The sequence below is a fragment of the Myodes glareolus genome, chromosome 17, assembly GCF_982192425.1.
Source record: "Myodes glareolus chromosome 17, mMyoGla1.1, whole genome shotgun sequence".
NCBI lineage: Eukaryota > Metazoa > Chordata > Mammalia > Rodentia > Cricetidae > Myodes > Myodes glareolus.
The window spans coordinates 37,910,273-37,982,361 of NC_142042.1; the positions used below are offsets into that span (position 1 = coordinate 37,910,273).

At 39.1% G+C, this 72,089-nt stretch overlaps 1 protein-coding gene and 1 long non-coding RNA gene across 2 annotated transcripts; both read left to right on the top strand.

Annotated features, from left to right (window-relative positions):
- Nucleotides 1-403: 403 nt before the first annotated feature.
- On the top strand, nucleotides 404-53,195 carry LOC146891229 (uncharacterized). The gene is made up of 2 exons (XR_015735252.1): nucleotides 404-460; nucleotides 52,703-53,195. It is a non-coding gene; the product is annotated as an uncharacterized LOC146891229 (long non-coding RNA).
- Nucleotides 53,196-63,279: 10,084 nt separating this feature from the next.
- On the top strand, nucleotides 63,280-63,992 carry LOC148119368 (large ribosomal subunit protein uL1). Its single transcript, XM_087897613.1, has one exon. It carries the CDS (start codon nucleotides 63,314-63,316, stop codon nucleotides 63,965-63,967), a length of 654 nt encoding a protein of 217 aa, XP_087753739.1. The 5' UTR covers nucleotides 63,280-63,313; the 3' UTR covers nucleotides 63,968-63,992.
- Nucleotides 63,993-72,089: the final 8,097 nt, after the last annotated feature.

Below are 72,089 nucleotides of genomic sequence, written 5' to 3' on the forward strand. Positions count from 1 at the left end.
CTGTCCTCTCTTTCTTGATGTTCTCTAAACCTTGGTGATGGTGGTGGTAGGGTTGATATTGGTGACTTATTTAGGGCTGAACACTGTCTTTATTCTCAGCACCTTGACAATTTATGCTTCTCTCCATTGACTGCTGTTCAATGTGAAAAGAAGTTGATGCAATAGTGGTGTGACAGCACTCAGGAGAGTCACGATTTTCTGACTGTATTTGGGGTCTGCCCTTCAGAAGGCATTTTGTGCCTGGCAATGAAATCTTGGTCAAAAGTTTTGGAGGTCATAGGCCTTAGGTTACAACCTGCTGTTTTTATTTTGCTAAACGGTCATGCTGTCAAATCCCCTTCTAAATATTTAGGTTTATTCCCATAGACATGAGTATTAACCTTGGACAAATTCTTTCTTTATTCAGGACAAAAGCTCATCACAGGCCTACATTGGAGATAAACCAAATGCACATCAAATGGTGAGTGATAAATAAATTTTGCTTCATCCATACAATGAAATACCATGCTACTTGGTCAACAAAATGAACTATGGGAACATGCAAGAATGTGAGAGAATTTCCCAAATATTATTTGGAGGAAATAAGCTAGACACAGAAGTAAGAATATTATAATTCCAGCTTTATTATCTACTGGGTCATAAAATTAACACATGTTTGTATGTGCACTCATATGTGCGTATGATGGTGTCTGCATGTGCAATGGCATGTTTATAGAGGTCAGAGGATAATCTCCTGGGTTGGTCCTATCCTTCCACTTCACTTTTGAAAATTCACTTTGCATGCACCAGGCTGGCTGTCCTGAGAACTTCTGTGGATTTCCTTGTCTCGGCCTTCCATTTCCCTAAGCAAGATGCACTACAATTACAAAAACTACTGCTTATGGCTTTGAGTGGCTTCTGGGGATTCAAACTCAGGTTGACCGGCCTTTGTAGCAAGTGCTTTATTGGTTGAGCTGGCTTTCCAGTCCCAATTAATAAATGTTAACTGAATGCCAACAGGTATTAATCTGGTCAGAATTAATAGATTGATTACAAAGGAGGCATGGAAGCATTTTTAGAGTGCTGGTATTATACAGTTTGATTGTTATAAGCATAAATACTTGTCAAACTTATCAAATTACTACTTCAAGGCCATTTTCTTAGGAACAAATATAAGACTTATAAAAGTATAAAGCTAAAATGTATTCTTTTTATAGCATATGAATTATGACCAATAAATCCATCTAAGAAGAAAACTAATAAAAGAACAGAACAATGAGACATTCTTGTGACATTTAGTGAGCAAACTTCTTTACAGGAAGTTTATATATAAAATAATTGATACAGAAGGTTTATATTTAGTCTAAGGGAAAAATATGGTCCCTTTAGTATTCTTGTGTTTTCATTAATAAATTTAATGTATAAAATGACTAATTCAGATCTGGTTGAATACCTTTTATTTTTCAATTGATTATGATTTCCTGAATTCTAAAAGAATATCAAATGAAAAGAAAGTAGAAAGGAAATTCAATTGTTCCATTTTCTCTTGGTTAATGCTGCTAATTTTACTCATTCACTTTAAATATTCGAATAATACAGCACAATGCATGCTTTGAGTCATCTCCAGTGCTGCCCAGTTGCTAATTTTGGGAACTAGTGGGCCTTTAATCTTATGTACATATACCTTTGGTTCTGCAGCATTCATTCAATAAATGTGTGGGGAAGAGGGTTGGGAGGTCATAAAATCATAAAACGGTTGAGATGTGGAAATAGTTCAGTAGATAAGAAGTGCTCATTCTGTAAGCATGGATCTGGTTTAGAATTCCCAACACCCACTTAAAAAGTCCAGCATAGTTGTGTGTCCCTGGAATCCAGAATTAGGCAGCAGAGACTGGCAGATTCTCAGAACTTACTCCCTCGCTAGCCTACCTTCTGGTTCAGTAAGACCCCTGTCTCAAGAAAATAAGACCAAGGATGACAGAAAAACATACCTGTCATCCCATCTTCAAGAAGGGATGGAAGAGGGCTCCACCCTGCTAAGCTCTCCTGCCAGCCATCCCAGCTTCCATCCAGAGGGCCATCAGAGGGGTGAGTTTGCTTCGGGCCTGTGGCAGGGGCCCTGCGAGGAGGAGCTCGGACTTTCCCCGACCCCATAGACTCCCAGGTCACTCTGCAGTGCTGGCTCCACCCTGCTAAGCTCTCCTGCCAGCCATCCCAGCTTCCATCCAGAGGGCCATCAAAGGGGTGAGTTTGCTTCGGGCCCGTTGCAGGGGCCCGGCGAGGAGGAGCTCGAACTTTCCCCGACCCCATAGACTCCCAGGTCACCCTGCAGTGCTGGCTCCACCCTGCTAAGCTCTCCCGCCTGCCATCCCAGCTTCTATCCAGGTACAAATTCCTATATTTCTCTCTTCCCACTGGGGCCATAAAATTTCCCCAGCTCAGTTGCCTTGCACGCTGGGCCTGCTCTGTAGGCGCATCCCGGAAAGAGGGAGTGCCTATGCTTCAATAGCCTGCCTGAGGAAAGGTAGGCATGCTATCAGTGAATTCCCTGCTCAACAAGGGAACCTGACCCGCTACCAGAGGTTCCAATAGAGAGCATTTGAACGAAGAGATGGGCAGACGCCAAAGCAAGACCTCCTCCAACAATCTGAAAAACAACATGAAAACACCAGATCCCAACGACCCTACAATAGAAGGACTTGAACACCTTAATCCAGAAGAAGTGGAAAAAAACAGCCATTAAGAAAGCAGTAGAGTCCCTTAAACAGGATATGAATAACTCCCTTAAAGAATTGGATGAGAAGTATAACAAAAAGTTTGAAGAAATGAGTATAGAAATGGATGAGAAATATAACAAAAAGTTTGAAGAAATAAGTAAATCTGTGAATGACACCCTGAGAAACCAAGAAAAAACAATCAAACAGGTAAAGGAAACAGTCCAAGAATTGAAAACTGATATGGAGGCAATGAAGAAAACACAAACTGAGAACTGGCTGGATATGGAAAACCTAGGTAAACGAACGGAGACTACAGAATCAAGCATAACCAATAGAATACAAGAGATAGAAGAACGAATCTCAGATTCTGAAAATACCATAGAGAAAATAAATGCTCTGGTCAAAGAAAACAGAAAATCCAACAAATTCTCTTCACAAAACATTCAGGAAATCTGGGACACAATAAAAAAACCAAATCTAAGAATAATAGGGATTGAAGAAGGAGAAGAACTGCAGATCAAAGGCCCAGAAAATATATTTAACAAAATTATAGAAGAAAACTTTCCCAATCTAAAGAACGATATTCCTATGAAGTTTCAAGAAGCATACAGAACACCAAATAGACTGGATCAAAAAAAAAGTCCCCTCACCATATAATAATCAAAACACAAAACATACAGATTAAAGAAAGAATATTAAGAGCTGCAAAGAAAAAAGGTCAAGTGACTTATAAAGGTAAACCTATCAGGCTTACACCAGACTTCTCTATGGAAACCATAAAAGCCTGAAGATCCTGGATAGAGGTACTGCAGAAACTAAGAGACCATGGATGCAAACCCAGACTACTATACCCAGCCAAGCTATCATTCACTATCAACGGAGAAAACAAAATATTCCAGGATAAAAATAAATTTAAACAATTCGTAGCCACAAATCCAGCCTTACAGAAAGTAATAGAAGGAAAATCGCAACCCAAGGAATCCAACATTGCCAACACTGCCTACAATAACTCAGACATCTAGCGACCCTTCGCAACCACAACTCAAAGAAGAGAAACACACAAACTCTACTACACAGACACACACAAAAAATAATAAACGGAATCAACAACCACTGGTCATTAATATCACTTAATATTAATGGACTCAACTCACCTATAAAAAGGCACAGACTAAGAGACTGGATAAGAAAACAGGATCCAACATTCTGCTGTTTACAAGAAACACACCTCAACCACAAAGATAGACATCTACTCAGAGTAAAGGGTTGGAAAAAGGTTTTCCAAGCAAACGGACCTAAGAAACAAGCTGGTGTGGCCATTCTAATATCTAACAAAATTAACTTCAAACTAAAATCAATCAGAAGAGACAGAGATGGACATTTCATACTCATCAGGAGGAAGTCTCAATCCTGAATATCTATGCCCCTAATATAAAAGCACCCACTTATGTAAAAGAAAAACTTTTAGAACTCAAGGCAGTCATCAAACCACACACACTAATAGTAGGAGACTTCAACACACCTCTCTCACCAGTGGACAGGTCAATCAAACAGAAACTCAACAGAGAAATAAGAGAATTATTAGAGGTAATGAATCAAATGGACTTAACAGATATCTATAGAACATTCCACCCAAAAAGGATAGAATATACCTTCTTCTCTGCAGCTCATGGAACCTTCTCAAAAATTGACCACATACTTGGTAACAAGCAAACTTACACAGATACAAAAAAGTATTAGTAATCACCTGTGTCTTGTCGGATCACCATGGAATAAAGTTAGAATTCAATAACAATTCGAACACCAGAAAGCCTACAAACGCATGGAAGTTGAACAGTCAACTACTGAATCATCCCTGGGTCAAGGAAAAAATAAAGAAAGAAATTAAAGTCTTCCTTGAATTTAATGAAAATAAAGACACAACATACTCAAACCTATGGGACACAATGAAAGCAGTGCTAAGAAGAAAGTTCATAGCACTAAGTGCCCAATTAAAGAAAATGGAGAAAGCACATATTGGAGACTTAACAACACACCTAAAAGCTCTGGAAAAAAAAGAAGCAGACTCTCCCAGGAGGAGTAGAAGATTGGAAATAATCAAACTGAGGGCTGAAATCAACAAAATAGAAACACAGAAAACAATCCAAAAAATCAACAAAACAAAAAGTTGGTTATTGGAGAAAATCAACAAGATTGACAATCCCCTAGCCAAACTAATCAAACGGCAGAGAGAGAGCACTCAAATTAATAAGATCAGAAATGAAAAGGGGGACATAACAACAGACACAGTGGAAATTCAGAGAATCATTAGTTCTTACTACGAGATTTTATATGCCACAAAGTTGGAAAATGTACAAGAAATGGATTGGTTTTTAGATAAATACCATTTACCAAAGTTAAATCAAGACCAGGTGAACAATCTAAATATACCTGTTAGTCGCGAAGAATTAGAAGCTGTTATCAAAAACCTCCCTACCAAAAAAAGCCCAGGACCAGATGGTTTCAATGCAGAATTCTACCAGAACTTCCAGGAAGAGCTAATACCTATACTCCTTAATGTATTTCACATTATAGAAACAGAAGAATCATTGCCAAACTCTTTTTATGAAGCTACAGTTACCCTGATACCAAAACCACACAAAGACACAACCAAGAAAGAGAATTACAGACTAATCTCACTCATGAACATTGACGCTAAAATACTCAATAAAATACTGGCAAACTGAATTCAAGAATACATTAGAAAAATTATCCATTATGATCAAGTGGGCTTCATCCCAGAGATGCAGGGCTGGTTCAACATACGCAAATCTATCAATGTAATTCATCATATAAATAAACTGAAAGAAAAAACCCATATGAATATTTCATTGGATGCTGAAAAAGCATTTGACAAAATTCAACACCCCTTTATGATAAAGGTGTTGGAGAGATTGGGTATACGAGGATCATACCTAAATATAATGAAAACAATATATAGTAAGCCGACAGCTAACATCAAATTGAACGGAGAGAAACTCAAAGTCATTCCACTAAAATCAGGAACATGACAAGGCTGTCCACTCTCTCCATACCTCTTCAATATAGTGCTTGAAGTTCTAGCAATAGCAATAAGACAACATAAGGGGATCAAGGGGATTCGAATTGGAAAGAATGAAGTTAAACTTTCGTTATTTGCAGACGATATGATAGTGTACATAAGCGACCCCAAAAACTCTACCAAAGAACTCCTACAGTTGATAAACACCTTTAGTAATATGGCAGGATACAAGATCAACTCCAAAAAATCGGTTGCCCTCCTATACACAAAGGATAAAGAAGCAGAGAGGGAAATCAGAGAAACATCACCTTTCATGGTAGCCACAAATAGCATAAAATATCTTGGGGGGGGGCTGGAGAGATGGCTCAGAGGTTAAGAACATTGCCTGCTCTTCCAAAGGTCCTGAGTTCAATTCCCAGCAACCACATGGTGGCTCACAACCATCTGTAATGGGGTTTGGTGTCCTCTTCTGGCCTGTAGGCATACACACAGACAGAATATTGTATACATAATAAATAAATAAATATCAAAAAAATATCTTGGGGTAACTCTAACCAAGGAAGTGAAAGACCTATTTGACAAGAACTTTAAGTCCTTGAAGAAAGAAATTGAGGAGGATACCAGAAAATGGAAAGACCTCCCCTGTTCTTGGATTGGGAGAATCAACATAGTAAAAATGGCAATTCTACTAAAAGCAATCTATAGAAAAGCAATCAATGCTATTCCCATCAAAATCCCACCAAACTTCTTCACAGACCTTGAGAGAACAATAATCAAGTTTATATGGAAAAACAAAAAAACCCAGGATAGCCAAAACAATCTTATACAATAAAGGAACTTCTGGAGGCATTACCATCCCTGACTTCAAACTCTATTACAGAGCAACAGTATTGAAAACAGCTTGGTATTGGCATAACAACAGAGAAGTCGACTTATGAAATCGAATAGAAGACCCGGGTATTAACCCACAAATGTATGAACACCTGATATTTGACAAGGGAGCTAAAGGTATACAATGGAAGAAGGAAAGCATCTTTAACAAATGGTGCTGGCATAACTGGATGTCAACCTGTAGAAGAATGAAAATAGATCCATATCTATCACCATGCACAAAACTCAGGTCCAAATGGATTAAAGACATCAACATTAATCCGACCACTTTGAACTTGATAGAAGAGAAAGTGGGAAGTAGTCTACAAGATATAGGCACAGGAGACCACTTCCTAAGCAGAACCCCAGGAGTGCAGACAATAAGAGAAACAATGAATAAATGGGACCTACTGAAACTGAGAAGCTTCTGCAAAGCAAAGGACACTGTCAGTAAGACAAAAAGGCTACCTTCCGACTGGGAGAAGATCTTCACCAACCCCTCATCAGACAAAGATCTGATCACCAAAATATACGAAGAACTCAAGAAACTAGACACTAAAACTCTAATTAACCCAATTAAAAAATGGGGTACTGAACTGAACAGAGAATTCACAACAGATGAACTTCGAATGGCCAAAAGGCACTTAAGGTCATGCTCAACCTCCTTAGCGATCAGGGAAATGCAAATCGAAACAACTTTGAGATATCATCTTACACCTGTCAGAATAGCCAAACTCAAAACCACCAATGATAGCCTATGCTGGAGAGGATGTGGAATGAGGGGAACACTCATCCATTGTTGGTGGGAATGCAAACTTGTGCAGCCACTGTGGAAATCAGTGTGGCGGTTTCTCAGGAAACTTGGAGTCAACTTCCCTCAGGACCCAGCAATTCCACTTTTGGGAACATACCCAAGAGATGCCCTATCATACTACAAAACCTTTTGTTCAACTATGTTCATAGCAGCACTATTTGTATTAGCCAGAACCTGGAAACAACCTAGGTGCCCCTCAATAGAAGAATAGTTAAAAAAGGTGTGGAACATATACACATTAGAGTTTTACTCAGCGGTAAAAAACAATGACATCTTGACTTTTGCATGCAAATGGATGGAAATAGAAAACGCTTTACTGAGTGAGGTAAGCCAGACCCAAAAAGAGGAATATGGTATGTATTCACTCATATGTGGATTCTAACCATAATTAAAGGTCTTTGAGCCTATTATTCGTGATCCTAGAGAAGCTAAATAAGAAGGTGAACCTGATGAAAATCATGTAGCTATCTGCCTGGAGATTGGAAATAGACAAGAGTCCCAGAACCTTCATCTGGCGATGGATGGAGATAGAGACAGAGACCCACATCAGAACACTGGACTTAACTCCCTAGGTCCAAACGAGAAGCAGAAGGAAAGAGAACGTGAGCCAAGAAGGCAAGACCAGAGAGAACCTTCATCCGACGATGGATGGCAATACAGACGGAGACTCACATTTGAGCACTGGACTGAGTCCCCCAAGGTCCAAATGAGGAGCAGAAGGATGAAGAAAATGAAAAAGGAAATAAGGACTGCGAGGGATGCGATCACCCACTGATACAAAGGGACGGATCTAATGAGAGTTTACCAAGGCCAGTTGGACTGGGCCTGAACGAGGACGCGATCCAACCAGATTCTCTGAATGGGGCCGGATTCTCTGAATGTGGCTGGCCCGGAGTCTTTCTGAAAAGCATTGACAATGACACTGGGACTTGTTTCCTCTGCATATACTGGATTTTGCGGATCCAGTCTGTCTGGACACTCACCTTCCTGGACCTGGAGGGAGGTGGGAGGAACTTGAACTTCCCACTGGGCAGGAAACCCTGACTGCTCTTAGGGATGGAGAGGGAGGAGGAGAGGGAGTGGGGGGAGTGGGAGGGTGGTGGGAGAAGGGGCTGAAATGGAAACTTTTATAATTTAATAAAATTACTTTCAAAAAAAAGAAGGGATGGAAGAGAAATGGAAATGGAAAGATAAATAAATACAAGCACCCAGTGACACGCAGTGGTTACTGGCAGATTGGAGGGACGGATGTGGGCAGTTGAGCTCCAGCGTGTTATTGTCAAACTGAAGCTAAAGAACAAGTAAGAAGGGGCTGGAGAGATGGCTCAGCGGTTAAGAAGCCTGCTCTTCCAAAGGTTCTGAGTTCAATTCCCGGCAACCACATGTTGGCTCACAATCATCTGTGATGAGGTCTGATGCCCTCTTCTGGCCTGCAGGCATACATGCAGACAGAATATTGTATACATTAAAAAAAAAAGAGTAAGAATTCACCTGACAAGTAAAGAGAGTCATTTTTTGGTAAAGGAATGGAACATGATGTAGATTACAAGGAACGAAATGTTTGAAAACTGGACATGGGACTCGGAAGTGATTACTTAACTGTGAATCTGAGGATGTAACCCCCAAAGCAGCGATCCAGAAGTCAGGAAGGTGCTGCTGTCACATCTCCTTAGCTCTCTCCTATCCTGAGTCCAAGTCTGGTAAAATGGTTGCCACCACAACCACATGATCCTCTGGAAGCTCGGCACCCCCATAACAGCGGTGTGTCAGCATCAGCTAACAGGAAGTTCAGTTACATTAGCTCTCTTCTGCCTTCCTGACCTTTGAGATAGTGTGGGGAAAGAACACCATGCTCTTCAAATTTGTTCCTGGCTCACATTGATAGGGGCTGGGAAGCAGCCTAGTTCTTTGTGTATATGGTTTGAGATCATCAAGTTTCAACTGTCACTGGTTCTAATCATCGCCGTGTGCTGTCCCACCTATTAGGTTGAATATCATTAAGATTGGACCACTCTATCTGGAAATATTGAAGTTTTTAAGTTTTTCATTCTCTCTAGTTTAGAAAATTGATTAATGATATCCCACTGCACATGAGTCCTAAGAATGGAATATTCTGCTGAAATGAATTGTTTTCACATCAATAAAACTGCAGTCTGTTTTAACACCCTTATTAGGTTCACAGGGCATATTCAGTTTTCCTCTATGTGTAAAAGAATCAAGGATGTCACAATGAATCAGTTGCAATTTCTTTTTAAAATTTTTCTAAGTCTCTGTTTAGTTATCTGTTATCTATTTATGTCTCTGTATCATTTTTCACCTTTCCAAAGATCAAAGTCTGTTCTCTACAGGTAAAGTTAGGACAATGAGAGGGGTGACCGGGGGCATGGGTAATGTCCCTAGTGGAGTGTTAGACTGGCATCTGCATAGCTCTGGGTCCAATCTCCATCAGGGACCCCACCCTTTTACAAAAGCCACAAGCTAGGAGAAATATTTCCAAAACATGCAGCTGATAAAGAGGTAGAGGACTATTATACAAAAGGTTAAAATTCAACACTTTCTAAACAAGCAATCTAATTTAGAATGTGCCAGGGGATTGGAGAGTTGGCTCTGCTTGCTCTTCCAGAGGACTCCGGTTTGATCCCTGGCACCCGCATCGTGACTCAGAGCTGTCTGTAACTCCAGTCCCAGGATATCTGATGTCACTAGTCAAGTACATGGTGCATAGACATATACTCAGGCGCAGTCCTGGCATACATATATAAATAAACTTGAAGATTGTATTTATAATCTCTAAGATCTCTCTAGAAGATCTTACTAGATACCTCACTGAAGATAAGGCACTGAAGAGGAAGCATATGGAAAAAGGCACATAAAGAAACTTCCCATTTTAGATGCCATCAGAAAGATGCCAGTTAAAACTAGAATGAAGCTCCATTCCGCACCAATAATGCTGACAAGGGAGTGGGGCAACAAGAGCTCTCCAACTCCTTGTAGATTGGAATAGGAACTGGTACAGACATGCAAGGGACAGCCTGGCAGTTTCTTATTGAAGGAAAGATACACTTATCCTAATATCCAGCCATAATGTTCCTTTAGAGGAAGCTGCACAGGTCGGGTCAGAATATATATATATATATACATATATATATACATGTATATATATATATGTATGTATTTGGCTTTCAATTTTTCTGTGTAGCTAAAACTGCCATAAAACATAAGTCTTTAACAAAAGCTACAAGAACCATGCAGCAGTTAAATAATTAACACCCTGAAAAATAAATTAATTAAATATACACATACATATATGTAAAATATATGTATATGCACTCATACATGTTAATTGAGGGGAAAATAGTAAAGGTATTAAGATGGAGATGGCCACTATATTAGGATAGAATAGATCAAAGAATTGTACACATAGATAAAACAGACTATAAACATGTGCACAAGTATGTTCACACCCTCACCAGATAGACCCAAATATATCCCAGGTGATACTCAACAGCAGGAGAAACATAAGCCAAGCAAAAACTGTTAAGCAGTTAAAAAGAAATGAAGACACATATGTCACAATCTTATTGATCACATCCTTTGTCCTTTGGATAAACCAGTTAAATATGAGGGCACCAGAGATATCAAGTGAAAGAATTTTTCAGATGCCCCTGGCAGCAGTACATTCCTGGACTAGGGATTTGCCTCCCTGCCCAGACTGCTAAGGTGGGTTTCCCTCTGGTGCTATTCTCTACGGCTCTATTCTTATTAGCACCCCAGGGGTAATTTGTAAGTGTGTTTGTTTGCCTTTGAATTCTCAGTGAAGTTCAGTCTGTGATGAGGTGGATGTTCATTGCACTTGGTCTTGGTTTCAGCCCGGGTGACATTCCCAGTCAGTTTCAATCAATCAAAAACCACTACTCTCTAAACTTTGGGTTTTCCCTGATGCTTCAACCCTCTTGAAGCCTCTCCATTCACTTTAGAAATTCCATTAAATTTGTTAAAATCCAATTCGAGGGATCTCTGCATCTCCAACCATCCTTCCCCAAGTCTGTTTACCAAGCTAATTTGTTTGCTTATTTGGAGGATCAAACCCACTTGCATGGGATTAATCTCTGCTATTTGGGATCTGTTCATCCACAATACATGTTGTTCTGTGGTTAATGGCCCTTGTCTCGGGGCAGGGATGAAGAGAATGCACTGAAAAGAAACAGATGGAGCTTCCTCTTGCCTAATTTCCTTTTGTCATATTCCCAGCTACGATGGTAAATATTCCAAGTTTAGCTGAAGAACAAGCTAGCCTCTGATTGCTGTCTATCTTCCTCTTTCCCATCTGCAGGGCACACTGGGGAATAATGGCTGGGTTTGGTTGCTTTTCACCCATGAACCTACAAGTACATTGACAAGAGGAAATGTTTTATAGATCATTTGAAATAAGAGAATTAGTGGAAGTAGATTTGGATTGGAAGATAACTTTGAAGTTTACTTTCGTTGATTTTATAGATGAAATCTGAAGTATACTTAAATCCATGATAAGAGTGTTGGAGAAATAAATTGAACAAGTGTGTATTACTTATATAGAATCCAACAGAATATTGGTTTTAACCACCCTAAATCTATTATAACAACCAGAAGGGATGAGGCCCGGTGGTAGAACGAGGTTCTGGTGCTGGTCCTTAGCATGGAGAAGAAGGACGATAATAGGAGAAGAGAATAAAAAAATAGATTACTTTAGAGAAGGGAGAAGATTGTGCTGGCTTTCTATCACTGTGTCAGAATAAGCAAACTCAACTAAAAAAGAAAATGTGTATTTTAGCTCTTGGATCCGGAGGTTTCAGTCCACAGTTGTTTGGTTCTGTTGTTTCTAGGCCTGTGGCGAAGCAGAACGTCATGGCAGAGTAGGAAAACTGCAGACATAAGCTGCTTATGTTATGACAGCTAAGAAAGAGAAAGAGAGAGGGAGGGGGAGAAGAAGAGAGCGAGAGGCAAGAAAGGGAGGAATGGCGGAGAGAGAGAGAGAAATAAAGAAATAAAATTACCCATCAAACCTCATTGCTGTGACTTATTTTCTCTACCTAGCCCTCACCTAATGTTTCTACCACTTTTAATGGCTATGAACTCATCAACACATTAATCTATGGATAAGACCCAAGCCCTCATAACTGAATCACTTACTCTCGTGCTCCAAGTCTACTGCACTGTAGAGCAAGTCTTCAGCACGTGAACTTCAGGTGATACTGAGGAGGCAAACAGTAGCAAGGATAATGAAGGCTAATAAGCCAGGACAAGAGAGTACTTTCTGGGTAATGTCTTTGGTTAGATGCTTCAGGAGGTAAGCAGGAGAGGTCTTCAGCAAGAAGACGTTCTAGAAAGGTCAATGAAAGGAAGTTTTGAGGAGAATGAAGGTCATCAATAAGAGTGTTAGGGACCAGCCTCAACAAAAATACCTCCCGCCAGGGTAGAGACATGGGGATTTAGAAAATACTAGTAAAAAATATGAAGACGCAAAAGAAAATTGGTATGATTCAGCCACAATATGGCTGACACTTCTAGGTTCCAGGGTCATGAATGTGTGAACAAGCCCTCAGGCATGACCCATGTGTGGCATGGTTACATCACCCACGTATGACGCAGCTGCGTGAGCCCTTGTGCACATGAGTGAGCTCCATCATCTGCATATGATGTGACCCCCTATGCCCATGCACTAGGCAGCTCTTAATAGCTGGACGTATTATCTTTAGCCCTCTCTCTCTCTGCATCCTGACCTCACCAGGCCTCTACACCCCCAATAAACTCCTAAGCATGTTTGTTACATGTTCTGTGTTTTCTTCTCACATGCACAAGGTAATTTTATTGGCGCCATGAGACTCGGGAGGCTCTCTTGCCCTTCTCCCGGGGTCAGGATCTGGAACCGGGTATTTTTTTCCACAACAACCAGGTGTTCCATCTGCCTGAGCTTGACCTGAGCTTGACCTCTACACACACCACTGGCTTCAGTTGGTGATTTACCCCATTCTGATCAGCCTCACTGTTTCTCCAAACCTGAGGAATTGACTGCTGAGCTCCTGACAATCTTCTAGTGTTCCGAGAAATGGGGGGACAACCCCCTAGCACGGCCTTCATGGTTATGGTTGAGCCCTTTGCTGATATTCATCTCTAGATTGCTTCCCTTAGCTAAAATCATGATGGTTTTTTCTTTTTCTTTTTCTTTTTTCTTTTGGACCACTCATCAGTGGCCCCTGCTGTGAGAGACTGCTCAGTGTCTAGCCTCTCTGGATTCCCAGTCACCCAGACTGCAGCCAGTCGTGCTTTAACATCCAGCCTACAGATAGAGGGCGCTCGTCTACAAGCCCCGAGGAGTTCGCCGCCATTTCACACCCTGCCCATAGAGGGGAGCCATCCCCCTATAAGCCTTGTGGTGTTGCCATTTCTGCAGGTTTTCACAGTTTCAGCTGTGGATAGCAAGCCATCTAAGACCCTCAATCCAGCTTCCCCCCTGGGATGCCTTTTAGAGGCCCTAAAACCCCAGGCCTTAATGCCCTACTTACAGATTCCCACACTTGTCCATCTTTGTTCAAAAACATGGTCTTGTTACAATTTAGATAGCAGTTTAAAGTGGCTACCTAATCACAGCTTTGATCCCGATATTCTACAGGAGATTTCTAAGTACTGTCAGTGCACCATGCACAGTGCACAGAGGGAGTTTCCTTATATCCAAGCCTTTTACTATCTAAGCTCTGAGCCTAAGCCCTCTGTCCTTGCAAATTCTTTACCTGCTCACACGATCCTTGCTATGCCTTTTGAGCGGGAAGAACACTCCATTCCGCTCTGAACCCAGCTAACGAACCCCCTCCTTTCCGACCTCAACAGGCAGCTACTCCCGCTCCATTTTATAATCTCACCTTTCATGATATCTATATGATCCTATCTAATAACCTACTTCCTGAAGAGCACAGGCGAGTTTGGGAGCAGGCCAGACTACATGCAGATGAGGTTCACCAAACTCATACAACACACTCCCTGGGGGCAGAGGTGGTCCCCAAGCAGGAACCACACTGGGATTATAGCACCTCAGGTGGAATTTTAGCTAGGGACCAGTGTTTGACTTGCTTTCTGACAGGTCTCAATAAGGCTGCCCTCAAGCCAGAAAACTATAATAAGCTCTTAGAGATCATTCAAGATTCAAAGAAAAATCCTTCTGCATTTTTGGAATGCCTCACTAAAGCCCTGTTACAATATACTAACTTAGATCCAGAAACCACAGAAGGAAGACAGTTACCCATGACTTTTTTTTTTCTCAGTGCCACCCTGACATTAAGGCTAAACTTAGACATTTGGAGAAAGGCCCCTTGACCCCACAGACAGAAATATTAGAGCTGGCTTTTAAGTTGTACCATGTGAGGAATGACAAAGCCTGAAATTGCCACTGTCACGTGTTAGCCACGGCCCTCCGACTGGCTGAGGCGACAGACCACCCGATCCAGGCTGTTCATGCAACTCCCTTCCCCTCCCCCACCCCAGGCTTGATAACTGCCAGGCCCGTGTTTCAAATTTAGTAAAACTGGCCACTGGGCCTGAGCATGCCCTAATCCTCATCTTGGTCCTGCAAGACCTTGTCCAAGATGCCATAGGGAAAGACATTGGGCAGTTGATTGTCCTCGTGCACATTGTGACATCAAACCCAAAATATTCCCAAGTTGACCTTCTTGGTCTGGCCATGGACGAGTGAGGCTGCCCGGGATTTCTTTGACCTGACCACAACCATCATCTGTAACAGGGAGCCATGGGTAAACATTATGGTATCAGGACGGCCCATCTCCTTTTTCTTGGACACTGGAGCCACATACTTGGTACTGAGTGAATTCTAGGGGCCTACCTCTCTTTCTAGTTTTCCTATTGACGGGGTAGGAGGACAGCCTTATATCCCTCAGCAGACCTCACCACTTAACTGTGTTTTTAGGGGTATTTATCTCACTCATTTATTTTTAGTCACGCCAACCTGCCCAGTACCTCTTATGGAAAGATTTTTTAGCAAAAGTAGAAGCTTCCATTTCATTTGTTCCTTCCATTCGCCTGACCCCAGACTCACCAACAGTTCCCCTCCTCCTCCTTCTAGCTTCCCAACCTCCCAGTTCCAGTGTGTCTTTTCCTCTACCAGCCTCTCAGGTGGATTCCCAGTCTGGGACACCCCAAACCCCTCTGTTGCTAAATACCATTCCTCCATTGTTATCCAATTACAAGATCCTACTACGTACATTATCCAAGCTCAGTGCCCTCTTTCTCTCCAGAGCCTTAGGAGACTTTAAACCTCTGACCTTACAAGAAAAAAGCTATTTTGTCCCACCTCTTCTCCTTTTAACACCTCTATGCTGTTAAAAATCCTAAGGAAACCTATCATCTGGTTCAAGACCTCTGGCTCATTAACTATGCAGTGGTCCCTCTCCATCCGGTAGTGCCTAATCCTTACACAATTCTTTCCACTATCCCCCCAGGAACCTCCCACTTCTCAGTTCTAGATCTTAAGGATTTTTTTTCCTTTATTCCTCTCAGCTCTCAATCTCAAAATTTCTTTACCTTCACCTGGATTGACCCTGACACTCACCTCTCTGCCCAGCTCACCTGGACTGTCCTACCTGAGGGATTCTGGGACGGCTCACACCTATTGGTCAGGCTTTAGCTTCTGATCTACTCTCACTGTCTCTCCCTAAGTCTAAACTCATACAGTATGTGGATGATATTTTACTTTGCAGTCTATCCTTGGAGATCAGCAAGATCTGCTCTTTTAAATTTCCTGTCCAAAAAGAGCTATAGAGTCTCACCTTCTAAGGTCCAACTGTCTACCTCTCAGGTTATTTACTTGGGATTAACTATTACCCCAACCAAAAAAGCTATTACCCTAGACAGAAAAAAGCTAATTCAGTCCCTTGCAGTTCCTTCTACAAAAGAGGGGGTTTTATCATTCCTAGGAATGGCTGGCTTCCTGCATTCCTGGATCCCCCCTTTTTTTCTTCCCTTGCCTGCCCCTTATATGAGGCAACTCTTGGCTCTCTGCATGATCCCCTTCTCCATTCCATTACTAAATCCTTCCAGAGACCCAGCAGACCCTTATCTAGGCTCCAGCTCTTCATCTCCCAAATTTAACTCGTCCTTTCTCCCTCTATGTATCAGAGAAGGAGGGATATGCCCTTGGAGTTTTAGGACATTAGCTAGGACCTTCTTTTGCACCTGTAGCATACCTGTCAAAGAAGCTGGACCTTATCACTCAGATCTGAGCACCCTGCATATGCACTTTAGTGACCACTGAGCTTCTTATTCATGAGTCAAAGAGACTAACCTTTGGGTCACCCACCACTGTCTTCTGCCACCACAATCTGTCCTATCTCTTAACTTACAAAGGCTTACAAACCTTACCCCCTTCCTGAGTTCTTTCCCTCCAGGTGGCACTAGTAGAAGATGCCACACTCACTTTCCAAGGTTGCCTACTCCTTAATAGCTCAAATCTCCTACCTCAATCTAACATTAATTACTCCCCATCTCACTCCTACATAGAAATCTTAGAGGATCTACTGCCCCACCCCTCACATATACAGGACAGCAAACTGTCCCAGGCCACTTATATTTGGTGCACAGATGGTAGCTCCTTTTTATGTGAAGGGACCTGTAGAGCAGGCTATGCCTTCGTGTCAGATGCTGGGGTGGTGAAGGCACAGGCAATCCCTGCCCATACCACTAATCAGCAGGCTGAATTAATAGCCCTTACCAATGCCTTCTAGTTAGCAAAGGTACAAACTTTAAATGTTTACACAGACTCCAAATATGACTTTCATATTCTCCTCTCCTATGCATGGGCTTCTTACAAGGAAAGGAGGATCCATAACTAACTCAGGTTGTATGATGGACTTGTTAAAAGCCTCCCATCTCTCCAAAGCTATAGGAATTATCCACAGTTAATCTAATCAGACCAACAATTCCATTATTTCCAAAGGAAATAACCGGGCTGACCAAGCAGCTAGAACAACAGCATTCCAGAGCCGAAACCTACCCTGATCACCTCAGGAGGTTCATACAGTACAGCCCACATTCTCGCAGACACCCCCTGACACCCGCCAAATTCTGTCCTACCTACATCAGCTTTTTCATCCTAATAGCAAAGCTCTGTTTCATTTTGTCAAGGCTCACCTCCAACCCACCCCTGAGGACTTAGAGTTCTTAAAAGCTGTCACTGTCTCTCGTAAAATCTGTCAAAAGTCAGATCCCAAGACCAAATATTGTATCTCTCCTTTTCCCACCCACCAGAACAGGGGCTCCCTTCCAGGAACTGACTGGCAGCTCGATTTACTCGTATTCCAACAGTCAGATAAGTTAAATATCTCCTGGTTTTGGTGGACACCATGTCTGGGTGGATTGAAGTGTTCCCCACTACTAACAAGAGGGCCCAAACAATTTCCGATGTTCTTCTCTGAGAAATTATCCCCCAGTTTAGAATCCCAACCTCTCTTCAGTTGGATAATGGCCCAGAATTTACCAGACTTCTCAGACTTTATCTAAGGCTCTTAACATTCCCTGAAAATTTCATATCCCCTACCATCCTCAGTCTTCAGGAAAGGTAGAATGAACTAACCTTCCTTTAAAAAGTGTTCCTGTTAAGATGTCACAGGAGCTTCACTTTTGCCTCTGGTCCTTCTTAGACTTAGGGCTCTCCCCCAAAACCCCCTTTCCATCTCGCCCTTTGAACTCATGTATGGGTGGCTGGTTTTAACCTCTGGTCTCTCACCTAAAACCTCTCCCCTTCTTGATCACCTGCTTAGCCTGCTGTTACACCATCTTCACTCTCTATTATGGGATTTTACCAACCACTCATTACCTCAACCATGTGCCAATCCATGCCCACCGCCAATTAAAATAGGAGAAATCCATGCCCACCGCCAATTAAAATAGGAGATCAGGTACTATTCTCTCCCCCAGACCAACGCCGCTCACCCCTTTCCCCTAAATGGCAGGGCCCCTTTAAAGTAATTCTTGTAACTCCCACAGCTACCAAGCTCAAGGGACTCTCTCATTGGATCCACCTGCCTCACCTTAAACCTTTTACTCTTCTAGCTCAAGATAACCTCTTGTGTATGGTAACTCAAACAGGACCCTGCTCCCTTAAGTTCCAGAGGACACCAAGATCAGCCACTCTTTCTCCAGTTCCAGAAAAATAAAAGTTTTATCACTGCACTCAACCCTCCTGTGCCCAAACTCCATATACTCTCCCTCTTCCTCTTTCTCCTATCTGCTTCTCTATATCTCCAGTGTCATACTTAAATTTCCAGTTAACCACCCAGCTGTTATTACAGGGACCATCATTAAACAAAGAGCTAGAAGTACAAGGATTGTCAAAAGCCCGGGTGGTAAGAAACAATAACGAGTTTGGGGACATTCACAGCCCCAGACTCCAAAAACTCACAAAACAGACTTTAACATGACAGGTTTATCACTGACTGCAGCAGTGTCTCCTGGATGTTAAGGTAAAACCATGATGCTAAGGAGAACAAGTGCCTTAAGATTTGCTTTAGGCAAAACATTGAGAGGTCTAATAATTCCCCCTTTTTTCCTCCCTCCTCCCCACTGTCTTCTATTCCAACACTATACCACTGTAATCATAAGCTTTTAATATGTCTAAAATTTATTTCTTTTCAAACATTTTTTATAAGCTCCAAGGAGCCAATTGGATCTATCTAAAAAGAACCAGACTCACCCAGAATAAGTATTATTAATTCTTCCCTTATCATTCCTGGTTTTGGGAACCCCTGGGAAATTCCCTCCTCCATCCTCCCCAAACCCCCCTCTATCTTCCATCTTTTGACTCTCCACCCTTAATCACCAGGATCTAAATTTTTTCCAGAAGTAATTTTCTGCATTTCCAGCATCTTGCAAGGTCCAAGCTGTCAGCCAGCTAGTTCCACAGAGCCCCCCCAAAACACAAAAGTAATTAGCCACCCCGGGATGTGGCCAAGCATCTCAACTCTCTGATGCCCACAAAATCAGCAGGAAACTGTCATGAGAGACCTTATGACACGCCTTTCCCACCCATTAAAAACCCCAAACTTCCCAAATTTTTGCCTTATTCCCACCCACTAAAGACTGCAAACTCCCCAATTTTTATAATAAACAAAAGAGTGGAATGTTATGATTCAGTCACAATATGTCTGACACTTTCGGGTTCCAGGGCCACACATGTTCAGATAAGCCGTCAGACATGACCTATGTGCGGCATGACGCAGCTACATGAGCCCTTGTGCACATGTGTGAGCTCCATCATCTATGTAAGACATAACCATGTCATCCCCATGTGCATGCCCTAGACAGCCCTTAAAAGCTGGATACGCTATCTTCATTTCTCTCTCTCTCTCTCTCTCTCTCTCTCTCCCTCTCTCTCTCTCTGCACACTGACCTCACCAGGCCTCTACACCCCCCACAAATAAACTCCTAAATGGGTTTGTTTCAAGTTCTGTGTTTCCTTCTCACTCATGTCAGCTAATTTCAAAAATAATAAAATGGAGAAACATATAGAACAGTATCAGGAGGGACAGTGAGTACTGAAATTCACCCACGTTTAATTTCCAATTGCTTTAAATACTCCTGGCCCCAAAAGGTAGGAGTAAGATGAAAAACTGCATTAACATGATACAGGGAAATGAACATACCAATGGAAGGTTGCTGGCTACATCTGTTGCTAGAAAAAAATAAGTCACGCTCACACCTTCGACCAAAACATTCTGTAGGCAAACTACTCCCTGGGTGTAATCTAAAGTTATCTCCATAAAGGAACTGGATCCTTAATGGATCCTTATACTTTTGTTTGAGGTAGCAGCATATCTACTTCTCTATTCCCGAAATACAAGATCTGGGTGTTAGCCATAACTGTTGACAATAACCTTGAGAGAGCAAAACTCTCTGAACTAAATCTGGGTGGGACCTTCATTTGAGGTAGACACACAATAACCTTGAAGGAGCTAGAGGTAAGTTCCAACTCTCTGATTTTTGGTCAACATAGAAATGGGCTCACATTTTGGGGCCTCTGCAAGGGAGAACCTTTTGAATTGTTGTTATAGAAAAGAAAAAAGGAGACTTCAACTGTACTCGGTTATGTAAGAAAAGAAAGAAATAAGAAAAAAACCATCTGAAATAATAAGTATTAACAAAGTGGGAGGGAACAGAAAGGAGGAGATACAGGTTCTAGTTTGAAAAGGACAGAATTGTTTGAGGACAGTGACAGTGGGGCAAACAGAAAAGGGCCAGAAGTTCTCCCAAGAATTGCTTTCCTATCCTGTAGGAAGCCACCTGGAGGCACAGGGGGTCCTGCAGTTTGGAGGTATACAAGTCCATACCTGGCTTAGCCACGTGGGGCTGAGCACCCTTGCCTGCACCCTGAGCTTGCACATGCTCAGACCAGCAGAATGGCATTAACCAATCAGGACAGCGTTCAAGCCTCTCCACCGTTTAAAAGCAGCTGCCTCTGGGCTCTACTTTCTCTCTCTAAGCTTTCTCTCGTCCCTGCTCTATCTTCCCTTCCCCCAATTTTCCTCAATCAAATGCTCCGAATAAAGACATGACCAGGGAAGGAATTCTCGTTTTTAGTGGCGTTCATTCCTGCTGGTCAGGATGCGCGTCGCACTATCTCACAGTGCTCTTCTATCTCGCCTCTCTTTGCTCAGGGGCTTGTCCTGTCCCTGCTCACTCCTGCTGGTAGACATTCTTTGGCTCTCCACCCATAGAGTCTTCCAAACACCAACTGCCACCTTATGTCTTGATCTCATCTTGTGCTTACATTATCTTTGCCTTCTCATTCCATATTTGTATTTGATAGTGTTGATTAATTACTATCGATTTTCGACTCTTTCTTGTCCATCTTCTTAAACTTCTGGTTGAGACTCCGAATGGAGCTGCCAAGAATTTACAGCAGTGAGAGGTTTCTGCACATGCCACAACCTAAATTCAATTCAAAATTAATTTAAAAATGTGGCATTGGGTTGTATTGTGAGAATACTTGATTTTAAAAATTGCTGGTTGACTTTCAGACTTGAATTTCACACACACAAGAAATGTATAAATAGATTTGTCTTGGGATTAGGATAGAATTTCCAACAGTTTCTAAATTGTCCTAAGTAAACTTTTGCCATTTTGTATTATGTACTAATGTGAATTGACACCATAAACTTTGACAACTATAAAATCAAAAATGTCTATCAACTCCAAATAATGTTGAAGGTGATTTCCATTATGAAGTATTGAATTCTCATTCAAGATTATATTTTTTTGTTAAACATTTTATTACATTTATTTATTTGTTGGAGGGGTGTGACAAGTGTGCCACAGCATATGTGTGTAGGTCAGAGGACAACCTTTTGGGCTGGTTCACTCCTTCCACCATAAGGGGCTTGAGACTTGAATTTGGTTTCTGATTCTTGTTACCAAGTGCCTTTATCCATTGATCAAGTCCAGGACCTAACTCGTACGTGAAAATAAAAACCATATTCAACTCAATAGTATACACATTTGACTTTATCTGTGTATATCAAAGATCAGTTTTAAAATAAAATTTGAAATGATTTCTTATATGTAAATGTTGGATTTGAGTACCTATTTTTATAAACTTACATATCTAGAATTAGGTGAAACAATTTTGGCTGGAAAGCGGAGGTGAGTAGAACATGCTGGAGATGTTTTGCCCTAGCATGTTGGGCTGGGTCATAGGCATAAGTAGGATGAGGTAAGTGTGAAAACTATATCCAGTAACGCGAGGGTGGAACAGTCATTCTTTATGCATGCTCAAACAGATACAATATAAACATCCGCTTCGTTGCTGTCTATTGTCTTCATGATGATGGTCCCGCAAGATACAGCTGGAAAAAGTATAGGCCATCTTCTTCTTCAGAGAGAGATCTTAAAAACAAGGTTACTGTTCTGAATTGCGCCATCACATGAAGTGGTGTTTTTCTCAGGTTCAATACAATTCCCCAAATTAACTTCAAATCTCAATTACTGTCCTCCCTCATCTCCAGTATCAGAGGATGTGACGAGACAGAAATTTGGTTTGAAAATGCAGAACTGCAATTAAAACATCTATGGAGATCATCAAAGGAGGCTTTAATAACCTTAGCAGACTCTCTTTTTGCAAACACCGTGGACATAGGGGATTTAAACTCCGTTCAAGCACCTTTCCAATTATAATTAGAATCGAACAAAAGCACTAGTCAATAGATTTGTTTTTCTTCCTTGGGGATCTAAGAAGTCCACAACAGGAATTATTTTTTCGGGAAAGGAGTCCAAGGAATTTATCTACGGAAAAAAATTAATCATAGCTATTATGATGATTTGATCTTAGGGGTAAAGAGAGTCTTTGAAATAAGCTGCTTACTCAACCCACCTGAGTCTAGACGTCCTTTGTTCCAGCCCCCCCAGGGATGTTTTGATGTGATTTATGCTACTTTCTTGTGTTTGTTACTTCGTGACTCAGTGCCAATGACCAGGGAGCTGAATTTGTTCCCTCTTTTCTTTCTCACACTCTGGATTGATTCATACAAATAGAGGCAGCATGCGAAAGAGGTTTCATTAATTTTAGACAGGTCACGGATTGGAGAAACTGATAGAGCGCTAATTGAAAATACCGGGTTGTAGGCTGTCTCCTTCTTCATTCCCCAGGCTGAAAGCTTGCAGGGTGTCTCTCTTTCAAAAAATCATGTGCGTCTGGTCTGTGCTCTTTTTCAAATTGGCTTCAGATTACTGCGCAGCTGAAACACCATACTGAAGTTTGTCTCAAGCCAAATTATCGTAAGGCGTTTGATTGTGTGAATGTGCGGATGTTTCATTTCTCCACACAGTCTCACATAGGTGACATAGGTGGAAACTTCTGAGGGTAATGTAGCTAACAGAATGCCGTGGTCTACCTCACAATTCCCTTGTAAAGCTTCATAAGGAAAAGGTCTCAGATTCCCCTCTTTGTAGAATTATGTGCTACATTGCTCAAATATAAGGTTTCAAAATATAGTAATTCTTGACCAAGTGGCTGTCATATCCCCAGGGATAGGTCCTAGTAAGCCACACTGAAAATATAAGATCATATATGGTGACTTTAAATTTATTTATTTTTATGTTTATTTGTGTGTGTGTATGTGTGTGTGTGTGTGCACCCCCATGTCTCTGTCATCATGCATGTGTGAAGGTCAGAAGCTTACTCTTTGGAGTCTTCTTTCTTTCACCATGGGTTCTGGAGATTGAATTCAGGCCATCAAGATGCTCCACAAGTCTTTCACTGCTAAGCCACCTTGCTGGCCGTGTATGGCGATGACTTAAAAGATGTATGGAAAGGACGATAAATGTGATTTTTTTAAAAAAGTCTTATTTTTCTTTATCTCCACAGATGGATAAATTTTTACCTGTGGATAAATTTCACGTTTTTCTGAAAGTGAAAGTTTTTGATAAAGCTCTGATACTACATCAACTGTAAAATGTACAATAACTCTCAAGCTTACCTGCTTTTAATCTGAATGTAAAGTGTTGAATGTGCCCCATATCCAGGAAAACATGAATGAACTGTTTGGAGCCAAGAGTACTGTAATGTCTTAGCTTTTGGGACTGAGAGATTTCCGGCACAGGGAAGTTACTGGATCTTAGAAGACAGAGTCATCGAGATCTCAGAAGCACTGTCTCGTCGAGTGACCCAGGCAGGATTCTGCTGCCATCTGCTTAGATTATTCCAGAAAGTAGTTAGTTCCCTTTCTGCCTTGCCTCCAGCTTCTTCTCACTTCTGGATCTCCCACACACGGTCCCTACTAATAAGTGGGCTTCCTTATTTCCATTTTAGTTTCTGCTGTATGTCCAAGTCTCTTCCCAAACTTTCTCTAGAGGAAAGGCAGCCTGTGTTTCCGTGTGAAAATTCACCAACCCCAAATGGGAAGAGAGAGTGTGAAATACCATCTTCTAAGGAGGACATGAGGATGGTAACGGTGGACTCACTGCAGATGGGAATGCTTGCACTGAGCTCCAGAAGTCGGGCCCTTCAACCAGTCAGCTAGACAAGGAGAAAGGATCCACTGGGCCCTACCATGTCCAGCTGATCTGCTGGTAAGGTTCTGGGAGAGGAGAAACATGGTATCCAGCAGCATACCGCACTGGTGAGTCCAAACTCAGGGCCACACCGATGTTCCTGCTTTAACTGTGGGATACTAAACAGAGTCAAAGCCAGTAAACAGGAAAGACATTTACAGGAAGGAGGGGCTAATAGGTTCAGAGAGATATATGAATGGGAGGACAAAATACACAGTGTACATGTGTAAAACTGTGAAAGAGCAAAATTTACTATATACAAAACAAAACAGCAAACAGCAAACAGACTCGCTCAAACCTGGCCTCTTTAATGTTGACTCATTAATTATTTTGAATGAAGAAACTTTCTAGCATGTGTTTTCATTGTTGAAACAATACACACATGACACATGCAATTTAGAGAAACTGATTTTTGCAATATAAAATAAAACAAGAATAGAAAACAGAAAATTTGAGGTATCCAAAAGTAAGTCCTGTTGATTACATTTTGATAATACTTATTAAAATTATGGATATAGTATTAAACTAACTCCTAATGATTGTCATTAGGGCATAGATCTAGGCATCTCTCAACTCACCAAAGAAGCTTCTGTTTGCAGTCGATGGAGACCAACACAGACTCACACCTGGCCAAGGTGCCAAAGATAAGAGAAGGCAGAATTATTAGTTTTAAATGGATATTTCAACCCCATTTCCCAAGGCTCAGGTATCATTGAGAAAGAGGATGTGGAAAGTGTGTAAGAGCCAGAGGTGGTGCATGACGACAAGGAGACAGTGTCTTCTGGATACAACACAGTAGCTGTACATATGAATTCCCTGTCATTTTGATGCTGTACACAAGACAAACCTACTCCTGCCATTGGAGAGGGGAGTTGGGTGCAAGTTCCATCTCTAGCTAAGGAGATGTTGACATTTCTTTAGCTGTTGGGAAAAGAGCCAACTTTCTCTAAGAGTGATGAGTCTCTAAGATCCTGATAAGCCAATCAAACTTTAGTGGAAGGTCACACATCCAAAAATATTTGGGCAGCACAAAATGGCCTTGATGTGGAAGGTGACACCACAAAGTCGGGTGGGAAGGAAAGTAGAGGTCAGACTGAGAAGAGTTAGGGAAAGGGGAGTAATTATGATCAAAGCTCTACAGAATTGTGAAAAAAATAATTAAAAATCCCCTTCATAAAGCAGGCAGAAAAATAATTTTATTAGAAAAGTCAAGAAATAAATGTAATAAAACTATTTTAATAATAATATTATCAATAAAATAGAATAATTAATAATAAAATAATTATTATTATTTTAATGCTTCACAAAGATTCAGAGATTTTAGGTCATTGAAACACTCTCCCACTCTTTCCACCCTGTCTTTCACAATAAGAGTTATTATATGTATTTATTATATAATACACGATGTATATATAAATTAAACTTTAGACAGAACAAATGTCCTTACTTACATATGCACTGTGACTTAAGGGCCTTTTAGTAAAGAACTGCTTGTGTACTGCTGAGTCTTACCCTGGCTTCAGTCTTCAGCATGACTTCAGCTGTTACTGATGTTGCCCTATCTTTGAATTGTTAAGTAAGTAGAATTATATATTCCAAACAAACTACACTATGCTAAATACAGATTCATTACCTTTCAGTAGAATTAGGCAAAGTTAAAATATGGTTTCTTTCTACTATTCATTAGATCTCCTTGTTTTGATATTCTTCTAGCCACTCCCTAGCGTTTTTTCTGAATATGTTCTATTTTCCTTCCTTTCCCTTTTCTTCCTTGATTTTCTTCCCATCTTTCTCCCCTCTCTCTTCTTCTCTTCCCTTCCTTCCTCCCTCCTGCCCCTCTTTGCTTTTCTTTATTTCTGAGATAGGGACACACAAGGCCACACTGGCCTCAAACTTGCTATGCGGCAGAGGGTGACCTCAAAATTCACTGTAAGTAATCTCTTAGTTGTTGTTGTGTGTGGTGTGTGCATGTGTGTTGTATGCACATTTGGATGCTTGTGAGCAGAAAGCAGAGGACAATGCTGTGTGTCCTGCTCCATCACAGTTCACCTTATTCCCTAACTGAACTGTATTCTTCCACTGACCAGCAAGCTCAGCAGTCACCTCGTCCCTGGGATAGAGCCGGGGTCGGTCACAGGTGTGCACTCATGTCCAAATATGTTTTTCATACAAGTATTCTGAGGATGCGAACTTAGGTTCTCATCCTGCACATATACACTCACACACACAGAAACACACACCCAGACTCACACTCACATGTACATACACCTACCTGTGATGAAACACATAAATAAAACAACCTGGAGAGGGAAGGATTTATGTAAGCTAATACTTCCAGATCAATCCATCACTGATTGAAGTCAAGGTGGGAACTCAAACAGGGCAGGAACCTGGAGGCAGGCGCTGATGCAGAGGCCATGGAGGAGTGCTGCTTATTGGCTTGCTCCTCATACCTTGCTCAGCCCGCTTTCTTATAGAACCACCAGTCCAGGGATGGCACCACCCACAATGGGCTGGGCCCTCCCCCCCCCATCAATCACTAATTAAAAAGAATCCTACTGGCTTTTCTATAGCCTAATCTTATGGAGATTTTCTCAACTGAGGTTCCTTCCTCTCTGATGACTCTAGTCTGTGTCAAGTTAACATAAAATTAGACAGTACAGTCACCTTATATTCATTTTAGGACACTATCTCTTCTATCAAGACTAGGGTCAGTAATAGCAAATCCTTTCAATTATTTTCTATTTTTAAAGTAACTCTTTTGCACAATTGTTTCTATTTATTTTATTTATCTATATTTTTGCTTTCCTTGAAGTTAGTTTTTTGTCTTAAGTTAGTTTTTCAGCTTTTAGATTTATGTGCTGATTCTATTTTTTCCCTAATTCTTTTTGATTGATTTTATTGAGCTATACATTTTTTCCCCTTCCCTTCCACCTTCTCCGATGGTCCCCACGCTCCCAATTTACTCAGGAGATCTTGTCTTTTTCTACTTTCTACTTCCCGTGTAGATTAGACACATGTATGTCTCTCTTAGGGTTCTCATTGTTTTCTAGGTTTTCTGGGATTGTGAATTGTAGGCTGGTTTTCTTTGCCTTATGTCTAAAAGCCACTTATGAGTGAGTACATATGATATTTGTCTTTCTGGGTCTAGGTTACCTCACTCAATATGATGTTTTCTAGATCCATCCATTTGCCTGCAAATTTCAAGATGTCATTATCTTTTTCAGCTGTGTAGCAGTTCATTGTGTAAATTTAAGACATTTTTCTAATCCATTTTTCTGTCGAGGGGCATTTAGACTGTTTCCAGGTTCTGGCTATGACAAACAATGTTGCTATGACACAGTTGAGCACATGCCTTTGTGGTATGATTGAGCACCCTTTTGGGTATGTACCCAGAAGTTGTATTGTTGGGTCATGAGGAAGGCTGTTTCCTAATTTTCTGAGAAATCACCACACTGACATCCAAAGGGGCTGCATCAGTTTGCATTCCCACCAGCAATGCAGAAGTGTTCTCTTTTCCCCACAACCTCTCCAGCATAAGTTGTCATCAGTGTTTTTGATCTTAGCCATTCTTACAGGTGTAAGATGGAATCTCAGAGTTGTTTTGATTTGCATTTCTCTGATGGCTAAGAATGTTGAGCATTTCCTTAAGTGCCTTTCAGCCATTTAAGATTCCTCTGTTGAGAATTCTCTGTTTAGGTCTGTACCTCATTTTTTTTTTTTATTGGATTGTCTGTTCTTTTGATGACCAATTTCTTGAGTTCTTTATATATTTTGGAGATCAGTCCTCTGTCTGATGTGGGACTTGTAAAGATCTTTTCCCACTCTGTAGGCTGCTGTTTTCTATTGTTGACCATGCCATTTGCTTTACCGAAGTTTTTCAGTTTCAGGAGGTCCCATTTATTAAATGTTTCTCTCAGTGTCTGTGCTATTGGGGCTATATTTAGGAAGTGGTCTCTTGTGTCAATGTGCTTAAGTGTACTTCCCACTTTCTCTTCTATGAGGTTCAGTGTGTTTGACTTTATGTTAATGTCTTTGATTCATTTGGGCTTGAGTTTTGTGCATGGTGATAGACATGGATCTATTTTCATTCTTCTACATGTTGATATCCAGTTATGCCAGCACCATTTGTTGAATATGCTTTCTTTTTTTCCATCTGATATTTTTTACTTCTTTGTCAAAAATCAGGTGTTTGTAGGTATATGGATTAATATCTGGGTTTTTGATTCAGTTCTATTGGTCCTCCTGTTTGTTCTTGTGCCAATACCAGGCTGTTTTCAGTACTGTAACTCTGTAGTAAAGCCTGAAGTCAGGGATTGTAATGCCTCCAGAAGTTCTTTTATTGTACAGGATTGTTTTGGCTATCCTGTTTTTTTTTTTTTTTTTTTTACTTTTCCATATGAAGTTGATTACCGTTCTTTTGAGGTATGTGAAGAATTTTGCTGGGATTTTGATGGACATTGCATTGAATCTGTATACTGCTTTTGGTAAGATTGTCATTTTTACTATGTTAATTCTAACTATCCAAGAGCATGGGAGATCTTTCCATTTTCTGGTGTCTTCTTCAATTTCTTTCTTCCAAGATTTAAAGTTCTTGTCATACAGATCTTCCACTTGTTTGTTTAGAGTTACTCCAAGATAATTTTTGTTATTTGTGGCTATTGTGAGGGGTGATGTATGTATATGACTCAACAAAGTTGTATTGACAACCCTATTGTGTAACTGACAGACAGTCAGTAATCAGAATCCATGAGATTTTACAACTTAAATAAAAAGACAACTTAAAATAGACAAAAGACCGAATAGGCATTTCTCCAAAGATGACATGCACATGGGTTAATAGGTACATGGGGGCTATGTTCAGCATCATTCACCGTTAGGAGTGCACTCACCTAGACATAGCAAGGTACCACGCACTGCTGTTGTAATAGCTATTGTCAGATATGGAGAGAGAATACAAGTGTTGGCAAAGATGTGATCAAATTTGGCCCTTTCACACCAATGATGGAAATATAACACAACACAATAGTTAGTGCAGAAAACAGTGTATTTACTCCTTTAATTAAAGATACAGTCACATATGATCTAGTGATCTGACTTCTGAGCATTTATTCCTAAGAATTGGGAGGATTTATCATTTCAGAACTGATAAGATGATCACTGTCATTGTAGTTTTATGCACAGTGGGTAACAGATGGGAATATCTTAATGCGTATCACTAGATGATTGAGAAAAGAAATAGGGTATGTATACATAATGAAATATTCAGACCCAATAAAGAAAAAATGTCATCATTTACTACAACATGAAGGAACTTTGAGGAAATTATGCCAAGTAAAAGAATCTAGAAATAGAAGGGTAAACATTTTCCTTCCCCATTTATCTAAGGTATCTGAAGTAATTAAATCCACATAAGATGAATATGGCACGTTGGATGCCATGGTCAATTTTATGTAAAGGGTGTAGAATTTTCATTATACCAAATAAAAAGTTCTAGGGATCTGCTGTAGAGGAACAAAAAAAGCAGCTATAGGACAGGAGAGGTGGCTCAATATGCAAAGTGTTTGCTCTGCAAGTGTAAGGACTTAAGTTCAAATCTCCAGAATTCTTGTAAAGTTGGACAGACACAGTAGTACATGCCTGTAAGCCCTGTGCTCCCACAGGGACCTGAGCAGTGGAGACAGCAGAGTCTTCATAAGCTCTCAGTTCAGTCAATATGCTATGCACAGTGAAGAACAAAAGACTCTGTCTCAAAAAACGCGAACAGTGAGGAGTAACATCTGATATTGTCCTCTGACCTCCTCACCTGTGACATCTACTTCACACACACACACACACACACACACACACACAATTAAGGTAAAGAAAAGTAACATTTATATAAAGCAGACATAGGGATTGGGAAGACGGTTCAGTTGGCAAAGTGCTGTGGGATGTTCTTTCTGTATGCTGTGAATATGTGTTTCTCTCCTCGGTTGAGAAATAAAGTTGTTTTGGCCGATGGCAAGGCAGGATAGAGCCAGGTGGGAAATCCAATCAGAGATACAGGAGAAGAAGGGCAGAGTCTGGGAGGGCCAGCCAGCTGCCAAGGAAGCAAGACATCTAAAAACTGAGATAACAAGCCGCAAACCATGTGGCTAAGCGTAGGTAAGAAATATGGGTTAATTTAAATGTAAGAGCTAGCTAACAATAAGCCTGAACTATCGAGCTTATATTAAGCACTTATAAGTAATATTAAACCTCTGAGTGGTTATTTGTGAACTGGCAGGTGGAAGAGTAACCTCTGATTATAGTGCTTACTATACTTGCCTAGAGTTTCTATCGCGAGCATCCATACCATCAGAAGGGTGGTAGACACAGGTGGATCCCTGGGGCTTGCTGTCTGGCCACTCCAAGTGAATTTTTGAGGATTCACATGGCAGCTCACAATCATCTGTAATTACAGTTACAAGGGACCCAATGCTTTTCTGAACTTTATAGACATCAGGTACAGTGTGGGGCACAAAATGATGCAGGCAACACACTTATACATGTGAAATACCATAAATAAAGCTTAAAAATATAAAAAATAACATGGAGAACATGAGTGGTAACTGGGATCTGCTAGGGATGAGTGAGTCTCTCAGTAAAGATCTGGAGAAGCAAATGCCAAAAGCATGCTGGAGTGGAGTTATTTTTAATTAGACTTAGTATTTCCCGAGATTCTAATAAACGTGAAATAGCTAATACTGTCCACAAGTTTACTGATGTTCTGAGATTTTTCATTTCCTGATATTGTGTGAATTAGGGAATCAACACTTCTTTTGAGCTCCCCCGACAGAAGCCTGTGTGTCAGCAATGTCTCCTGCCAATCTGACCACAGGCCTTCTTATTTCCTTTGTGACACGGGCTGTATTTGCTGTATTAGTGAAATCCATGAATGGAGAGAGACGACCCACAGACTTCATGCAAGCAAATAACAGTGTCATTCAAGCAGTAGACAACCTGAAGAAAACTGAGGATCCTACACTTTTGAGTAGGGCCCCAGAAATCCTGCTGGCGGTAGGGTTTCAGGCAGTTTTACCTTCCTACCTTAGCAGAGAAAGCCATTTTAAGGCTGGAGCTGAGATCCACTTGAGGAGATAGATTGGGGGCAATGAGCTAGTGAATGCTTGCCTACTGAATGATGCTTAACTTAGAGATGCCAGAAATTTCTTTTAAAAAATCTAATTTTTTAGTTTTTATTTATGTGGAGACTGCTTGTTCATTTCCAGGCTATTCAGACCAAAATAATCATGCAGAAACTTTATTAATTACAACACTGTTTGGTCAATAGCTTAGACTGATAAGGTTCTGACATCTTTCTCCATTGGCAACTACACGGTGTCTCCCTGGCTCTGCCTCATTTCTCCCTGCATTCAGTTTAGTTTTCCAGCCTAGTTCTGTTCTTCCTTGCCATAGACCAAAGCAGCTTCTTCACTAACCAATGGTAATAAAACATATTCACAGCATACAGAGGGGTGTCCCACACCATTTCCCCTTTTCTCTCTAAATAAAAAAGAAGGTTTTAACTTTTGCATAGTAAAATTGCATATAACAAAACAGGTATCAAGCAAGAATTACACTTACAATATTTAATCTATTTGTGTCTGGAAAATTTCATATCTAATTTATCTTTTATCATAACTATGGAAAACTATAACTGACTTCAACTTCATCAAAGACCCAAGAAGGATATAATATTATCTAAGTAAAATGGAAGTGCATTGTAAGCAACTTCCAAAACTTAAGAATTGACAGAGACATCTTGTTGCCTAGACAGTCACCCAAAGTTTCTCTGTGCTATTGGGACATCCATCTTCAGCCTACAAGGCCCATAGTATCCACCAGACTTTTCCATGAAGCAGGAAATTCCAAAGACAGTTCTGCCTATATTGGTAGTTTGTCAGTCACTTTCTTCTGTGTCCTGCAGATTGTCTGGCAGACTTTATCATAAAGCAGGAACCTCAAAGGACCATCTCATCTTTAGGCAAGTTCAACAGTCATTTTTCTGTGGGTCTTGCATGTTCAGTTCATGTAGCATGCCATTAAGCAATCCAGGCAATCCAGCAGTTTCTTGCCCAAATGGCTAGCCTTGTTAAACTGAAGGCAAATTCCATAAGAAATTTCTTCAATGCCCATCAACCTCGCTGAAGTAATTGATACTGCCAGAAGCAGACATGTCTCACTGCTGTGAAAAGTCTAACTTCTTAAAAGCTTTTAAATGCCATATTCTACAGGTCTTTTAAGTGTTGAAGAATATCTAATTTAATTATATCTCTGTATATTTAGGAAACCTAACTAATGTAATTAAAAGTTTGATTATTATAGATGACTATCTATCACTCTGTATTTCTTAACTATACATTATATTTTTAAATGAGCTGCATACACATAAAACCTTAAATAAGAGTATAAATATAATATAAATAAACAAGAGTATAAATATAATATAAAAATTGACCTTAAATTTGTATCAATAAACCCAAGTCCATACCAATGCAAAGTATTCATTTCTGTATCATGTACTCCTTTAAATGAAAACAACCATTTTGGGAATTTGGACATAGTTTTCTCCAAACTGCTTCCTGCTGTTTGTTGGGAAAACACTTTTACAGTTCAGGGAGACCTTTCGGGGGATTTTGGGTTGTTGTCATAAAACCACATTAGCATGGAAGGAATCCACAGGGTTTCATCTTCTGTGGAAACAAAAGCAGAATCTCTTTTTCAAAGTAATATACCCTTGGACTCAAGTTTTGAAGTTAAGATACCTTTAATATATATTACATATACATTAAACTTATATATATTAAACAGTATATATATATATATATATGTATGTATGTTTAACTTTGCAGCCACCAGAATCAAATGTCTCTCTGCAGTCCAAAAATTCAAAGAAAATGCAATAATAAGCATAATCCAGACCCTTGGTGTATTTTCCATTTTACATAGCTTGTTTTAAATTTTTACTATCTCTTTAAAGACTTTGTTTCATTTTTTTAAAAAATTATTTATTTCTGTGTGTTCACTGTCTATACTCTTTTTCTTCTCTCTCCCAAGCCTAGGTACATTTTTAAAATACACTGTGACTCATTTAGAGGTCTTTTATGTCTGAATTTATCCTATTGTGTATCTGAACTCCTTTTCTGACCAGGAGCATTTTTAAAATGGAAAGCAGGGGTAGCTTGGACTAACATTGCAACTTTGCCTGTTGACTCCACACAGTCCAACATGGCAGAGGTATGCCCACTGTCTCTGCGAACCATGCTCACTGCCCCAGTTCCAGGAACACAGTGGGTCTATGTTGCCATTTAAGCAACTTGAAGCACTCTGCTCACAAACCCCATTGAAGGGCTAGCGGGACCTTCCAAAAGAGCCAGAGCAGTTTGTGTGGTAAGTCTGACCAAATCTATAATCTTAAATTGATTTAAGTAAAAAAAAAATGACTAATTAGTTAAAATTCTGAAGGTCGAATATAGCTCTGGTACAGTGTCTTTAATGACACACCAGCAATGCTTTATTAGGCATCTCTTTCCTCTCCCATTTCTGTTCCCCTATCTCCTGAACCTATGGTCTCATGCATGCAAGGAAAGTGTTTTGGCTTTCATATACAACTCCAGTCCTACATTATGTTCTTTTCACCAAATTCTCATTCTGCCTCTCTGCCTCTGCATGGCATATTCCCATTCTTGAACCCATTATGGGATCACTGTTGTTATGGAGACAAATTTGTCATGCTTATAGCTGGAGGTTGTGCCCACCCAAAGCTCTCCGACCAAGAATAGGAAATAGAGTTTCTCCTTAGAGGGAATTTGAACTGCCTTTATCAGAAGAATAGTGTAGATGTACAATGGAAATACAATTAAGAAGCAAGTATCTCAAACACAACAACCCAACAGTGTGATCTAGCCCTCTGTTAACCCTATGGGAAGTACAGAGTTGAGCTCACAGGCTGTTGCTGTGAATTTTACTTGGTTCCACCTCTTTCTGGACTTGTTGCTGAAGTCAGGTGGGCATACTGGCAACTGGACACCTTATCTCATTCTCAGGGGACCTGAGTCTCTTTCCAGTTAGCTTCCAGCTCTTGCAGAAAGAATTTCAGGACCTACTGGCCCAAGGTAACAGATATATCCTTACATTAGTGACTAGACCCTAAGATGATGGCTACTTTTGCCCAGTTTGGAACCACTGTACCAATGACTGGACTCAGTAACCCTCTGTGGTCTTCAGATGTTGTGGCTTCTGGAGAAGACTGATATATCCCAGAGGAAATGGGTCGAGTGGGCAGAACCATAACCTCTGTAATGTGGTCCATCACATAGGAGGGAAGTTAATGCTGTGCCTACAATAATTTTCTTCTTGTACTCTGAAAGTGAACAACTTGCATCTGTCACAAATATTTTATAAAGAGGAGAAAGATCATATATTATTTCTACTTTATCAGAGTGCAGGCAGGATTCATTTTTAGCCACTGGACATTTATGTAACTATATTTGGATGCACGTGAGAAGAAATCTTAGATTCTGTTCAGTCATCAGATGGGAGAAAATAAGGCCACAGAAATGGCTGAGGTGGGTTCTACCAGCTGGATTTTGTTACAGTTCTTTTTTTATATCATTTCCTAAATTAAGGATCAGAGCAACAAAAAAGATGTCTTCTTTGAGCTTAGAGTAAGTTCTGTAATTTCTTTACTTAGGTATCTCTTTTTAAAAAAAAACAAAAAACATTCGAACCCCTTGAATACCAACTTTGAGGAATGGGGCTCAGTTTGGGGACTCTCCTAAATTTATGTAACATCATTAGTCCCGGAAGTATGTAGGGCTCTTTGGTGACATAGATTGGACATGATTCATTGCATCTGTTCACCAGGTACCACACAATTTCTTTCCATTGTGATCCAAGCTCTCGTTCATTATATTTATCCCTGGGAATGAGGCCACAGAAGGTGATTAGCTCACTCCAAGAACTTAAATGTAGCAGGATAATGAAACCTTGTTTAAATCTCACGCATTTTGAGCATCGTCAGGGTCTGTGTCCTATGAATAAAGGCATTTAAAATTCAGCAGAGTTTTGTGTACCCTTAATGTGCCTTCAGTTTTCTCCACATCTTCTTTAACATACCATTACACCGTGTGCTGTGACTGCGTCTCATAATGGCCCACACTTGGTAATACGCATGATGATACAGAATAAGTCTAAGTGTCTTTACATTATTCTTAATATAATAATGGTTCCTAGGGCTACATGCAGCTGTGAGTGCATATTAACAGGGGTAGCCCACTGTGAATTATGATTCTATATTACAGAATTTTCAAAAAAATACTTACTGAGTATGTAAAATAGCTGCCTTTTAAATGCTTAAAACTTGGGCTGTTTAAAATTGCTTTTAGTAATTTTTTTTAAAAGAAAATATTCCAGAGGTAAGAAGTGAATGGAATGGGTTTATGAATGATCACTGTAAAGTCTCCTTTTCAAGGTAATAAATCACAAAGCCATAAGAGCAATGGAAAATTATCTTTTTATGCATGTATAATATGAAATCAATTCAAATGAATCCTAGTAACTAATGTTCTTGATGTTTTTGCCAACTTAATGGAGCTCATGATTATCTTTTCTGCCTGTTGATTGAATGATACTGGATCTTATTTCTTTGTTAATTTGAATTAAATGTCTATAAATGTAGACGTGTTGAGAAACAATCTTTAATGACATTTTAACCATATTTTGGTGATCTCCACTTTCCTGTATTCACGTTTCTAAAATATTTCTGAAATTCCCATCATCTTATGAATTCTTCAGACCATGTTAACATCACACACAAAATTTTACTGGGGACTGTTCACCACACTTTCTGCAATCATCGCCCTTCACTTCCCAGAACCACCAAAGGCACACCAGTGTTTTGTAGTCGTTTATTCGCTTGGCTCCTATGCTTTTGCAGTCTTCAGTACCTACCTTACTCCCGAGACACTTCTTCTCAGTCTCATAGCCAGGTTAAAAGTTAAAGGCTCTTCTGTATAACATCCTGACCATGAGCTTAGTGACTCTTTCCTTATGGCAGGAAGCATGCTGACCTCCTTAGTGCCCTTACTGAGCAATAGAGAGCCCTTGGATGAAACTACGTCTTTTTCATATTAACTAGTTGTTACTTTATGCATTGGACACATCCTCTTTGTTTTCTAAAATGATTGTTGTTTCTGTGTATACACATATGCATTTGTGTGTGGATGTCTTCCTCTACTTCTTGCTTCTCTCTCTCTCTCTCTCTCTTTCTCTCTCTCTCTCTCTCTGTTTCTCTCTCTCTCTCTCTCTCCCTCTCCCTCCCTCCCTCCCTCCCTCCCTCCCTCCCTCCCTCCCTTTCTTCCTTCCTTTCTTCCTAGATGTTTTTTTGAACATTGAAGGCAGAATATTTTATAGTTACATGAGGGCATTGTATTTGAGGAACTGTAGAGGTCATTTTGTTGGCATTCTTCATTTTAATATTGGTGTAAACAAATTGTTTTCTTTATAGCATTTCTGAGGTTTTAACAATATATGTTACTTTGTGTTTGGTTAAAAAGATTATTTTTGTTGTTATTGTTGTATTACTATGATAAAAATAAAACCAAAACATTTAAGAAAAGAGCTGATTTATTTGTACCTTCTCTGGGTGTGGTGCACACCTTCAATCCCAGCATTCATGAGGAAGAGGCAAGCACATCTCTATGAGTCTGAGACCATCCTGTACTGCACAACAAGTTGCAGAAGATCAAGATCTTTTCTCAGGAAAAAGAAGAGTCCATACAGCTAATGTAATAATTCTGCATAAAAAGGAAAAAAATCACGTTTCAACCAAAGATAGTATAAGGATGTTTATCAAAACATGGAAAGTTAATGTTTTCATTCTTAAACATCTTATTTTTAATGAAATTAAATGTAAACTAGGTCTTTCTTATGAGGCACAGTATATGAGATTATAGCACATTTTCTTGTCATTTTATCTTTTCCAAATACTGCATCTGTTTCTCTATTAAAGACTTTCAAAGCATACTCAGTAAATCAAAATTCAAGCAATTCTAACTAGTTTTTTTAAAAAGAATTATTTATTTATTTTTAAAACTATCTTTTCTCATTTTACATACCAATCCCAGTCCTCACTCCCTCCCCTCCTCCCATCCCCTGTCCCTTTCTCCTCACCCCATCCTCATCCATTCCGCAGAGAGGGTAAAGCTTTCCATGGAGAGTAGACAAAGTCTAGTACTTGCTTTGAGGCAGGACCAAGGCCCTCACAACTATATCTAAGCTAAGTGAGGTATCCCTCCAAAGAGAGTGGGTTCCAAAAAGCCAGTACAAGCAGTAGGGATAAATCCTGCTGTCACTGACAGTGACCCTACAGTCTGCCCCAGCCAAACAACTGTTACCCACATTCAGAGGATCTAGTTTGGCCCTATGCTGGTTCCCTCACTGTCAGGTGGGAGTTGGTGGGTTCCCATGAGCTCAGCTAAGCTGTTTCAGTGGGTGTCCCCATCATGGTCTTGACCTTCTCACTCTTCCCACTCTTCAGCTGGATTTGGGGAGCTCAGTCGTGCTCTGCTGTGGTTGTCTGCCACTGCTTCCATAAATTGCTGGATGAAGGTTCTATGGTGACATTTAAGACAATCGTTAATCTGACTACAGGGCAAGGCCAGTTCAGGCACCCTCTCTACTATTGCTTAGGGTCTTTAGCTGAAGTGATCCTTGTGGATTCCTGGGATTTTTCTCTAGTGCCAGGATTTGTCTAGCCTCATAATGGTTTCCTCTATTAAGATATCTCTTTCCTTGCTCTTTGTCTCTGTCCTTCTCCCATCTCGACTATTCTGTTCCCTCAAGTTCCCCTACCCCTTCCCCTTCTCCCTTCCTTTCCCCCTCCCTTCTCTCCCCACACCCATGCTCTCAATTTTCTCAGGAGATCTTATCTATTTTTCCCTTCCCAGGGGGAATCTATATATGTGTCTCTAAGTGTTATCCTTGTTACTTAGCTTCTCTGGGGTTATGGACCATAAACTTGTTATTCTTTGCTTTACAGTTAGTATCCATTTATGAGTGAGTACATACTATACTCATTGTTCTGGATCTGGGTGACCTCACTCAGGTTGTTTTTCTAGAAATTTCCATTTGCTGCAAATTTTAAGATGTCATTGTTTTTTTCCCACTGAGTAGTACTCCATTGTGTAAATGTACCACATTTTCCTTATTCATTCTTTTGTTGAGGGGGGCAGCTAGTTGTTTCCAGTTTCTGGCTATGATAAAAAAAATGGTGCTGTGAACATTTGAGCAGATGTCCTTGTAATACGACTGAGCATCCTTTGGGTATATACCCAGGAATGGTATTCCTGGATCCTAAAGTAGATTGATTCCCAGTTTTCTGAGAAATTGCCATACTGATTTGTAAGTAGTTATACAAGTTTGCATTCTCACTGGCAATGGAGGAGTGTTCCCCTTACTCCACATCTTCTACAGCATAAGCTATCTTTGGCGTTTTGATCCTAGTCATTCGGACTGGTGTAAGATGGTATCTCAGAGTCATTTTAGTTTGAATTTACCTGATGTTTAGATGTTGAACATTTTCTTAAGTGTCTTTCAGCCATCTGAGATTTTTCTGTTGAGAATTCTCTGTTTAGATCTGGACCCTATTTTTAATTGGATTATTTGGTATTTTTATCTCTAATTTCTTGAGTTCTTTACATATTTTGGAGATCAGTCTTCTGTCTGATGTGAAGTTGGTGAAGATCTTTTTCCATTCATCAGGGTGCCTTTTGTCTTATTGACTATGTCCTTTGCTTTACAGTTTCAGGAGGTCCTATTTATTTATTGTTGCTCTAAGTGTCTGTGCTACTGGCGTTATGTTTAGGTAGTAGTCTCCTGTGCTCATGATTGAAGGCTGCTTTACACTTTTTCTTCTATAAGGTTCAGTGTGGTCAGATTTATATTGAGGTCTTTAATCCATTTGGACTTGAGTTTTGTGCATGGGGATAGATATGGATCTATTTGGATTCTTCTAAATGTTGACATCCGTTATATACCAGCACCATTTGTTGAATATGCTTTCTTTTTTCCATTGTATAATTATAGCGTCTTTGTCAAAAATCAGGCGTTCATAGATATATGGGTTAATATCTTGGTCTTTGATTCTATTCCATTGGTTAATTTGTTTATTTTAATGCCAATACCAAGAAGTTTTCGTTACTGTAACTCTATAATAGAGCTTGATGTCAGGGATGGTAATGCCTCCAGAAGTTCCTTTATTTTCAGGATTGTTTTGGTTATTCTGGGTTTTTTTTGTTTTTCCATATGATGAGCATTTTTCTTTTGGGATCTGTGAAGAATTATATTGGTATTTTGATGACTATTGCATTGAATAGAAGGCTTTTGGTAGGACTGCCATTTTTATTATGTTGATCCTACCTATCCAAAAGCATGGGAGATTTTTACATTTTCTGATAACTTCTTAAATTTCTTTCTTCAAAGATTTAAAGTTCTTGTTGAACAGATCTTTCACTTCTTTAGCTAGTGTTATCCCAAGATACTTTATATTATTTGTGGCTATTGTGAAGGGTGATGTTTCTCTGATTTCTTTCTCAGTTCCTTTATCATTTCTATATAGGAGGAGTAGTGATTTTTTTGAGCTGATCTTTTATCTTGCCACATTACTGAAGGTATTTATCAGCTGTAGGAGTTCCCTGGTAGAGTTTTTAGGGTCACTCATGTATACTATTATATAATCTGCAAATAATGAAAGTTTGACTTCTTCCGTTGCAATTTGTGTCCTCTTGATCTCCTTTTGTTGTTTTATTACTCTAGCCAGAACTTCAAAAACTATGTTGAATAGATATGAAGAGTGGACAGTCTTGTCTTGTTCCTGATTTTAGTGGAATTGGTTTGAGTTTCTTTCCATTTAATTTGGTGTTGGCTGTTGACTTGTTACGTACTGCTTTTATCATGTTTAGGCATATTCCTTGTATCCATGATCTCTAAAAGACCTTTATCGTGAAGGGGTGTTGGATTTTGTTGAATGCTTTTTCAGCATCTAGTGAGAAGATAATATGATTTTTCTCCATTTTTTTTAATATGATGGATTACATTAGTAAATTTTCATATGTTGAATTATCCCTGCATCTCTGGGATGAAGATGACTTGATCATGTTGGATGATTTTTTTTATGTGTTCTTGGATTCAGTTTGTGAATATGTTATTGAGTATTTTTGCATCAGTGTTCATGAGGATGATTGGTCTGTAATTCTCTTTCTTGGTTGAGTTTTTGTGGGGTTTTGGTATCAGTGTAACTGTGGTTTCATAAAAAAGTTTGGCAATGTTCCTTCTGTTTTTATTATGTGGAACACTTTGAGGAGTATAGGCACATAGGCATGAGTTCTTCTTTGAAGTTCTGATAGAATTCTGCACTGTAACCATCCGGCCCTGTTTTTTTTTTTTTTTTTTGGAAGCTTTTAATTACTGTTTCTATTTCCTTGCAGGTTATGGTCTATTTAAATTGTTCATTTGGTCTTGATTTTATTTTGGAATGTAGCACCTATCCAGAAAATTGTTTATTTCTTTAAAATTTTTCAGTTTTGTGGAGTACAGGTTTTGTAGTATGACCTAATGATTCTCTGGATTTCCTCATTATCCGTTGTTATGTCCCCTTTTCATTTCTGATTTTGTTAATTTGGATGTACTTTCTCTGTCTTTTGATTAGTTTGGATAAGGGTTTGTTGTTAGTCTTATTGATTTTTTCAAAGAACCAGCTCTTTGTTTCATTGATTCTTTGTATTGTTTTCTTTAGTTTTATTTCATTGATTTCAGCCCTCAATTTGATTGTTTCCTGTTGTTACTTCTCCTGGGTCTGTTTCTTTTTGTTTTGGTGGTTTCAGTTGTGTTGTTAAGTTTTTAGTGTGAGATTTCTTCACTTTCTTTATGTAGGCACTAGTGTTGTGAAGTTTTCTCTTAGCACTGCTTTCATAGTGTCCGGTAGGTTTGAGTATGTTGTGTCTTCTTTTTCATTAAAATCTAGTAAGTCTTTGATTTCTTTATCTATTTCTTCCTTGACCCACGGGTGGTTCAATAGTTCACTGCTCAATTTCCATGAGTTTGTAGGCTTTCTGCAACCAGTGTTGTTGTTGAACTATAACTTTAAACCATTGTGATCTGATAAGATATAGAAGGGTAATTCATGACAACAGGAAGCAAAACTAAGACAATAATGCTAGGATCCTGTTATGTGTAGTCCTTCAGGGACTCACACTTGTGCCATCTGGTGTCTCCCAATTTATGGAATAAGGATATTCTATATTATGGCTTTTAAATACTAGAAAACTAAGAACTTGGAAAACCCCAGAGGAAACTTAGAATCTGGTCCTTGGAAAGGCAAACATTATTGAATCCATATTCCACTGATTATGTAATCTATCCTTATGGCAAGAAAGACATGTATTATAGTGTTGACATGTTGCAATTGGAGAAAAATTGAGAGAGAAAAGAGTAGTTGTCATTCATCTAGTGTTTCACAAAACAACATAGAGGGCACATACAACTAAGTCCACAGCTCCTATGTATAAATGACAGGTAATTCAGTATCTGTGTTTATGTAGTCAGGAAGTTTTAAAGGAAAACATTTAATTGGGCTAGGTTACAGTTCAGAGGTTTAGTCCATTATTGTCATGGTGTTTGGCATGCAGGCAGACATGGTGCTGGAGAAGAGGCTGAGAGTTCTACATCTTGATCCTCAGGCAATAGGAAGTGAACTGTGTCCCATACTAGGCATAGTTTGAGCACATAAGACCTCAAAGCTTACTTCAACAGTGACACACTTCATCTAACAAGGCCACACCTACTCCATCAAAGCCACACTTCCTAATAGTGTCAAAGTCCCTATGAACCTATGGGGTCCAATTACATTCAAACCACCATAATATTTCAGGCATATATTTAAATCTTAAAAATCTTTCAGAAGTTATGCTTTCCTATATTATAGAAAGACAAAGGGAACAATGTGTTGAAAGCATTCTGGAAGCCAAGAAAGCATCCTCTGTAACTGCAATTCTAAAATGCTTTTGTAAATAGATGAAGAGTACTTATATGATGGATGCCTACAAGGCCTAAAAAACAGAACAAAACAAAAAACCCAGAAGCAAATCTTATCATTTGTGATAACACAGTTGAATTTGGAAAACATTATGCTGCCTAAAACAAACCCAAAAGAGAAAAACTAATAACACATGGTATCATTTGCATATGGAATGACCAAAATAAAAGCATATTAAGAAAGGATAAAAGGCATTTACATAAATAGAGAACAACTAGAGGCTGAGGGATGAAAGAATAAGAGATGGTAGGAGAGCCTGACGTTTCTCTCAGACAAGGTGATGGGCTAATATCAATACATTGTATAATTGAAAATTGCTTAAACTGTAAATCTTAGTGTTCTCACCATGAAAATAAATATGAGATGATTGTGTTAAATGATTTGATTTATTCTTTCTGTGATACATACATATAGCCATCATTTTATATATATGCATATATACATATACATTTATTGTATATATGTGTAACTTTGATGTGTTTACTGCAGTGGTTTGAAAGAAAATGACCCCCAAAGGGAGTGGCACTAATGGGAGGTGTGGCCTTGTTAGAGTAAGTGTGGCCTTGTTAGAGTAGGTGTGGCCTTGTTAGAGTAGGTGTGGCCTTGTTGGAGGAAGTGTGTCACTGTGGGAGCAGATTTTTAGTTCTCTTTTACTTGAACTTTACTCAGTGTGACAGGCTATCTTTTTCCTGTTGCCTTCTGATCAAGATGTAGTCAGCGCCACAACTGCCTGCATGCTGCCCCACCATGAAGATAATGGAATGAACCTCTGAACTATAACTGAGTCACCACAATTAAGTATTTTCCTTTGTAAGAGTTGCTATAGTCATAGTGTCTCTTCACAGCAATAAAAGCACCAAGACATTCACTAGGGATAAAAGACCCATCTTGTTACAGACCTGTCTTTTGGGGACTTTGGTCAGATCACATCTCTTCAGCAAACTCTTCCATGGTGTTGGGTTCTCATTAGCTTATTGTTCTTTATCTGAACAAACTCTTACTGCCTAGAACTCCTCTTCAATATAAAAGACTCTCCCCTTTGTCTGTTTTAAAAGCTTATGAGGGATGGCTTTAATAACCTTTCCAGGTTTATTTCTATTTAAATCACTCAGTTTATCTTACACTAGATTTTTCAAGGAATCAATATTTCTTTACTCGAGACACATGTTGAAAGCGGTCTAGTTTCAATCTTTCCATACAGGGTTGTAATTGATGACATATGACTTTTCTTAGCTGTCAGCAGCCTGAAGACAGATTCGGACTATCGAGGAAAAGCATAGTTTTCCCTACTTGAATCACCTTAAAGCTCCATATCTGTAAGACCAAAGTAAGAAAATATAGAAAGGGCACCGTCTTAGCTCTTTGTTATAGAAGCTAACTGCAAGGAAGAAGTATCCTTAGATCTATACTTCTCTATTCTTATTTGCTGAAACGGTTCCCATAGCTCTGATTATATTCTACTAAATCAGGATAATTTAATAGGTTTTAGATTTCAGTAGATCGGGATAGTTAATAGACGTGCTCTGCAAAAACTTGCATAGGTCACTTTTTATTACACGTATCATGATGGCTGTGAACATGAAAAAACCGATGTATAGACTATCTATTATGAAATAAAAGCCACGCTTAGCACAAAAGTCACTCTTCAAAGCAAGCCTATGCAGCAGGTATGATTATTCCCATTTCACAAAGAAGACATTAAGGCAAATCACTTTCTTCAAAGTTCTACACTTGCAAACGGCAAATCTCTAGGCAAATGTGGTTGAGTAGGTCCTCATTGGCCCCCCCCCATTGAGGTGACAAGGGGGCTCATTTCTTCCTGTCATTTTCCATACAATTTGATTACCCATTCATACCACTTATTTCCTAGTGCTTAGCCTATATCGTCTTCAGTACCTCTTCTGCAGGAGACTGTGACTTGCGGTTTCATGAGTGGAAAAGCAAAACCCTTGGGTTAAACCATAGTTAGAATAAACCTGGAAGATTATCCAAGGTGTGGCTATCTAGGTGTGGGCTGGGGGAGCAAATGACATTCTATATACTCCCAGTCTCATTCCAACGCTTCCCAGCCACAGCGATGTGCTTCTTTTAGAACATCGATTCTCTTTCAAGCACCCATCCTTATCTCTGTGGTAGCTAAATTTTATTTCACATTCCACCAGAACTGTCTGCTATGGAGAGCCAACTTTCCTTTAGAGAAACATGGCTGCTGATGGGTAGAATGACTTGAAGGGTTGATTCTGATTGTCTTGGGTCTTGGTCAATTTCTAACTTAAGACAGTTTACCTACCAATCAAAGGTCTTATGTGTAGTGAACTGACATTTAAAAATTTGCATTTTCCAGCAGACCTCACGTTCCATCTCCATTAGTTAGTAGATCATTTCTCTCTCCCTCTTTCTTTTCTTACTTCTTCCTCCATTTTCTCTAAGTTACCATCAGCATCAAAGTATGAATTCCTTTGACTTGTGTCTCTCAGTGTTAGCCCATGTCTTCTATCTGCAGTCCTTGCTGTCAGCCTGTTCTGAGAGCCTCCATGGAAGCAACGCTGTGTATCCTGATTTATTCAAATCTAATCAGTGAGAGTTAATGAATTCCTAGGGGCAGGAGATCAATCATGTTCTATTTATATTTAATTAATTTCATGTTGCTTCACTTGTCTTTTATAACTACTTTAAGGCATTTGAGAGAAAGCATATTCGTGATGAATTCTTATCTTAGAATAACTTCTGATATTTTTTCTGGATTTTTCTGCAGCAAATTCATAAAAAATCTTTGTTTCCTCAGTACTTTGAGGACATTTATAGCAATAATATTTTTACCACCAAAAGCAGTCTCATCACAAATTTCTTTATTTCCTCTAAGGTAGAGTTGATACTATCATCAGTTTTCTTTTTTAGTACTAAATTAAACTCAGTCATGGCAAGTGTTTATTCATCTGTCTGGCTTCCCTCATCTTACTGCACATCACAGTGTCACTGATACATGGAGTAGATGCACTGGTGCGTTGTTTGGTTTGAAAGAGTGGGAGACAGAATGCTTTAAGAATGGTAGAGCAGGGCTGGAGAGATGGCTCAGAGGTTAAAAGCATTGCCTGCACTTCCAAAGGGTCTGAGTTCAATTCCCAGCAACCATATGGTGGCTCACAACCGTCTGTAATGGGGTCTGGTGCCCTCTTCTGGCCTGCAGGCAGAATATTGTGTACATAATAAATAAATAAATGTTTAAAAAAAAGAATGGTAGTGCATAAGATTGGTGTCTGATTACACATAGAGATGTGTTGGGTGAACGGTCATACCCTACAGTGTCATTAGAATGTAGAATCAAATGAAAGTATGAGATACTATATCCATCCTGGAACTGACGGTTTGGTGCAGGATGAAGAAAGGTCAAGTTGAAGAAGAAGAACTTGTTTGAGATTTGGGTGTCTAGAGAGAAGACTGTGTTGCCAGGTCACAGGGAGCCCTGCATCTTAGAGAAGTTGCTGTAAAATAGGCTGAAGCTCTTAGTGGCAGACTGTCAACCTCTCTCCAGCTACTATGCCGCTTTATAATTAATGTTCATTCACAAACTAGAGACCATATTTGGTGAAAGAAACAGCATTTTTCTATAAAGAATCATATACTAATTATTTGTAGGTTTAAGGTCATGTTGTCTCTGCCAAAATCTCTAAACTCTGGCTTTGTAAAAACAGCCCATGTGCTATTATATGTGCAAACATGGGTCTTGGACTGAATTTGGCCAAAAGCACAATCTGATAACCTCAAGCAGCACACAGAAATGAGAGCAGGATAGGACTAGGGAGATGGCTTAACAGTCACAGGTGCTTGCTCTTCTTGTAGAGGATTGGAAATGGACCTCCAGCACCCATGTCAGGAGGCCCACACAGCCTTTAAGTCTAATTCTTAAGGATCTAACACCCTCTTCTGGCTTCATCTAGTATCCACACTCATGTGAGCACACACACACATACACACACAGAGAAAGAGAGAGATTTATTTTTATGTGAGTGGGTTTTGCCTGCCTGCATGCATGTGCATGCAGTGCCCACAGAGGCCATCAGCTTTCCTTGGGACTGGGGTTATAGAGGGTTGTGTGTTACCATGTGGCTGCCGAGAGTCAAACCTGAGTCTCTGGCAGAGCAGTGATGGCTCTTAACCATTGAGCCATCTGTTCAGCTCCAACAGATACATAAATAAAAAGCAAGATAACTCTTAAAAAACAAACGAAAGAGAAATGTGAGCCTACACTTTCTGGTCTCCCATTCACTCTCACATGCTTTCATGTCTTGTTCATCAGATTGGTGCAATGTGAAATTGATACCCTTATATGCAGAAGGAACAAGCTGTAATTTTGTTCATTCAAATTTCTTAACAGAAATTATCAATCTTTGATTTCCAAATTGCTACTAGCTATTCACTATTCAAACCAGTAAACTGGTTAGCTGAAATTTGTGAGTTATAATGTATCTTGTTAATAAACTAAGAAAGATTCAAGTGACTGAGATGAAATCTTTTCCAGATTTTCCTAGGAGAAGAGGCAAATGTTGATGTTTCAGGCATTCAGGTAGGAACTGTGGTAGTGAAGGAAGATAGAGAAGTCTCTGAAGTGATAAAAAGTAAAAATAGTGGAAGATATTACTGCGAGGAGGAAAATAAAAATAGTATTGCTGGTCATAGTGCTTGCTTCAGTATTGGTCCAGTTTACCTTAAACTGGCCATAGAGAAATTTATGTAGAGTTTGAAGTGCTTTCTTATCAACAATACTTGCAAGACTCCATGGCTTTTTTAAAATAAAATTTAAGAAAAAAAAGTTGAAAGAATTTGACCATGAGAAAAAAAAAATATCAGTTTTCAAAAGAGTTGAGTTGTAATGTCATTCCATCTCTTAGGTACAAGATTCAGGCTGGAGAGGCAGCATTCTTATGAAGATGAAGTTGTACAGTTATATATAAAGTGGTGATGATGTGGATATTCCTTATCCGCCTTGGCCAGATTTACAGTGAAACAGTGCAAAAAGTTGAATAAAACGATATTTTAAAAATGTAGTTAGGGGCTGAGCAGTGGTGGCTCATGCCTTTAATCCCAGCTCTCAAGAGGCAGAGGAAGAGGCAGAGGCAGGTGGATCTCTGTGAGTTTGAGGTCAGCCTGGTCTACAAAAGCTAGTTTCAGGACAGACTCCAAAGCTACAGAGAAACCTTGTCTCAAAAAACAGAACAAAACAAAACAAAACAAAAAGTAGTTTGTGTAGTGTGTAGGAGAGGAGCTTGAATTCATTTTAAAAAGAGTGTCTATTAGTGACCTTTTGACAGTCGAGCCTGAATTCTAAAACTTTGGACAAAACAAATGTGGACAGAGTGGCTTTGATTGCTAAGGAGATGGTGCAGACTGGCGCAGATAAGGAGAAAGTATATATTGGTAACAGTGGCAATCAGAGAGTTTCCTGGGGGCAGTACCCTACTCATCAGAAGCTCTAGCTTTTGAAAACACAAGTTCATCAGAGAGGAGAGAGCTTGAGCTGAGAATGACGAAATCCCTTGCTGGGAAATGATTACCTAGGAAAGGGTTCTTCCAAGTTCACTTGGGACGGAGCACCGAAGTTTTCATCCAGGTTTTGGGAAGCATCTTAAAATCACAGTAGAAGTTTATGTCATCCAGGTAGTACTGAATTTGTAGATATAGAAGGTACTAGAAAGAGGGGAACATAGAGTCTTGCAGCAAGGTTTGAGAAAGATAGTGAAACCAAACAGTGTGTAGTAGAATCAGATTTTGTGCATGGAGCACCCAAGTAGCCTTTGAGTGAAATACTAAGGGTGAAGCCTAAGTTACAGCAGGATGTCAGATGCCAAAAATTGAAGAAGGACACTTAAAAGAAATCTCACACTAGCTCAGAATTGAGTATAATAGAGGGCTATTTATTTAAGGGTAGACCCACATATCACAATCCTCTGCTGGAATGGAGAACAACAACTGAATCCTGCATCTGGAAAAGAGGTCGGATGCTTGCATTACATGGGCATATATAGTATAAGAGGCCATACCCAAGTGGGCAGGTAACTTAAAGGCTAGTGGTGGTAGGAATTCCTACAGCACCTCTCCCTTTTGTTTAAATAAGCAAGTTCTAAGCCTAATACAAAGTTATATACAATAAGAACAAATATCAGGTATAAAAATTTTAATTACAAACAGCATAAACAATATCAACCAAAAAACATGTCATAAATGTTTCAATAGTTATCCTATCCTAATGAGTTTAAGACTTGTATAATAAATAACATGACCAAAAGTCATGAGAGGAAAGTAACTACAACTACCTAGTCTTCAATCCCAATGAAGACCTGAGAAGGGAAATAATATTACTTGAGTAAACAGGAAGTGCAATCAAGCAACTTCCAAAATGTGCCACAAATGACAGAGACAACTGACTACCTGGGCAATCACCCAAAGTCTCATTTGCAATGTTGGAGCAACCAAATTTGGCTTAGGCCTAGAGTAACTGATAGACCATTTTCAGAGGCAGGAAATTTTTCAAAAACTTACCCTGTCTTGGCAAGATTTGACAGTCTTTTTTCTTGTATCCTGCTTGTCCTGTCTGAACATCATGCATTTTGTCAGTGGTCAATGCATGGGCAGATCCATTCTAAGATAATATTGTCCCTCTGCAAATTAAAATTCCTGTAGGAGAAATTCTGGAAGGCAATATGACTAAAATACAATTAAGATTTGAATTCACCCTATCTACATGTGCCTCCTGTAATTTCTCCTCAACAACTATAAATTCCTTTCCTGCTTCATCTGTTCATTCTCTGGGACTATTCAAGTCTTTATCACCTTCTAAGGTTTTATTTAAAAGAATTATTAGATCAGGTATTATCCCAACAGCCAGTTGTAGACTAGAAATGTCTCCTAATGATCTTTGAAAGTCATTAATAGTCTACAACCAGTCTCTCCTAATTTGTGCCTTTTGTGTTCTAATTTTCTGTAAACCTATTTTATAATCTAGGTAATTGACAGAATCTCTTTTCTGTATTTTTTCAGGAGCAATTTGTAATCCCCATTTTGGCAAAACTTTCTTTACTTCTTCAAACATTGCTTCTAAAATATCTGTGCTTGAATCAGATAGCAAAATGTCATCCATGTAATGGTAAATTATAGACTTAGGAAATTGCTTATGCATTATTTCTAATGGCTGATTTACCAAGTATTGGCACAGAGTAGAGTTATTGAGCATTCCTTGTGTGAGGATGGTCCAGTGGTATCTCCTAGTATGCTGAGAAATATTAAAAGTAGGCACTATGAAGGCAAATTTTTCTTTGTCCTTTTCTTGTAAAGGTATAGTAAAGAAATAATCTTTTAAATCAATAGCTATAAAAGGCCATCCTTTTGGTAATAGATAAGGTAGAGGAATTTCAGATTGTAGAGGGCACATAGGTTGAATTACCTAGTTGACAACTCTTAGATCTGTCACCATTCTCCATTTCCCATATTTCTTTTTAACAACAAATACACGGGAATTCCAAGGGATGGTTGATTCTTCAATATGACGAGCATCTAGCTGTTCCTCTACTAGCTGATTTAATTTTTAAAAGCCCAAGTATCTTTTTGCATTCTAAGTTGGCATTTTCAAAAGCCAGAGATTTAGTAAGTCCTCATCTAGCATCTGGATTTGTTACTCCTACTTGTACAACCTTAGTTAATCTTTGTAAAAAGTCACTAAAGGGCTCTCTCTGGCCCTGATTAACCCTGGTATATGATTCAATTATTTTTCTTAGTTCTTTAATCCTGTCCCAAGAATTTAAGGCTGCTTTGTGGCATAGGGAAAAGATTTGTTCATCGTAGAGAGCTTGAGTCTGTGAGGCACCATAAGTGCCCTGACCAAGAATTTGATCTTGGCAAGTCTCAAGTCTTTTTGCTTTTTCCTGTTGTTCTAAAAATTTAGCCTCTTCTCTGAAATAGCATTTAAACATCAACTGAGGACCGCCATCCAGGACTGCCGAAACTAACTGAAGACAGTCGTGTGACATGGCTTTAATACCAGAAGCCCACGTCTTTACCATCTCCCTAACAAATGCAGAATGCAAGCCATAAGGTACAATTGCTTGCTTAATTTCTTTTAGATCATTCATTTCTATAGATATCCATCTACCTTCTTTGGATAACTTGGGCCTTTAGAACTTGATGCTTTGTTAGAGTAGATTACAGGGTAGGAAGCTAAAACCCTAGATAAGTCATCTCTGACAGCTACTGGTGATGATGAATCCTGCCCTTGTACCTTCTTTCCCTGCTCATCAGCTCCAATAATTTCTTCAATCCTTTCAAATCTTTTAACTACTGTCTTTTGTAAAATCTGAATCTTCTGATCTGTATATATTTCTAGTGAGTTTACTGAGGCACCTAACATCTGGTCCTCATTCTGCACATGTGAATACAAGGTCTGAAGTTTTTTTTTTTTTTAAAGATAACACCTCATCCTTGGACATTATTTGGATAGCATGCTGATTCCCATCCTGGAAAGATACTCTATCTGCTAACCTATCATAACTTTTTAACAAATTTTTAATGTCAAATTCAACAGTATGAATTATTTTAGATAATTTCTCAGTATCCTTTGACATGGATTTAATTTTGCTGTCAAATTAATGTTATCCTTTTCAATAGCATTAATTTTTTCAGATAACTTCTGAGTTTTGATGGTATTAATCCTGTCAGCTAGTTGTTCATTATTAATCTGTAAAGACTGTATTACTTCTAAAAGTGTCTCATTCTTGGCTCTGTTATCAAATAATTTTCTTAAGGATATGGTATGAAGAAAAGACTGAGTCCCAATATTCAATAAATGGCTGTATCACCACAACCATATAAGCCTTGCAGAATAGAATCTATAGTATTAGCAAAAAAAGTTACTAAAAGTTTCAATGGCAATGTTGTCTGCAATTATATTACTTTCAAGTTTACTGATTTATTAATTACCTGTTATGAAATTCGGTAAATTGTTTTGGGGTGTAATAATCCTTATTGTCCAACAGGTGTTGTGGTTGCAAAGTCACAACTAGTGACACAACCTGGTGCCATGAACAGTCCTGAGTGGCTTTGGTTTCTCTGCCTTGGTGCTAGTTAAATACTAAGAAATATGCTTTGCTTGACAAATTAAAAGCAATTAAATCAATTCTGTACACGGAGCAAGAAGCCCAGAACTCAGGAGCTGGGAGTACAAACCTGAAGTTCCACAAGTCACTAAGTGGCAGGGAACATGGCAGGGAACTCGGCAGGGGGGCGGGGACCATGCATGCACTTGGGAAATTTCCAAGTTGCTGCTTGCAGTTAGCTCTGTTGTAGCTCTGTTGATAGGTAAATGCAAGACAAGTGGGTGGAGGTGAGGGACTTTCCGGGCTTTGGTCTGTTTAGGCCTTTAAGCTGATCCACCCCGTAGGTGTGGAGTTCGGATCCATGTGGGGCACAGAAGAAGAAGGACGAGTAAAAGAAATCCCACACTAGCTCAGAATTGAGTATAATAGAGGGTTGTTTATTTAGGGGTAGATGCACAGAGCCCAATCCTCTGCTGAAATGGGGAACAGCAACCAAATCCTGCAGTCGGAAAAGAGTCCGGCCGCTTGCTTTACATCAGCATATATATATATATATATATATATATATATATATATATATATATATATATATATATATATATAAAAGGCAACGTCCAAGTGGGCAGGTAACTTAATGGGTACTGGCAGTAGCAATTTCTACAGCAATAAATGACAGAAGTTTCAGTGTTTGACAAGGAAAGCTGCAGGCACTGAGTAGAGCGAGCCCAAAATAGGACAAAACTGCTGTATGCAACAGAGTTGGAAGGGCAGGGGTATCCAAGATCACTGAACTCCAGATGATCACATAAGCATCATAAGCTTCAACTCCTAGAGGCAAAGCTGAAAACTTTGCCGTTTGTTTTACTTGGTTTTTTGCCTTGCTTCAACTTGTTCTTTCTTTCATTTTAGAAGCGGGATGTTTACTTTGTGCCATTGTGCATTGGAAATATGTGACTTGTTTTATTTATTTATCATTCATTTATTTATGTCTTACAGGGGATCTTAGTTGGGAGATTTCTTTGCGTTTCAGAAGAGATTTTGGACCATGTCGACACTGTTAAGACCCAGGGCACTTTTGGTGATGGAGTAAGAGCACATTGCATTATAAGCTCCACATGAGACGTCAGAGGCCAGGGTTGGAATGTTTTGATTTAAAGTGATATGTTTTGATGATAAATCGGTAAGGAGTAGACACTTGATAGTTACTATCTACTGTAAAATTGACTAGACTTAGAGTGTCTGAGGTGGAGTCTCTGTGCATGTCTGGGATGGTGTTTCTACAGAAGACGAGCTGAGGAAGAAAATCTACTCGGCCTGTATGTGGCACCATCCCATGAGTTGGATTCTCAGGATGAATAAAAAGAAAAAAGAAGAAATTCAACTGATTTCTGATATTCTCGTTCCTGAAATTAGTGCTCTAGTGGGATGTGAGCAAGCAGCCCATGCTCTCATTGCCATGACTTTAACTAAAACCGTGCTTTCTCCACCATATTTGACTCTATACTTTCAAACCACGAGCCAATATTAATTTTTCCTCCCTTAAGTTTCCTTCATGAGATAGCCAGTCACAAAACTTCTCAATGTCATAGGCAGGCCTTAAATTGCTGATTCGAGTTCAGAGACCTTACTCAGTTTTATTTATGCAAGATTCTAACTCCCAGATACTTCCTGCATCTGGCGTTTGAATATGGCTTTTTAAACTCTTGGGAACTATTTCACTTCCTGTTCTCACACTAATTACACACACACACACACACACACACACAGAGAGAGAGAGAGAGAGAGGGAGGGAAGGAGGGAAGAGATTGCTCTTTAAGAGCTAAGTTCTTAGATTTATGGATTCAATAAAACACAGTGCCTCTTCAATTTTTCAGGGCTTCTGCTGATTTATATGGGTTTTGCTGGCACAAAAATTAGATTAAAAAATTTTTATTGAATCTTGTCTGAAATGCTTAAAGTTGAAGAGAGGCTTCAAAAAAGAAAATTCATTCTTCTAATTCTCTCAGTGGATCTGGCTTTGGGAAAACAGAATCTGTGCACACTAACGAGGCTACTTGTTTATTTCTGCTCCCATCCCACTCCTTCCAGTCCATTAGAGGAATAGATTCTTTGTGCCATTCATAATCTTATCAGAAGTCTGAGCTCGGCTGGATGTTGCAGGGTGTGGTGGGCTCAGTTATCATCTATTGTGACAGGCATTTGAATTCCCCAGGATCTCACGGGTTGATTCAAACTCCTTCTGACTTACCCGTCAGTGAAAGAATGATCAAGAGACTTCTTTTGTGAACTGGGAAGAACTTGTTTGCCTGAGCTCAAAAATTCAGATTTCTGGGTTGCTGCTCCCTGCGGCTGTAATCATATCTGTTCTCTGCTTGGGTATGATTTTCCTCATTTCAGCTCAGTTTGGTCTCTAGAAGTCCAGTAGTGCTTCATGCACCTGGATGAACACAGAATCGGGAGGACAATTAAATAGCTGAGAACAATGAACTCAGTACACTCTGCCTTTCTTCTTTGCTTAAATTTAGGAATTCTTCTAGGCTTCACTTGCAGGATGATCAAAACCTTTGGTTTTTATTCTTCAGTGGCAGGCTACCAGCAAAGTGTGGAATTGGTTTCATTACCTGGTGAGATTGTCAGCGACAGTGTCTCATGCAGGGATGGTTATTTGCTTCCTGTGATTTTTCTGCCATGCAGGTGGTTGGTTATTAAAAAAAAACGTTATTTTCAGATATGTCCTGAAATAATATCACCTCTGTTGGGTTGTCTAAGGTAATAGGACACTGAAGGATGAGAGGCAGGGGGTTCGGTCTCGTACCGTGGCAGCAGAAAGATGCCGAAATGACAATATGTTGTAGGAGACCTGGGTGTGGACTGTAATACCATGGTTGCTTGTGTTTTAAAAATATCAAGAAATCTTCAATAATACCATTATTCACATGTCCTACCTAGTAGATGGTGATGGTTTTAATAATGTGATTTTGAGTAACATTTTAGTATGACAGAAATATTCACCATAAAAATTGGAATCATTGTTGTCTATTTTCTGCCTTTTTTAAGTATGCCTTTACTTTTGCCATCTGGAAAAAATGGTTTTCTCTTTTAGAAAAATAAAGATTATATTCTTGAGAAAAATTTCATCGTTAAGAAAATTGTTTGCAATGCTTTTGAAGTGTAGATAATACACGGATTTTGTTTTGTTTTGAGACAGGGTCTCATGTAGTCCAGGCTAGCCTTGAATATTGCATATGGCTGAGGATGACTTTGAGCTTCTGATCCACCTCCCAAGCGCTGACAGTACGTTTAGCCAAACCATGCCCAAGTTATTTGGTATTGGGGATGGAACCCAGGACTCTGTGGATGCTAGTCAAGCACTTATCAGTTGACTTCTATCAGTATCCTGTTAGATGGACTTTATACATTAACAGTTCACTAGAATTTGTATATCTGTGGATGGAGGATTTTTCTGTCCCACCCAGTTTTTCAGCCACTTCTAAATAATCACTCAGAGGCTTAGTATTAATTAAAAACTGCTTGGTCTAATAGCTCAGGATTTTTGCTAACTAGTTCTTACATCTAAATTAACACATTTCTGTTAATCTATGTATTGCCACATGATTGTGGCATTACTGGTCTTTTAGCATCTTACTTCTTGGGTAGCTGGCTGGTGTCTCCCCTGATTCCACCCTTCTACTCCCTGTATCTCTGTTTGTGTTTTCTGCCTGGCTCTCTTGCCTTGCTATATGCCAGAGCAGCTTCTCTATTAACTAATGTTAATAAACATATTCACTGCATACAAAGGTGTTATCCTACAGTATTTTCCTCTTTCTGTCTAATCAAAAAGGAAGGGTTTAACTTTAACAGTGTATTATGTACAAGAAAACAATTATCAAGTAAGAATTATAGTTACAATATCTAGTCTTTTAAATTATCTATCATATATTGGTAAGTTTAAAGTTTTATATCTAGTTTATATTTTATCATAACTAAGAAAATTATAACTATAATTATAACTATAATTATCTAGTCTTCAACTCCATCAAAGACCTGAGAAAGAAAATAATATTACCTGAGTAAGCAGGAAGTACAAGCAAGCAACTTCCAAAAAATGCAAGGTATGACAGAAACAACTGGTTGCCTGGACAGTCACCCAAAGTCTCTTTGAAGTATTGGGGTATCCATCTATGGCCTACAGACTTTCCTGTGAATCAGGGAGTTTTGAAGGACTAGTTTGTCTTGGCAAAGCTCAGCAGTCACCTTTCTTGTGTCCTGCTCGTCCAGTTTGGACAGTAACTGAGGCAAGGGCAGTTTCTTTGCCTGCATGGCTAGCTTTTGCCATCAAGAGAACAAACTCCATATGAAGTTTCTTTGATACCCAATTATTCTCTCAGGAGTAGATTGGTGCTACCAGGACCAGACATATCTCATGTCAAAAGAATTTTAAGTTACTAAGACATTTTAAATGGTATATTCAGTAGGTCCTCAAAGTGCTTGAAGATTACATATCTCTTTCGAATATATCTTAGTATATCTAGAAAACCTAACTAATATGATTTTAAGTTTGAATATTATAGATGATTAACTGTGATTTTGTAAATTTGTATTTTAAGTATATAGTATAATTTATTGAGCTTTATAAACTCAGTATCTTAAACAAGAGTAGAAATATGCATACAGTATGACAAAATTAACCTTAAATTTATATCAAAAATTAAAATCCATAACAATGTAAAGTATTTTGAGATTAATAGTTTTTTTTGGATAAAAGTAGATTCAATAATCTATCTTTTTCTCCTAAATTTTCTCTATAATATCCACCTTTCTTCTTTTAAGAAAGAGATTAACTATGACAAATAACAATTTATAATCACACCTCCTTAAATGAAAACAAAGTTATTAACAGTATTTTAGAAATTTTGGTATAGTTCTCTAGACTATTTCCTGCTGATTTGTGGGTGCTGGTGATTTGAGGGGCCCTGAGAAAATTTAGAATTAGGATTAAGTTTTGGCTGTAGCAGTCTGTGAGGTATCATTGTCTCAGTCAGTTGCTTTGAAGATGTTCTAATCTCATTGGAGACCTCTCAGGGGTTCTTCCTTGATCAAACCACATTAGCTTGGAAGAAATCCATAGTTTCTCATCTTCTGTGGAAACAAAAGCAGAACCTCCTTTTCAAAACAACATATCCTTAGACCCAAATTTTGAAGTGAAGACATCTTTAAAATATAAGTGTTGGTTTAACTTAGTTGCCCCCACAATCAAATGTCTCTCAGCAGTTAGCTCATTAACAGTCAGAAAATTCAAAGAAAACACAATAATATACATAATCCAAACTCTCTGTATATTTTCCATCTTTACATGACTTATTATGTATTATTTTATAGCTCTATTTAATTAAGGACTTTATTTTATTATTTTTAAATCCTTTTAAAATTAATCTGTGGCTCTTTTTTACCCTTTCTTCGCTCTCCTAAGCCTATGTACACGTGAAGCACACTGTGACCTGTGACCTGTTTAGAGTCTTTTTTGTCTGAATCTGTACCTGTAATCCATTTTGACCACTTCTAAATGGGCTTGGCTAGGACCAGAGGCAACTTTGACAGCTGTCTCTACCACACTTGGCTTTCCAACACGCCAGAGGTACCAGAAAGAGTCACACTCATTGCCACAACTCTGGGAAGCAATATTAAGTAGCATTCAGCTGTGTTTTCAAGCAGGTAAACAGTGGCTGGGATGAGCATTTTTACCCTAGCCCTTATAAGAGACTGAGGATAGCAGGAGCCTTTATGCACGTTGGTCTGTGAGAGGCTGGGGGAACCTGCCTGTGGCTGTGCTCTGAAGACCACAGGCAGTATCTGGGAGGAGCCTGTTAGTACCCAGCTGTGAGAGACCATGCAAATTTGACATGCTACAGCTCAAGTGTATTGCCGTCAGGGGATACAGTTCTGTAATGGTCTGCAATGAGAGATGTGAACTGTGAAGCTGTTTTTCACTCTATGTTTAAGCTATTTAAAGTGTTCTCAGGCTTTATGTGGATGTATGTGCACTACATTGGCGTGCCAAATATAAATGGAGGCTTTTCTGTCCTGCCTGGTCCCATAGATGCTTATAAATAATTACTCAGAGGCTTTCTATTAATTATAAACCACTTGTTCTAATAGTTCAGGCTTATTGCTAACTAGATCTTACATTTAAATTAACTCATTTCTATTAAACTATGTATTGCCATGTGGCATCTTTTGCTTCTTGAAACGCTGGCTGGTATTTCCCCTGACTTTACCCTTCTCCTCCTTGTATCTCTGTTTGGATTTCCTGCCTGGCTCTATCCTGCCTTGCTATAGGCCAAAGCAACTTTATTAACCAATGGTATTAAAGAATATTCATGGCATGAAGAGGAGTCATCCCACAGCATATATCAATTTTACTAGTGACTTTGAAGTACTTTTTAATAATCCATTTCCATAGGCTACACATGTAGGCATTTCATCTTGACAGGAGTTAGCAGCCCATGTCCTAGTTTCTCAACTTACCAGTGTGGTAGGGACATTGAATTCAATTGCTCCTGTAAATTATATCAACCCCAGCCCCACCGAATGGTAAATTGGAGCTACCAGTGAGTCACTGTGGGGTGCTGCTGTCTGGAAGTCTGTCTCTCTCTCTCCTCTGAATGTGGTTGAGAGGTCATGAAAACCTGAGAACATCTCTCTTCAATGGTCAAGAAGTTCTTCCAGGAAACAACAGGACAGTGGCCCTTGCTGTGATCAGTGGCACCTGCTTTCTTGGAGTTGTTGCTTCTCAAAGGCAATCTCGTTTTCTCAGTCCATTTTGCACTTAGACTTTATTGCCTTGTAAAAACACAAATACCAGAAGTAGTGGAGATTTACTCTGTCTCCTGCCATACCATCACCCTCACACATTTGTTTCAGCTGTCACCAATGGGTTAGCTCACATTAATCAAGGATGTAGGATTCCCACACTTAGTGCAGCTATCAGTTTTTTCCAGTGCAGGGCTCTATCATCTGTTTAATTTGAAGGAAGGAAAATTTCTTTAGAGTCTGAGTTGGAAGAGGATTTAGGGAAGGCCGAGGTGCTCTGTGTTCTCAACTAAGGAGCCCATCCCTCACAGGAACATCAAAGGTGTGGCTTTTATGTTTTACATAAAGACCAAGCCTCGAGTATCTATTTCATCAAACATTTAATTTGTGAAGTATTTATTTAAAATCCGAGATAAGGAAACTGTTAGTTCATAAAAAATGCATTACAGTGTTTCCTTTTGTTGAGTTCCAATTTTGCTGAGAGAAAGCAGGCAAGTGGAGCCCAACTCCTCACTTTAGCTCTTTCTCATTCACTGGAAGGATAAGGAAAGTGGGCTCATTTGATAATCATCAGATCAAATTTCCAATAACACCTTGTCACAATGAGATACCAATTTTCTTGATTATATTGAGAGTAGGGAAAGAGAGATGAAGGATTCCTTGGAAAAATAGTCCACACCGAGGTCTTCACCAGCTTCCCTGGTGGTCAGGGTCTCTCTGGGCTGAGTGTTTCCAGGTTGTGGTCTCTTTTGTGGTTTTCTTATTTGTAAAAGAAAGATGATAATTGTATTCAGATTAAAATAGAATTAAAGTGACAGATTAAAGTGGAATATAAAGATTGACTATGATGTGAGTGAAGATATCCAATTGCCCAGATAATAGCTGAGGGGCTTTTTTAATGGGTTCTGAGAGGAGGAGCTCTTTATTAAGAGGCATAGTTTCTGTGGTTCTCTATTTTTTTATATATAAATTAGGCTATAGTACTCTTCTTACTATGCGTGGCCACAATGCATCTGATTTTAAGCATATCCATTTCCATTATACATAGGTTTAAGATGATAAATAGGGGATTCTCCTAGAAAGTTACTAGGGGACATAATTTTGCCTTATTGCACACCATCAAAAACTAATTCAGGCCAGATTGGCCCTTTTTCTTCTTTACACTCAGACATGCTAGGAATGTACATAAATAAAAACTGAGTTTTACTGTTCACAGGGACAGGGAGACTCACACTAATGTTCAACATACAGGGGAGGGGCCTAGGGGTTCAGAGGTCCCTTTAGGGCATTGTCTGCAGAGAGGTGAAGGAACCATGAGTGTTATTATAAGTAGAGGAGTACATCATCTCAACCCACATGGGCCTGCCAGGGCACTAATCAGTCTCCTAGACTTCCCTGCATTATAATAGGGACTCAGAAACTGTTTCTGTTAAAATGCTTTGAATCTACTAGGGCCTACCTACATGGTAAGTCATAGCAGTATCAAAGCTCACATCTCCACCTGAATTTTGCATCTGTCTCCTTTCTTCTGGTGCAGCCCTTGCATAACTCTTCCTAGGTATGATAGTCACTCAAAGAATTATCTGTCTTTAACCACAGAGAAACCGCAGACTTTAGAATAGCTGGTATAGGAACAACTAAATACTCAGCATCTGAAGAATAAACCAGCCCTTGGAATTCTCCCATATTTGTTATCAAAAAGAAATCTCAAAAATGGACAATGGTCACAGATTTAAAAGCTGTAAATAAGGTGATTCAGCCAATGGGCTCTCTACAGTCTGACATTCCTTTGCTTTCTCTATTACCTAAAGGATGAATTCCTATAGTTACTGATTTAAAAGATTGTTTATTCACTATACCTTTACAAGAAAAAGACAGAGAAAAAAATTGCCTTCACAGTGCCTACTTATAATAATTCTAAGCCCTTTAAGAGATATCAATGGAAGATTCTTCCACAGGGAATGTTAAACAGTCTCACCATGAACCAATATTTTCTATGGCAGTGATTGGAAATGATACATATGCAATTTTCTCAATCTATAGTTTACCATTACATGGATGACATGTTATCATCTGATTCAAATATAGATAATTTTGAAAGGATGTTGGAAGAAATAATGAAAATTTTGCCTTGTTGGGGATTAAAAATGGCTCCTGAAAAAATATGAAGAGAAGAATATATTAATTACTTAGGTTATCATATAGGTTTATAAAAAAATTAGACCCTAAATGGTACAAATTAGGAGAGATCCATTGCAGGCTTTTAATGACTTCCAAAGATTGCTAGGAGACATTTTCAATCTATAGCCCATTATTAGGGTAAAACCTGATGAACTGATTAAATAAAACCTTAGATAGTGACAATAACTTAAATAGTTCCAGGAAATTATCAGATGAAGCTGAAAGAGACTTTGGTAGAAGAGAAATTACAGAAGGCACATGTGGATCATGTAGACCTGAATCTTAACTTCATTTTGGTCATATTATACCCCAAACATTCCCCTACAGGAATTTTGATGCAGAGGAAATATATTATCTTCGAATAGATCTTTTTACCACATAAGTTGAATAAAATATTGAAAACTTATATGTAAAATGTCTCTGGGTTAACTCTAAAAGGAAATTTGAGACTTTATCAATTAGTGGGAATAGACTCGGAAGAAATTATAGTAACTTTTGATAATGATGAAATTGACAAATTATAGGCAGAGAGTGAACCTAGTCAAAGATCTTTTAGTAATTTTTTTTTTTTGGTGAGAGAGTAACAAAAAAAATCCCAAAAGCAAGAGCATTCAACTTATAAATAACCAGATCCTTCCTTTCATTGTACAGGAAACACCAAAAACTGGAGCCTTTTCCAAATCAGTAAAAGCACATCACAAATCATTACATTTATGTAAAGTGGATCAAAGCATTTATGATTCTGTCCAAAAGTCAGAATTATATGTTATTCTCATGGTACTATGGTATTTTAAAGAACCTCTCAACATACTTACTGATTCATTTTTTGTAGAAAGAGTTGTTTTGCATATTAAAGCTGCTAAATTTTTAACAGATGTTACAGAATTGACTTCATTATTTAATCAGTCACAAGATATAATCAAGAATAGGAATCATCCCATATATATATAACACACATCCGATCCCACACAGGTCTGCCATGTCTTCTAGCATAAGGTAATTCAGAAATTGATCAGTTATTGATTGTAAATGTGTAGAAGGCCTCAGAATTTCATGTAAAAAATCATGTAAATAAAAAGGTTTTTTAAAAAAGACTTTTCCATTACATGGCAACAAGCCATGGAAATTATAAGGAAATGTCCTACTTGTTCTTTATAAAAACAGACACCATTACCTGCAGAAAATAAACCAAAGAGTCCTCAAAGAAATGAAATATATCAGATTAATGTGTTCAATTTTGTATAATCCAATAAAAAAATGGAGTACAGACCTAAACAGAGAACTCTCAAAAGATGAAACTACAATGACTGAAAGACACTTAGGAAAATGCTCAACATCCTTAGCTAGCAGAGAAATGCAAATCAGAACAACTCTGAAATTCCATCTTATACCTGTAAGAATGTCCAAGATCAAAAACACTGATGACAACTTATGCTGGAGAGCATGTGGGGTGAAAGAAACACTCCTCTATTGCTGGTGCGAGTGCAAACTGGTACAGCCCCTTTGGATATCAGTATGGCAATTTCTCAGAAAATTACGAAACAACCTTCCTCAAGACCCAGCAATACCACTTTTGGGTATATATATCCATAGAATGCTCAATCACACCACAAAGACATGTACTCTATTCTGTTCATAGCAGCATTGTTTGTTATAGCCAGAACCTGGAAACAACCTAAATGCTCCTCGACTGAAGAATGGATTAGGAAAATGTCTTACATTTACACAATGGAGTACCACACAGCAGAAAAAAAATGACATCTTGAAATTTGCAGGCAAATGGATAGATCTAGAAAACTTCATATTGAGTGAGGTGTCCCAGACCCAAAAGACAAATATCATATGTACTCACTTATAAGTGACTTTTAGCTGTATAGCAAAGAACAACAAGCCTACATTTCACAATCCTAGAGAACCTAGACAACAAAGAGAATCCTAAGAGAGACATACATGGATTTAATGTACCTGGAAAGTAGAAAAAGACAAGATCTCCTGAGTAAATTGAGATCATGGGGACCATGGGAGAGAGTAGAAAGAGTGGGGAGTGGACAAAAATAAATAGCTCAATAAAAAAAAATAAAAAAGATGTTTTGATATTGTGGGTTCCTTTTTATGACAATAAAACATGTCTGTTCCTGGCAGCACCAATCTACTTCAGCGAAGATAATGGTCACTGAAGAAACTCCACATACAGTTTACTTACCATGGGGCAAATGTAAGCCACTGGGCAAGAAATTGCCTTTGCCTTGACTGCTGACAGTATGCTGTCCTAATTGGACAAGCAGGACACAGAACAGAGTGATTGTCAAACCTTGTCAAGACAAGGCAGAACAGTTCATCAAAAATCCTGTTTCATAGAAAAGTCTGTCAAATATTCTAGGCTTTTAGAATGCCCTAATGTTGTAGAGGAACTTTGGGAGATTGTTCAGGCAGCCAATTGTTTCTGTCATTTCTCACATTTTTGGAAGTCACTTTCTTGCACTTTCTGTTTACTCAGGTAATACTACTTCCTTCTCAGGTCTCTGAGGTAGTTCTAAGACTAGATTGTTATAGTTTTCCTTGTTTGCAAGACTCAGAAAAGGTCTCTTCCTTCCGGTTCCCGAAACCTCTGCAGCAATGAGCAGCAAAGTCTCTCGCGACACCCTGTACGAGGCGGTGCGGGAGGTCCTGCACGGGAACCAGCGCAAGCGCCGCAAGTTTCTCGAAACGGTGGAGCTGCAGATCAGTCTGAAGAACTACGACCCCCAGAAGGACAAGCGTTTCTCGGGCACCGTCAGGCTTAAGTCCACCCCTCGCCCCAAGTTCTCGGTGTGCGTCCTGGGGGACCAGCAGCACTGCGATGAAGCCAAGGCCGTGGATATCCCCCACATGGACATAGAGGCGCTGAAGAAGCTTAATAAAAACAAGAAGTTGGTCAAAAAGCTGGCCAAGAAGTATGACGCCTTTCTGGCCTCTGAGTCTCTGATCAAGCAGATCCCACGTATCCTGGGCCCAGGCCTGAACAAGGCTGGCAAGTTCCCTTCCCTGCTGACACACAATGAAAACATGGTGGCCAAAGTGGACGAGGTGAAGTCCACCATCAAGTTCCAGATGAAGAAGGTGCTGTGTCTGGCCGTTGCTGTCGGCCATGTGAAGATGACTGACGACGAGCTGGTCTACAACATCCACTTGGCTGTCAATTTCTTGGTGTCCTTGCTCAAGAAGAACTGGCAAAATGTCCGGGCTTTGTACATCAAGAGCACCATGGGCAAGCCCCAGCGTCTGTACTAGGATGCCCCAATAAACCTTCGTGCTACCCTAAAAAAAAAAAAAAAAAAAAAAGACTCAGAAAAGAAATTTACTAAATAAGTGTAAAGTGTTTAAGTGTAAAGGATATCAAAAGGTAGTTTTGGATGCTAATGCAAGTTTTGATAGAAATTAGGTACAAGACTTTGGACTCACCAAGATAGGATAGAAAATGGAATATTTCCTCTGAATTTGTCAAATGCAAACGGATTAGTGTTGACTGAGATTTCTGTTTTGCCTGATCCCTCAGCCATTCAGTGGTGGGGGACAATTCTGTATTCTGTCAATTATGTTTTAGAGAAACGCTGATTGGCCAGTAGCCAGGCAGGAAGTATAGATAGGGCAACCAGACAGAAAGTAGAGGCGGGACAATGAGAACAGGAGTATTCTGGGAAGAAGGAAGCTTCCTCTGCAATCCTGTCCAGACACCTCAGAAGCAAGATGTGACCTGCCCTGCCAAAAAAGGTACTGAGCTACGTGGCTAACATAGATAAGAATAATGTGCTAATATAAGTTATTAGAGCTAATACAAAGCCTGAGCTAATGGGCCAATCAGTTTATAACTTATGGAGACCTCTGTGTGATTTTTTTGTGACCTAATGACTGTGGGAACTGGGCAGGACAGAAACCTCAACAAGCAGGCCCTCACATTACAATTCAGTACCAATGAAACACACAGAGGTCTACATTAATTATAAACTGATTGACCTAGTAGCTCAGGCTTCTTTTTGATTAATTTTTTCTTGCATCTTAACTTAGCCCATTATTCTTGTCTATGTTAGCCACATGGCTTGATATGTTTTTTAGTGAGGCAGTCACATCTTGCTTCCTCTGTGTCTGAGTGATGACTGCAGACTGCATCTTTTCTCTTTCCAGAATTCTTCTGTTCTCGTCTCACCTATACTTACTGCCTTTCTACTGGCCAATCGGTGTTTTATTAAAATACAGTTGACAGAGTACAGACCATTGTCCCACAGCAGACTAGACATTGTGGATGTACTCAGTGCCTGTATATATTGTAGATAGTTATTGAGCTTATTTTATATAGTGTTTCTTATATTAATTATAGCCTTTTTATTGTAGACAAAAGGGGAAATATAGTGATATTTTATTTGTTTTGACTGAAAATCAGAGTGCAATACTAGCCACACTAGTCAGCCATACAGGATAGGCAGTGGTGGCACACACTTTTAATCCCAACAGCCGCATTAGTTAGCCATAGAGGCAGGGAATTAGTGGTGCATGCCCTTAATCTCAGCACTAGAGAGAAATGTAAAACAGGATGGGATAGGAACTTGCTCTCTTTTCAATCTGAAGACTTCATAGAGGTAAGAGCTCTCTAGTGACTTGGCTGCTTTGCTTCTCTGATCTTTCAGCTTGAACCCCAATATTTGTCTCTGGAATTTTATTATTCATGCTTTGGAGAACTTTTCATCTGTTAAGTGACACTTTGCACAGCACCAACTGATGAATATGGAATTTGTTAGAGATGAAAGTTTACACATTTAACCTTTCACTGAGGGAAGCAGAAAGATGCATCCAGAGGAAACTCACTTTTCAGTATCATTGCTGAACATCATGGCTCAGAGAGCGCTGAGCATAAGTGGGCACTAACTATTCCTTATGATGTTGGAAACCAAACTTCTTATTCTATATATAATTCTAATTTACTTTGTAATTTGACTGTCAGTGCCACGAGAAGTATTGCGTTTCTACACTGCAAAAATGAATATGATTTTTATTTCTTTCTGGAAGCAAGTGTTTTTAAAGGATTCTTGAAAATATTTATAGCACTTCCTTCTATTTTTATTCAATGAGGCAGGGTCTCTCAATAAGACTCATAGCTCAAACTGACCTTTGTGGTAGATGAGAGTACTGTTCATTTCAAAGACTTGCATTCCAGACCCTGGAGAGATTTTTCTTAGACATGAAAGAAATTAGGGACCTGGCCAGTCTTCAGAAGTTACCAGTTTCAAAAATGTGAAGTGATATTCTTCAGCTGTTTCCTCAGGATAATACTCTAAGTCAGAGCAAAATGGGAGATCTTTTCTCCCACTTTCAACACCAAGAATGAAGTCTCATATTTTAACTTGTATTTCCCTTTTACATGTGCAACTCTACAGAAACACCATCATTTGGTTTCACAATTGCCTACTGATAAAATCTGGTGTATAAATGTTTATATCTGAGTACTGGAATCAAGTGCAATGCTTTGATGAATGTATCCAGTGTTTGGTATGACTTCCCCAGACATTTGGGATCTCCAGTGGTATAATCTTTCTCTGAAGAGTCTAGGGAAACAAAGCTCTTGTGCACACCACACACACACACACACACACACACACACACACACACACACACACACCCCAATATCTGTCTCTTATTACATATTTATATATGTCTATGATTCTCGGTTATAATTTAGTACTATGATCAATTTAATATGTTTTTAACTGATGTAGTTAGCAATTTCTTCTTGGTTTTCCCAAAGCAATTGTTATTAATATAGTGATTCTTATTATCTCCTCCTTGCTGTCTACAGTACTGATTCTCAACACTGGCTAAACTGCCAGTTTTGAATCTGTTCCATCTTGATTAAAGGTCAGAGAGTTCAAACCTATTCTTTCTCTGCAAGGACAAATAACAGGATGTTTTATCAAAGGTGTGGCTACTGGATGCCTTTCTAGTCAAAGACCAGACAATAACATGTTTAACTTAGGGTATGGTTACTAGGTGTTCTGAGATGTAAGGAGGTACTTATGCTTGGTGTTTCCTTGCATTATTGGGAGGGAACTCTTTTGTCCTTCCCTTTTGATTGAGGTATGTAAGGACTATGAATAATAAACTTGAGGCTGTTACAATGCTCACTGGAAGCCTTCCCAACTCTATTTTCTGTTCCTCTTCTATTTCTCTCCTCAGTCCTCACTCCCCCTTTCAGGAACATGCCAACAAATCGGGCAGGATCTGACACTAAACATTATAATCTTCAATGGACCTTTAGCTATAAAGTTTGGTGGAAAGTAAGACAGTTTTAAAGCACTTTTATCTCTCTCTCTCTCTCTCTCTCTCTCTCTCTCTCTCTGTGTGTGTGTGTGTGTGTCTGTATCTGTATGTGTTCACATGATAAGATGAGATTCAAAGACATCATCCAGGAATCTGTTACTTTATACCATGCGAGTTCTGGGGATCAAATTTAGGTTGTCAGGATTTGTAGCAAGCATCTTTGTTCACCAAGTCATTGATTCAGTACAGGTACACTTTTAAAAGTAGCTATGTCCAAGATCCAACTTTAAAAATTCTCCTTCATTTGGTTTCAATGGCACCCAGACATCAGTGTTTCTCAAAGATCTCCATTATGCATATGAAATTTGGAACCACTGGCTAGGGTAAGTGATTAGCCTTGAAAGGTCCTTATCAACTGCAGCAATTAGTGTGTAAGTTAATTTCATACTCATTTCCGTAGAAGACTGGGAACTCGCCTTGCTTTGCTGGACTATTTCTACGACGAAGGGTCATTTTCCAGTGAACTTCCCATCACATATTATCATCTCCACCAGCCACTGATCTCACTGCTAATAACAGTTACATGTTTGAGTTCTTGCTACTTCACACAGCCTGGGAAGCATTTGGTAAACATTTATAGAGGGAATAGCAATGGCCTAGTTATTACACTGTGAGAATCAAAGAGGCAGAGCACGTAGCTCTTGCATGTAAAGACTGTCTCTTCTGAAATTCCAATCCAAACTCTGGGGATATGGGATCACAGTAAAATTCAAGTACATGGTTATTTGCTGTTGAGAATAATTAAGGTGTTGATCATGAGCTTTGAGGCTCTGGTAAAGGGGACAGACTCAAAGTCAGAGAAATAGCAATGGTAATTAATTCCTGGATTTTCAAACATTTCAGTTATGAGCTATCAATAAAATCTTTTCTGCCATAGCCTTTTCATCTCTCTACTGAGAGAGACAGGTGAAAAATACACCACCTGGATTCCTTGCTAATTCGCCGCTATTTCTTCCCCTGTTGCGTCTTTAGAGTTGAGGGGGAGCCAAGTAAATGAGGGAGGAAGGCAGGAAATTGATAAGGTAGGCTTTTCTCTCAAGTCACAGAGAGTTCCAAGAAGGATTCTTTTCTTTAACACAATTACAATAGTGTGTTAACTTAAAAGACATATAAAATAGTCCTGAAACTTTCTTTCTACTTTGATATTTGTCTTTCAGCTTTAGCAAATCTGCTTGCTGGTTCCTGTACCACCCCCAATAACACTTAGGATCCCATCCTTATAGATTCTTTTGAAAACTGCAGAAATTTTTGGTCCCTTTGGATGTCAAACATTTAAACATGGGCTTATTCAAGAATGACCCAGTGACTTCTCATCCCCAGCTATGATGTCATAGTCTCACTCATTCCAGCATGCTAAGATTCTGAGAAGAAACAAACAAACAAACAAACAAAAAACCATTGCAAACATCATTCTGGCCATCTGCAAATTTGTGACATTGGGGAATCCTGTGCACAGCAAATTAATAAGGCTAGTGACCTGGCCTGCATTCCATGTCACCATGGAAGACCACATTCACCTACTTTATCCTGCTTTGGTTCCATAGTAATATCCTGTTACTATATGTTATGTGTTGTTATTTTGGGCCTTCATTTATTTGTGTTGCTGAAAGCCTAAGAAAGAGGGAAAAGCCGAATTTAGGAAAAAGAGGATGGTGGAGCCAACGAAGTGGCTCAGTGGATAATTATGCTTGCTGCCAAGCCTGATGAGCTGAGTTTGATCTTTGAAGCCAACATTGCAGAAGGAGAGAACCTGCAGCTTATCCTCTGATCTCCACATACTGTGCCACGTGCAGATCCTCTTTCTCAATATATCAATAAATGTAGAATCATTTTATATAAAAAGAGGATAATAATTATTTTGAAAGAGAGAGGGGGGAGGGAGAGAGAGAGAGAAAGAGAGAGAGAGAGAGAGACTAGACCTGTGACAATGTTGCAGTAGACCCTAACACAGGTAGATTATGGTGAATTAAAGCCTTTGAAGTAAGTGAACTAATAAGAAGAGAAAGAGATTGAGGGACTACTTTAGCCCTTTAAGTTTGATTATGGGATTGCTATTCCACTCAGATGCAATCTTGCCTTTAAACAGACAGCCTGTTCAAAAGAATTCTGATGAACGTGAGCTGAGCATGAGATAAGTGTTTTTGAGAAAGATTTAGGACAATGAAGGAAATACTTCGATTTCTGATGATTTAAAATTTTTTTCTGATATATTCTCAAGAATTTACATTTGAGTCATATCATTAATTTTTTTTCCCTGCCAGCCACTTCTTTACCTGCTAAAAATGTATCATGTATCAAATTCAATTAACAATAATCTGGCTATAGCAAGGAGACTTTATTCATTATTATACAGTTAGAAATGAAATACAAAAGAAACTAAGCAAAAGGATTTGTGTTATGTGCAGACAACCAGCCTCATGAATTAAGTTTCTGAAGTGATTTTGCATTGAATGCCTAATTTCATACAGATGAAGCACTATGATTATCTTAGTTTGTGAATGAGAAGTTCAATGGTTTTCGAGATCAGATTGCTTTGACAGCCTGCACCTGAACTCAGTTCTTTAGGTTCCAAGTGCCATATCCATTTTAACATGTGTGCAGCTTTCTTTCCCAGGCCCTTGACTGCTACAATAAACAGACATTCAAACTTGACATAAAATGATCAAATAGCGTCTTAGTTGATTTTCTATAGACACCATTATTAAGACAACTTATGAAAGAGATTTTACTGGGGGCTGGCTTACAGTTACAGAGAGTAAGTCTCTTACCATCATGGTAGGGAGCATTACAGAAGGCAGTCACGGTGCTGGAGTAGTAAGGGAAAGCTTACATATCTTGATAGCATTGAAGCAGAGATAGAGAGAAGAAGAACTAACTGGAATGGTGCACAGTTTTGAAACCTCAAAGCCTACTTCCAGTGACACATCTCCAATGAGGCCACACCTCCTAAGCCTTCCCAAACTGTTTCACCAATTTGGGCCAAGGATATAAAGGCCCATTCTCATTCAAACCACTACAGTTAATAATGGATAGCTAATGGTTACTAAGGGCTTAATATATTTATGGGAAGTTGTATTCCATACCTCCTTCAGATAGTCCTCACAACATTTCCATGAAAGAGGCACCTTATTACTTCCCTAGTTTATTGATGAAGAACAAGCCTAGGTGAGCTGGAGTCTGAAACTGCTTTTGGTCTGGAATTCATGCTTCCTCCAGATTGCTCCTTCTATCCATTTTCCATTGCTCCTACGAAAATTTACCACACAGTCACTGCTTAAAAGGACACAAATTTGTTTAGGCCGAAAGAAGAACCCAAGTCTCAGGTGAGGACAGGCATGTAATTTTGGAGCAGTCATGGGGAACCCCCTTGGAGCCTTTTCAGCTTTTATAAGTCCACCATGTCCTCTGACTTCTGGCTCCTTCTATCAAAAATTCTGCAAAATTCACCAAATCTTAGGTATCTGTCCTTATTGGGTCTCTCTAATTTCTTCTAAAAATGAGTCTTGGAATTATTTTGCTCATTCCTGGTTAACTCAGGATATTCTCCTTGATTTAAAGGAGTTAAGTACAAACTGTGTTAATATCACCTGTAACCTGAATTTTCCTTTCCCATGTAGTCTGAAGATGTCACTGTTCATCTTCACTGTCACAGAGGTGGGATAAGAGTCACTTTGGGATGACTACTACTATGTTCTATTCTATTTTTTCTCTCTTTTTGCAGAAATGGAGATGTAGAATGTAGTACTTTATCTACTTATGCTGGCAATATTACAGTATTTCAGAATAACTTTTGCTAATAAATATGTGACCAAAATGACTTAGTTAACAATAAGAAAACAGGAAATGTGGTTTTAATAAAGTTGCTTGGATTGTACATAGCACATAGCATAGGGTTTTGTGGTTTACAACACATTTTCACATACATCAGTTGCTTACAGATAGCCCATGAAACAAACAACTGAGACCAACAATTAATCAAATTACAGGAAATGACAGGCTATGGATTCATTTTAGGTTAAGCAAAATAAGGTTTGATCAAGGAAGACCCCCTGAAAAAATCTCTTTTAGGAACAGATGCCCAGATGATCCAATGCTTCAGAGCACCTCTGTTTCAGTTTCCTCTGAGTTCTACATTAAGAACAGCCTCAAGACTGCTGACTGAGATGATCCAGTCTCATAGAATACTCTAGTCAAAACTTGATCATAATCCCAAATTTTCTTTGGGTCCTCATAAGATTCTAAGTGCCCCCAATCAGCAGGAAGTATCCTAGAAAACTCTACCCACATTCCCCCAAAATGGATTTTGGATGTTTGTCTTTGGTTATAGAGTATTGGTTGCAATTTGTTATGGATAATGGTCAGGAGAAAAGCTAAAGAAAGGAGATGAGATTCGAAGTTCTTGTTTTAAAAAGAAAAGAGGGAAAATACTAATGGAATAGTGCTCTTGAACACTGTAAAGAATTGTTACTTGTATTAGTTTAATAAAACACTGATTGGCCAGTGGCCAGGCAGTAAGTCTTGGCAGGGTGACCAGACTAGGAGAATTTTGGGAAGAGGAAAGACAGAGAGTCAGTCACAAGCCAGATTCAGAGGAAGCAAATGAAAAGATCTTACTGATAAAGGATACTAAGCCACACAAGGTACCATAGAATTATGAGTTAATTTAAATTGTAAGAGATAGCAAATAATAAGCCTGAGCTAATAGGGCAAACAGTTGATAATTAATATAATTCTCTGTGTGTTTCTTTGGGACTGAATAGCTGGGCTGTGGGAACTGGGCAGGACAGAAACTTCGATCTACATATTCCCAATCTCTCTCTTTTGTTCTCCACCCAAACTTTCTTTTGTTTACAAACGTTTTCCCTAAATAAATTATATTTTTCAGGTCTAGAGAAAATGATAATTCTAACCTAAAATAAACATATTAAAATTTCCTGTTACTTTTTATTCTTGATTTTTAGGAAGTTGGTGGAAGGATTTTGAAGTATTGTTTGTTGATGGTGGGCTCTTGAGGTGGCTTAGTTTATCAAGAAGAAAATGGGAA

Excerpts from the sequence above, each read along its gene's own strand:
- LOC148119368 (XM_087897613.1), top strand. The coding sequence starts at position 63,314 with ATGAGCAGCAAAGTCTCTCGCGACACCCTGTACGAGGCGGTGCGGGAG.